The sequence below is a fragment of the Dermacentor variabilis genome, chromosome 8 (assembly GCF_050947875.1).
Source record: "Dermacentor variabilis isolate Ectoservices chromosome 8, ASM5094787v1, whole genome shotgun sequence".
Classification (NCBI taxonomy): Eukaryota; Metazoa; Arthropoda; class Arachnida; order Ixodida; family Ixodidae; genus Dermacentor; species Dermacentor variabilis.
The window spans coordinates 56,792,046-56,864,134 of record NC_134575.1 but is presented as its reverse complement, the minus strand read 5'-3'; positions in this window follow the sequence as shown (position 1 = coordinate 56,864,134).

Sequence of the window (72,089 nt, the reverse complement as noted above, 5' to 3'; positions counted from 1 at the left end):
TTGATATGACGCTTGTCGTGAACACGCCGAAATAAACGCACAGAGCTCCTTGGGCCTTGGGCCTGAAGCACGGGCTTCAGGAAAAGATGTATTTCAGAATAGATGCTGCCTATTAAAGTAGTAAATTTGCTTCGGCCCATAATCTTCCACGTAGAACAGCGTTCTCACTGCCAAAATGAACCGTGCAATGCGGTGAACAATTTACCACCGGTAGCGGCGTTTCTTATCTTCAGAATGTCCATGTAGGAACATATCTGAAACAAGAATATTTTTTTCGTTATATGGCTACATGCACTGTGTCGTTCATTCCTCGTTTCACTTTGGCACTGCGGTAGGGCAGAATTTCTTGAAAGAAAAACAGCTATGTTTACGGCATTGTAATATTACGCTTCGAACGAGTTTTTATTGGACAATATTGTAGGAGGTATTGTTATTTCGCCAGGATGCACGGATTAATTTTTTACACGTGCCGTCTTTCTGGGGTAATGTAAGCAGGTTAACCAAAATGCGAATGCAAGGGACGACACAGGTCTGATTGAATCGGCGACGGATATTGAACTTCCCATAGATAGCCCGCAAAACTTGTCAGCAGTTTATTAATTGGGCCTCATTCCCTGTCTCAGCAGCCATTCAAGTTTCTTACCCTTTCGTTTATCGTTTACTGTTGCTTTCAGGACGGCAAAAGTGTCTGCTTCGGGGATTATCTGGAAGCCATGTTATCAAAGAAACTGAGTGCTATAAGGCCGTCCAAACGTTTTGTCCTAATGACATATACGACATGACGGAAAGAGACGGTCCTTACCAGCAATACGATCGTGACGAAGACAGGCGTAACAACCAAGCGCAGCAAGGTGAATAAACACCTTGGCACTAAATCCAACAGAGTGTTGAAAATATAGTAACCTTGTCAATATACCGGCAGTCATCCTATAGCATGATCACAATACTACTCTCTCTGCTACAGATATGATCCGCTTCCTCCTGGCATCACGTAGCTTATGCTATTTCAACCTACAGATTGGAAAAAAAATGCTGAAGGCCTAGGACTCTGCCTAATGGTCGACGGAATTCGCTGTGAAGACAAGCCTAGTAAAAAGCCCTGAATGTTTGACAGCGATAGAAAAGCGGGAAAGAACTGAAGGTTACACCTATTAACATTAGTGAATTGGTTATTCTTCAGAAAAAAAGCATGTTATCAAAATATTTATCAATAAACAACCGTAATCATACTCGGCACGTTTGTAAGTGTCCACAATGGTAGCGTCGAGTGTCCAGGATGGTAGAGTTGTAATAAAGTTAGGCTACGTATACTTCGCTAACTGCTTGCATCCTCGACAAGAAATACTTCTTCCTTAATGAAAGAATGATATGGTTACGAGTTGTGTATTGCAAAGGTCTTCCCAATGCCTTCCGAAGCTTGCATTCCATGTTAAAAGTGTTCATGTAATACTTCCACGGAAGGTGTGAAAAGTCCGAACCTATCTACCACCGAACAAGCTGAGGGACCCTTCCTGCAACCTGGCGCCACAGCGCATCGCCAGCGCTAAAGTAGAAAAAGATATGCCGTCGCGCACTGGAACCACAAATATGTACACATGAGTTATTGCACCTAACCTGATTGTAACATACGTAAGTTTGGTCTATTGTCGCGAGAACTTAACCATATTTATTACTGAAATAATATTGCGCAACAAGTAATGGATTACCAACTTGCCCGGAATACTGCTCTCATTAACCATATTCAAGTAACGCGCCCATCGCCCTTCGTATTGAACACTGTGCGCGCCATACAGTAGTGTAGTTGAGTGACAACACGCAGTGATCTGCGTGGCACGAGTAGCCGTTTGGGCCCAGCTCGTAGGTGCCACGAGCACGAGGCATCACGCGAAATAGAAGAGAAATAGAAGACAGAAATGGCAAGGAGGTTAATGAGACGCACGTCCGGCTTGCTATCCTGCACTGGGGGAAGGGGGTATGGGGGAGGTGAAAGAGAGAGACGCGAAAAGAAAATAGAAGACAGTCGGGGGCTAGCTTGGAACGCGACTAACCTGCGCTTTCACGACAGTGGTAAATTTGAATTTTAGGGCAGGTTCGCCATTAATAAACATCGTTATTTTATTAAACTGTGTTCTTCAACGTCGCTGGATTTATGGTGGAGGTGCGGTCTATGAGTCGAAGCTCCAGGAACGCATGTCAGCGAGCCCCGACAACCCGTGAATCGATTCTGTGGAGCTGACACCTGTACACCAGTGGGTCAGCCACCGTCTTTTGAGTTGACTCGCCTAAATTCGGTGCTCTCCTCTTAACGCCAAGGGAAACGCAGAGAACGGACGCCCACACTATGACTAGCCAGGTAACACCGGCCCAACTGGTCATAAGCCAACTTGGCAAGCCGCCAACATTCCACGGCGACTCGTTCGGAGATGTCGAAAACTGGTTAGAACTATTCGAGCGGGTGGCGAGCTTTAATGAATTGGACGAGAGACAGAAGTGCCGCCACGTATATTTCGCTTGGGAGGACTTCACAAAAACGTGGTAGGAAAGCCATGAATGGTCTTTGTCTTCTTGGCAAGAATTTCGACAACTGCTAGCAAATACGCCAGCACAGATAGTAATGAAAAAGCGAAAGTTGCACTTCAAGAAAGCAACCAACTCACAATCGAGAACACTTGGATGTAGATCGAGGAACTAAACATCAGTGAATATAAGAAGCTCGGCCATCTCTTGTGCAGAGCAAAGCAAGAACTCTTCGCAGTTCTCATCCGCCACCCACCGCGCATGGTCGCTGAGTTCAGATCCGAAGCAATGGCCATCGAAAAGACGCCGGAACAGCACGGGAATACAACCATGAGGCAAGCTGCGCAGCTGCCCATGTCTTCACTGGAGACGTGGCGAACGGCATTGAAGCCCTGCGGGAGCTCAGCCGGTCAGTGATCAGGGAAGAACTCAGCAAGTTGCAGATACCTCAGACTCCTACTGTAATATCTATCAACAACGTTGTCCGGGGCGAACTGTAGCCCGTAATACGGGATCCTGACCGTGAGCCACAGCCGATAGCGGCGCATCCCAACGTACGCCGAAGTGCTAAGGCAACACGCGGTAGTAGTGCAGCAGTTGAGGCGACCGTTCCCTACCCGCCGACAGCGGATGAATGGCTGCCTATCCACCCCCGGCATGCTGTACCTCGTTTTGTAGAGCAAAGTGTTTGAAAAGTGACGACTGGCATGACCACTGGCGTAGGCCTCTGTATTTTCACAAAGGAGAAGTAGGAGAAGTGTGTCATCTGTATAGTTACCGCCGGTATCTGTCAATCTGGAATAAGGGGTTTTCCCGTAAGTGCACCATGCCACCGGAACGGCGAACGGCCAGCAGAGATGGAAGAGTGCTTGTCCACGCGTCAACGCTCCATTATTCCTCGCCAACATCAACCAAGGTCACCATGGCCCATGCGCTACTGATTGCTCAGCCCGCACGCGTCTCCAAGATCGCCTGGGCATCGTTCACCTAGCCCAAACCAGGAAAACTAAAGCAAGCGAACTGTGAAGGTGGAACCGCTGATAACGCTAATTATTCGTTAGTAAGCTATAAAAAGCTCATCCTTACTCTAAAGCATATGCGCAATTCTTCCCAGAATATCTCGACCAGTTCTTTCGCACGTGCATTTTCCTTCCCCACCACCTACCAACAAACTCCGACTAATTAGTACGTCACGTTCGCCACAACACATACCCCAAACGGGATCCCTCTATCACGTGTTCATACAACGGCCACTTCAGCAGGCAGTCATTTTTTGCTTCTGCACAGGCCTGTAAATGCTTTACCCGTATTAATGGTGCAATGACCAACCCTTCCAGCTTCAAGTCCGCCGTCGAGGAAATTGTGTCTAGAAGCAAGAACCCATAGGAACCATTCTACTACTCTACTAACTTCCTGCTATATTATTCAGTGTGACAGTACTGGCCGCTTATGTCGTCTATTATGGGGTGATTACTAAATTTAAACATACAAAAAGTGGAAAATAAGCGAATGTATACATGATATACCAACTATCTTATTATGAAGGACGCCATAGTGTGGTACATTGCAACTATATTGAGCAGTTGGGTTTCTTCTAACCGGCACTCAGTGCACGGTACATGGGTACTCGTACATTCCACGCTCATTGGAATGTGGCCACCGCGCCCTCGACCTTCCCCGCGCAACAAAATAGTCACTAAGCCACAATGGCGTGTAAATATGAACATAAATGTTATGCTTGTAGTGTTTCTCCTCGCGTCATGTTCACCCCATGATAACAAGGGCGTGTAGCACAGTCTCTATATAAAGTTGGCTTATGTAGGAAGTAGGCAAATCACTCACTTGGTAATCGTGTAAATATAATAATATAATCGTGTAAAAAGGCGTACTTTCTGTGATGGATCGAAGTAATTTAAAATTATTGATACGTGTACCTCTTTATTCTTTTTCCGAAGATTGCATTTCACCCACTTATAATCTAAAGTTATCGTTGTGTGCAAGACACACCTGCATAATCTAGACCTTACTCGAATTTTATTGTTGACTATCTGTCGTGTATGTTCTTGCCAGAGCTTGCGCAATCAGACCCTTTTCGCGATAGGAACTCTGTAGAACTTACTTGGAAATGCGCGTGGGCATCAATACTCATGCTACAACGTTCGACAAGTCACGCATTGAAGTCGATGCGCTGACCCGCAAATAGGATTTTCGACGATTGCCGAGTGTGCTTGCCGCTATCCTTATGTTTTATTGGTGCTTGATTTTTTATTGGCAAAATTCACGCAATAAAAAGTTACTTTCCTGAATCACGGTTTTTTTCTGTTTTCTTCACCGTCATTGCAAAATGACATCTGGTGGATTTGCTAGGCGCTCATGTACTGGACGACCTCGCAAAACCTCCATCCAAGCCCGAACAGCGAAGACAACACCAGTATGCTAACCTCAGGCTGCAAGGATTGCTACCGAGAAAACCATCGAAATCAAAGCCAAGTCAACGACATTGGGAGCCACAGTGTCCCAACAGAGCTGCAAAAGGCCAGGAAGCCACCGACAATTCCGCGCATTATGCTGAAAGACTCGGAAAACTGGCTGGAAACATACAAAAGGGTCGCTATATTGAAAAGTCGGAACACCAGCGACAAGCTGCGCCATATGCAGTTCACCTTGGAAGACGCAGTCACGCAGCAACTGTGCCAGCACATGCACCAGCTGTGAGTAAATAAATAGGCTGAAGACAACGTAGTCTAAAAATTGTGCCCTTTGGTATCTGCGACTTCGCTTCTTTCACATCGGCGTATCCATATAAACGCAGCTGGATGATAAAGCTGATACCTACTGCATTGGAGTTGTATAGCTACTATATACGTGCTACTATATAGCTACTATATACGTGCTTGAAACGCAGAGCTGGCCCGTCTGCAGGCGAAGAAGCTTCGGAAGTGTTTCATCACTGAAGAGGACCTCTGTATTGCGAGAGGTTTCAGCAAGGTGTCCTTTCGACGACGATTTGAAGTGGATGATTGCGATAGAGAACCTGAAACGAACGAACTGATCTTTTCGCAGTAAGTCCAGCTTTGTTTGACTGGAGGCGCAGCAGAGCACTGCGCTCGACCGAGCGAGTGATCGCTGAGCTAAAACTCTTCGTGGGGCGTTCCAGTGCTATCTCCACTCGGCCGCTGGTTCCAATAGCCCGTAAACCTGCTCAGCTATGACTCTCTACGGTCCATGTGCGAGACGCTGGGGCGGTCAGCGTGTTTTCAGAGCAGGCCGACCACTAGGTGGAATCCTCTCCCCAGTGGAGTGAGATGTCGTCCACGTCATCTTAAAACACAGCACCTGTTTGAGCGTGTTATAAAGTGTCGGAAGTGCTTCCCCACTGAAGATGTCTTTTTCTTGCGAGAGGTCTCAATAAAGAGGCTGTTTGGCGACGTATTAATTACATCGCCACGATCTTGAATCCGAAGCGAGCGTATTGTTCTTTTCACAGTAACTCCAACCTTGTTCGGCAGGTGGCGCAGCGAAATGCACCGTTTGGCCCGAGTGAGGCATTGCTGAGCTGTAACGCTCTAATAAAAGCGAACGCGGGTGCAGTGGCAGATGAAAGGCCATATCGAAGAGACGAGCAGGAAATCACAGGAGGAGGGTACAGCGGAGGAGCATAGCGGAGATTGTCTGCGCATGCACTTAGTGGTCGGCGGCGTTGGCGTCCGTAGCAGCGTGGGCGATCTCATCTGCGTTTCCAAGGAGGGGACATGGTGCCTGGAGGTGGAGAGGACGTCGGCAGCGTCCGCTGCTGTGGTCAATCCGTAGTAACGGCTTTTTTGACAGGCATTACTGCTTATGCAAGGGCTGATGGTGAGTCGATAAGAGTAAGGCTCGATGTTAGGTTCGCTTGCATGTTGTCGCCGCTGAGACAGGTGGCGCAACTTCCTTGCAACGAAAGACCGCCCTCCTCGTTGGTTGAACGAAAGCGGGAGAAAAAAAATCGTAGTGCCCCGCAAGACGGGCTCTGTGGTGACCACGGCTACAATAAGCGGAGGTGTGTCTGCGGTGGCTGCTGTGAACCGAATTCATGCGCTCTGCCTCTCACGATTGCGCGATCACCGGTGCGTCACACTTCGCTCTACTTGAAACGTGCCACTCGAGACAGAAGCTCCGCGCCAGCTAATATTTTGTTAAACGAGTACACGCATAGAGTTGCACCTCAATTTGGTATTAGGAAGAATGCTCGTGGGGGGCTTTTTTTAAGCTCTGGAGGTAGGAGCTGATCATAGTAGACTCAGCTGGCAGTCAGCGATGATGTGACCACTAAGAAATTACCATCGTTATTGCAGAGGGGTCCCTCCAGATTGGCGGGACCTTTAAAGATATTCTATGTTTCGTAAGTCTCTTGCGGATGATCATAGAAAACAAGAATCTCTTAAAAGGAAAGCATTCGTTATTAATTTTTAGGAACTTGTTCAGCAACTTGTCAGAACGTGCAATAATACCCGTCTCGGTTTGAACATGGTTTAAGTCGGCAGCGATGAAGTCACCTGGGAAGCTAAATATCTCTATTTCACTCACCCTTCGGAAGGTACTCCATTATCGTGTTTTTTGCACGTTTAGAGCATTGAACAGATTAACGAATAGTAAATGATCACTGATTGCAAAACCAATAGCAGTAGAACGTAATTGATTGACCATGATATTGGTTATGAGAATATGTAAGACTGTAACTGTTCCCTCCGTGTTTATTGTGTGCTTATTCTATAGTGTTAATAGCCGAATAGATGTTTATTATTGTTTTTTTTCGAGAACCGCAGTAGCTGTTACATAAGTTGTTAAAATTATCTCTGTTGACATTATTTCACCAGTTATATATAGGCAGTGGTGCCAAACAGAGTAGCCTATTTTACTCCTTTAGTAATTCTTACCTGCGAGTCCTGAACACATCATTCTATTCAGCACGCGTCACAAATGCTTTACTTTGCAGACAGCTGCAGCTGCTCAAGGAGCCTACCGAAGGATACAATGCTTGCAGTGTTTCTTGTATCAAAGAAAACATATTCTTTTGGTGAGCAACACGGGCAAAAAGAGTGACGTAATTTCTTTTACTATAGCCCATGAATAGCACTGATTACATAAACGTTGAAGAACACCAACGGCGTATTGTAAAACCCGCTTGGTGTCATGAGCTTCAAATCAGTGGAGTAATGACTGAATTACGAAGTTAAATTAGCCGTACCAGGGTATTCACCAAAGAATCGACATGACACAGACTAGGCAGCCAACAAAGCAACATTAACTGAAATTTCTAACTTATAAAAGCAATTAACTTTAACAGTAGATGTAGGTAGCTAACCCGAGAGCTGCAGCTCAAAAGTTTAAAATATGTGTTGTAAAGTCAAAATGCGGTATTCTAGTACAAAAAAATTGATGATGTCTTCCACTCTGTAAAGGAGGATAACTAGCGAAGCTGTGGTGTGTTTTACCTCAATCGACGCATCTATATATATATTGTTATCATTATCACTAATAATATATAATATCGTAGGACACGGAGAATAAAGATGTCTATTGACTGTGAAGTGATCTGTTCTTATTTTTTTATGCAGTACTGAGGTGTCGCGTACCGCCGCATGGCAGCCTGGAATTCCTCATTATATACAACCTAATTTTGAACTACCTAACTATAGAACGCAGATGAAATTTGGCAGAACGCTAGTGTCCTCCTATTGGCTAATTTTCATATCAATTGTTTTGGAATAGTTTTGATAAAACGAGAACTGCAACCATTTCCTCTAACCATATTCCCTCCGTCGACGGCAATGTATCGACAGCACACGGGAATTCTGTAACATTGACAACTTCATTGTGAACTAATTATGGCAAGTAAGTTAAACTGGGCGTAATTATAGAGCCCTCGTAGCTGGGCATTTCGGTGCAGCTTTTCCCAAGATACACTGATAAGATTGAGAGCTACAGAGCATTCGTGAAAAACTAGATAAATCATTTTTTTTTCGTCTCAACGCGACGCCTACACACACGGACATCGACCACAGCCGGAGGGTAGCTAAGCGCAGCTTTGCTGTAAAAGGCATTAACATTTGCAGGGCCAATTCTTCCATGCATCTGACCAAATGTCACGTTTTGCGCAGCTGTTCTTATCGAAGACGCCAATGTGTGTTTTCAAACGAGCTAATGCAAATGATTTGGTTCCGTTTACCTCCACTTTCTTACCACTCAGCCTGATGCGCATAGATGTTCCTCGGAGTCGACGTAGTCAGCTATCAAGGAAATGCATTCAAGTCATTATAACGCCCAAAACATTCAATCACTACTTTCCCTTGCGGGAAAGTTGTCAGTGATTCATTTTTCTTTTTGAATAGAATGTCAATCTCATTAGGGGAAAGAAGGCCATATCCCCAATTCTGTGCCGATCTGCTTAATATTTCTTCGAGGCCTATCAAAAGATGGACAGATGTGACGATAGCTGGCCTCTCTGAGCAAAGCTTGCAAAATCATTGTTGAGAATGTGACGCTGCTGTCCCAGCTTTCTTTGGCAGTCATGCACGATCCTAATAACAGAATACGCCATGATTAAAAGTACAAGACGGTGATGATATTCTGGAAAAAAAAGCGACGGCATTTCAGCACTTACGCACACGACGTCCCTAATCAAGACCTTAATAAGCGCTATAACAGATGTCGTCTTAAGCGTGCGAGGTACGGCTATAGGATACACGGATTACAGAAGAAACAATCCTCTGTTCCCACCGCCACCCCCCCCAAAAAAGAAGAAGCTCTATGTGTGATGACATTTATGCACCACTACTATGCACCACTGCTCGAATTATTTGCACTAATGCATAGCTTGGATCAAAGATCATAGAGGCTGGAATGATAAATGTGGTGAATAGGACAGACTAATAAATTTAAAGCAGTACCAATATGCTCAAGAAGTTTTTCAACTAGCTTAACAAAGTCCGCAATTTCCACGCACTCTGGGATTGAACAAGGAGGAAGAGGAATAAACTTTTGTTGTAGAACCAGCACTTTATGATGGCCGGGCCTAAGCCTCCCACGAAGGGACGTCGAGGGCTTGCCTCGCCGCCGCCTCGCGGGCGTGCTGGGTCGCCCAGGTTTGGTCGTCGTGGGAGGAGCTCCGCAGAGCCTCATGCAACCTCGACGAGTCGTGGTGTTATTCTGTGTGTACTGTGCTGGGCACTCCCATAGCATATGCGGAAGCGTAGCCGGGTAAATTCCACAGCACAGGCAGTTGGGGGTTGTGTAGACGTCTGGAAATTTATGGTGGAGGCGGGCGGGTGAAGGGTACGTGTTTGTTTGTAGTAGACGCGGGGCGGTAGGGTGCGCCCGGCTGAACTTTGGGGGAGGCGGAGGGAAGGTTCGGCGACTGAGGTAAAAGGCCCCAACGAGATCGTTATAAGTTGTCACATTGTCCCTGGCGTCCAACTCATCTCCAGTGACTCCGGCGCGGTTGACTAGGCCTCGCGCAGTGGAGTGAGTGACCTCGTTGAGATTGGGGAGGTGCAGGTGGACAGGGCCCGCATGGGCCGGGGTTCATGTTAGGGAGATTACGCTGTCTTTAGAGTGTGGTGCCTGGCAGAGGATGCGAAGAGCTTGGGGAGAAATACGGCCTTTGCTGAACTTAGTGAAGGCTGAGCGAGAGTCACACACTATGGTGTGACAGGTGGGATGTGAAGTAGCCAGGGCGATGGCCATTTCTTCAGCCGCCTCGGCAGTGTGGGTAGTGACGCTGCAGGCGTGTTGTAGGACGGCATCGCGTGCTGCGACGGCCATAAATCGTGTGCCATGGGAGTATTGGGCTGCATCAACAAATGTGACGCCAGGTACGTGGGCAAGGGCTTTGATGATAGCTCCTGCCCGAGCTTGGCGCCGGGCCCTGTTATATTCAGGGTGCATGTTTCTAGGGATAGGGTCTATGTAGATCCAGCTACGGATGTCGGTCGGGATTGGTTGTTTGGGGCCCTGTTGCTGATAGTAGGTGATGCCAAGCGTGGACAGAATAAAGCGTCCCGATTCAGTAAGGGTGAGCCGTTCAAGCTGAGAGCGTTGTTGGGCTTCAATGAGTTCGGAAAGGTTGTTGTGAACTCCCAGTTGGTTGAAGAGTTCAGTGCTGGTGCAGTGCAGGAGACCAAGTGCTTGCTTTTAGACCCCTCGTATGAGGGTGTCGAGCTGGTTTTGCTCAGCCCGGTACCAGTTGAGGTACGCAGCAACTTAGGTATTGTGGCATATGACAAAGGATTGGACGAGTCGGAGTAGGCTTTCTTCTTTGAGTCCCCCTCTTCGGTTAGATATACGTTTAAGAAGTCGTAGGGTGTTTTGCGATTGGGCACAGATCTTGTTGAGAGCCAAGGCGTTGGAGCCGTTGGTAGAGATGGTGGGACTGAGAACCCGGATACTAGGGACGTGTGGGATAGGACTGCCATCTTGAAGGCGTAGGGTGATGGCGTCACAGGGTCGGTGATCAGATTGGTGTTTGGGAGGGTGACCCCGCTGAATGGGCTTGTATAGCAGAAGCTACGATTTAGCCGCCGAACAGCGCAGTCCGGTCCCTTGGAGATAGGCTTTAACCATGTCAATCGCCGTTTGGAGGGCTGATTCCACTTGACCATCCCTGCCTCGGTACGACCAGATGGTGATGTCGTAGGCGTAGATGGTATGGTTGATATTGTCGACTTGTTGCAGTTGCTTGGCAAGGCCAATCATGACTAAGTTAAAGAGCATGGGAGACATAACTGAACCTTGCGGGGTGCCTTTGCTGCCAAGGGGAAGCTGGTCTGATCGTAAATTCCCGGCCGAGAGTTTAGCCGTGCGATTGGAGAGAAATTCACGAATGTAATTGTAGGCTCGCTCTCCAAGGTGGAGGTTGGAGACCTGGTCAAGCATAGCTGCATGGGAAATGCTATCAAAGGCTTGAGTGAGGTCGAGTCCGAGGATGGCTTTCATGTTACGGGAACGATCGTTTAGCACTTGATGTTTGAGCTGCAACATAGCGTCTTGAGTAGAAAGGTGAGGGCGAAATCCAACGATGGTGTGGGGATAGAGAGAGTTGTCCTCGAAGTGACTGTTGACGCGTGCTAAGAAGGCGTGTTCCATCACCCTTCCTACGCATGAAGTGAGGGAGATGGGCCTTAAGTTATTGAGGCTAGATGGTTTGCCAGGCTTTGGGATTAAAATAACTTTGGCAGTCTTCCAGGCAGCTGGAAGGGCACCACTGCGCCAGCAATCGTTGTAGTCAATCAGAGGGGACACGGACTCGTCATCGAGATTGCGAAGGCTTTCGTTAGTGACCCCGTCTGGCCCTGGAGCAGAACAACCGTTAAGCTTGCGAAGAGCAGCATGCATTTCAGAAGAATCAAATGATTTCGCAGGTAGCTAGCTTGCTATCCAGCAGGTCCTATACTAAAGTTAACTTTGTATGGTTGTGGACACCGGTCCGCAAACGTGGTGTGTGTTGGAAGTTCTTTGCTCGCTACCCACGATACCACTGGGCAAGCGCTGCGTCACCTGGCTTTTTTTCATATTTCGCCGGCTTCCTTTGCAACCGGCAAAAAAGCACTACGTGAGACTTATTGTATGGGAAAGAACTCGATCGGAGGTTTTTGAAGGCGCTCTAGAAATCATGCAGTTGACATATGCTGTTGTATATATATTTCATATAATAAAGGCATAGGTACAACATAAGTGCCTTTTCTAGGGTCGTGTCATCACTGGTCTCTATTATTTTCTGCTGATAGCCGCTGATGAGGAGCCGTGTTTGTGACAACGTCAATCAGCCATAAGGCCAAAGATCCTATGAGGTCATTTGGCGGTATTTTAAGGGTAGAGCCATAACAACAAGACCATAATGCCTTAGAGGTGAAAACAGGTTTCTTTAGACTAAAGATGTTAACTTACGACCTCTTTCCTGTTTGCTGCTTTAACATTGACTGCACTTGTTGTGGGATGTCTGTGTTGACCACTCCTAAATTATTGTCGCTTGGAAGTTTTTAGAAGTACACGATATGGAAAAGAGGGCCAACTCACGGCAGTAACGAGAGCATGCTGCGCAAGCCGGGGTGGCAGGTTCATTTCTAATGTAACCTAGCACGGCTCAGGAAATTTAACTATTGTAATGTCAATTTTGTATTTTTGTTAATTTTCACCAATACTACTTCCAAACGTTAGTTCGCGTTCAAATGCGACCTTCAAAACAAAGGAACGGTGTGCAAAATAAATTTAGGTAACAACTGATGTTAGTCCATCACGCTATCCCTAAAAAAGGAAGTTAAAATTTTTATCATTTATCATACAAGAAAAAAATTAGTTTGCAATAATAATTTACGCCTGGTTTTCAATAGAGCCGACATTAAAATCCTGATAGGAATGACATTCTATATGAACTTGTCCCTGCGGTCTCCAAAACGGAAAAGCGATTACCTTTATTTCTTGCAGGGCACTTCTTACGAAAGTTGCTCTAAGCCTGAAAAACATTTCCTGCATGTTGAACCGAAAAAAAATGTGACAATGACTTCGAAACATGAGTTACAGGCAATCTTTTTCGTTACCGAGCGGACATTGTGAAAAACGCCTAGATCTTAGTTTTACTATCACCAGCTACGAATTCTATAACGCAACTGCTTCATATGGTGCTGAAAGCAATGCCCTTGCGCTCCTTAGCAGCGTTATGTTTACTAAATACGTCGGAATTGCTCTCAGTGCGCCTTATGGTCGGTATGAAAAAGATGCCTTATACAGCCTTTCATTCTTGTTAGCAGATAAATCTCCACTACAGAAGCAGCTTCTCCTTCTATGGTCTATTAAAAAGGGAAAAGAAAAGGTGTTTCATACTAAAGCATGAAATAGTCCGTCACAGTCACTGGACAAAGCACCGCGGGAAGTTTAGTTTTATTTTGCAGTAAGTATACCGTATTTGCACGTAAATAATGCGACCATAGATAAGACACGAGGGGGAACTATTGGACTATCAGAAAAAGAAAAACATAAGACGATCATAACGCAAATTTATGCCGCAGAGAAACAGCAAACGACGTTTTAATGCCGATGTCCGCCGGGCTTCATTCCTTGTTACTGCGAACTGCCGTTGCAAAATGAAAGTGAACGAACGAGAGTTGACGTCTTTTCACTGTCAGTGAGCGCAATGTCATTGTCTGTGATACACAGCAAGCTTGTCGGGCCAACGTCATTCAGAAGTGCCCACTATCTAATAGAACACTGCCCAGCGTTTCACAGATTGCGTGGTTGCGAACCACACTTCCTCGAAGAGCGTTCGCTTAGCGCACCTGCACAAGAGCGCCAATCATTATGCTCAAGGTTGCGAATAATACACGGTAGCCATATTGATGCGCCACTAACATCGTTCTAAATCATAACACGTTGCAAAAGCAAAAGTACCAAATATTAGCTCACCACCCTTACCCGAAACCAAGCAGCCGCGGGCTCTAAAAGTACAGTGAGCTAGCTAACATGAAGGTAAAAAAAAAACGTTATATTCGTGACATGAAACACAATCTAACATCAGGCGTGTTGCGACTACAGGCAGTTGTAAAATAACCTCTCATTATAATCGCGGTAGCCCGGTATGCATTACGCCAATAAATAAGACAATTACGAGGAATTCAACAGTCCGGCGGTAAAGCTTGGCAGAAAAGCACGAGGCTGACTACTCTTTATTTCGATCAAAGCTACTATTCGCGCAAAACATTCTCGATTGCCATTGAAGTGCGGCATTATGGCAAACTTTGCAACACGCATGGCGCAAGCTGAAAGCGGAAATCACCACAAATTAACACGTAGCCGCTTATGAATAAGGGTGAACCATGAGTAATGTTCTTTCCTATATATCCCAATCATCTAAAGATGGCTGGTGAGGGGTCTCAATATATGCGCGATGCATATGGAAATGCTGGTCCTTGGGGGTCAGACGTCGGTGCATTTTCTCGCGCAAACTCGGCACAGTCGCGCCCTGCACTCATGCACAGGCCGTGCTTTTCGCCACCACAATCTGTAGAAGTGAGCATGGCTATGCACACTAGTCTTGATAATTTGAGGGAAATTTAGGTGTTGCAATGTGCAACGTCGTCACATTCCGACGGAAAAACGACAACAAAAATGTCCGAGAATAGCCTGCAAAACATCACGGTCTTCTTCAGCTTTCGCAAGAAAGAATCGTATTACCCGCAGGGAAGTGAGGAGGCGCTGAGTAGCTCTACGCCCTCACCCACGCTCGATGCAGATCGCGTGATATATTGTGGTTCCCCCATCTGGATGATTATATGCGTAATTGTCATTTCCCGTGCGAGCGCTCCGGGGGTTGTTAAGCTTACGATTTGCGTTTTTCATGCCTACGCGGCTCACTCGCACTTGTACAAGAGGGATACATCGCCCGCAGTCTTGTCCTCGCGCTTGCATAAAGAAATGTCACGCGCATATTCTGTGACGCGGTACTTGAAACGTCATCCAAGCATCATTTCCACGCGCGTCGTGCTTAAACCCAATGTTTAGCGCGAGGATCAGCATGGAATTTTTCAGAGGGTTCGACTAAAGACGGGAAGAACAGCAACAATAATATGCATAACGGTCTCGAGGGGAGGGTTAGCAAGAGTCCTTTCAAGGCTGCATCACCTTAGTCTGTCGGAAGAGGCGAGGCCACAGCTTCCCAGGCCAACCTTCACCACAACGTGCATTGGTGCCCATTCTTTTTTTGCCTCGGGAAATTGGCATCACGTATCGCATACGATGTAGTCTTAATGTTCAGGACACACAGTGTGCATTGAAAATACTTTATGCGAGAAACAATGATTACGTCTTTAGTGTTCTAGTTTTAGTGTGAACGCACTAATAGCATGACGTCACGGGCACCGCACGTGACCTTATGGAAATCTACCGCGCTCGCAATAAAACTCGAACGCGTGCCGCATCGCTAAGCCACTCCTCGCCTTGTACACAACGGCGTCCGCGTGCGTATATTTGAAATGAATATAGAACGCATATCAAGATCGTCATCGGAACTGTATAAAGAGATTCCTGACACCAAGCACAGCCAGCAGGAACGAGCTCAACAGCAGCGGCAGCTAGATTCAACCAATGAAGAAGATGTGCTTTCGCATGAAACTCCGTTGTTGGCGCAGACAAACCGTCTGCCATTTTTTAAAGACCGTTCCCTTTTGTTACCTCATCGTTCAGGTTTTATTTATTTGTATGCTTATCAAAGCGAAGGTTGGATTGGCTTACAAGTTTCTGTGGTTATGATGTGGCCACGCCTAAACCCATTTACTCCCAGAGCAGAGCAGCTGCGGGAGAGGGCGATTTGAGGAGTTGACCCCTGCGCCGGCGGCGGAGCGTGAGTTATTGCTAAAGTTTCAGGACTCATGGGCGCGCGCTCACGCCATGCGCTGAACCATTTTTAACCGTTTTGTTGCACGCGTAGAGGAAAAGGGCAGGAGAGGTTTTCACGCGCGATGCGCCGACTTCGTTCTCACTCAGTTCAGTAGGAAGGTGGATGAGACGGGCATAGGTGTTGCTTTGCCTCGAGGATCCGGGCAGCGTTCGACGAGCGGCGCCGAGAACTCTCCTCTGAAATGGCTCGCCGTCGGCGCGCCCTTCCAGCGGTTAGAGCCACGCGAGCCCAGACAATCAGACAAGGATAAGGAACATCCCAAGCGTAAGGAGCGGGAAACCGAAAGAATCCGACACCATTACCTGTGGGTTACATAACCATCACAAAGGTCAGGTGCACGCAGGACAAGCTACGCTTATCCCATCTTTCGGTAGGCGAAGGGTTTGAAATTTTTTTGCATTATCCTCAGAGATACAAGAGAACCATTACAGATGGGACAATTTCAGAAGTGTGAAAAAAGGGGAATATATACATAGATAAATGGTATATGTATAGGATCCCACATGGTAAGACTAAAATTCACCGTTGCGAATTATAGGGAAATGCAAAATTGAAGCACACTCAAACAAAAACAAGCAACGACAGCATGGAACAACACGATTTAAAGCTAATAGCATACTTATGAAGTATATCCGTGTAAGTTGAGGTTACAGCAAATTTGGGGTGATTAAAACACTCTCGACAAGTCTTTGGTAAAAGAAGTTGTAGATTCGCCCGCAATTACAATTATTTACAGTGATACCAGAATGGAAGGCAGCTATACGAAGTAAGGATAGTAGCTTTATCACGGTATCAACTCGTGAACGCGAATGAGCCGCCTCAGCATCGAGCCAAGTGGCGTTTCTACTGGCTCGCGTTTAAACGCGAACTCAGCGGCTAGAGCACAGCGCACACCAATGTATGAGCCCCCGCCGCACCTAGACTCATTGCAGATCGCTTTCATGATATAGCCCGCGAGGCCACGGCTGCTCGCGCTATACGCAGCAGCCGACGAAGTAGAACACCTCCCTCGCCTCTGCCGGTGTTTTGCGCGTGACGGAAGACGGCGCGCTTACCCTGACTTTCCTCCTTTGCGCTGGCGAGATCGATCCGCCGCAGTCGGCTTACGCGCGCACGCTTTCTCTCGTACATACAGAATACAGCGCGGGGCAACGATACTAACTTATTTCTTGGAGTTTATACGGCATAGCACGCCGATGCTGTCTACAGAAATGCGCCTGGAGTGTCCACATAATTGATATTGCAATAAAATTATTGGCTGTATAATGCGGCTTGTGGCGGCGTTAGGGCAAGGAATCCACCAAGCCCATAGGCTGCTACGTCAGGTTGTAGAAAATAAAGGAAAGAGGGTTGATTAGCTTGGTTGCGCGGCTACAGTAACGTAAGCCCAACCCAATCAGGAGCAAGGTAAACGTCCGAGTTATTAGGATTCCCTGTCCCCACAGCTCGAAAAGTCTCCGCTTTTATACCTTCCTCTTTCCTGGTTGACTGAACTACGGAATCCATATAGGACAAGCAACAAACCACAATCGTCGACTCCGTTGCAATGCAACACCCATGCTCGCTACACTCTGCCGTAACTGCGCCTCCGAAGCCCGATGGTATGTATATGCGGCAGGATAGCAACCGGCGCATGCAGGGTCGCTGTCATTTTTTGGTACAATTGCATGGAGTCCCCATTTCATTCTTAGCTTAAGGTGCAAGGTAACGGTAGGGCTGTGGCCTTTCTTGTGGCGCGCCAAGAGTCGTTCTTTGGATAGGTGATGATTGATATGCGGTGGTTTTCCCGATGGCAAACGTCTAGTTAACTGCGAATTCCAGATGGCCCTCATTGTTCGGTAGCATTAGATGGTATCCCCTTTGTCCTTAGCGCAGGATGCTAGCTAATGGTGGGGTTGTGGCCTTTCTTTTTTAATGGGGGGGGGGGGGCGTCAGGGGTCGATGCCCACGCTACGTTAACCTCTCGATAGGTGATGATGGCTGGCTGGTGGTTCGCCTCGTGGCAAACGTCTATATAACTGGGAGTCCGAGGTCGCCATCGCAATTTGGTAGCATTTGTATTGGGCCCCCTTTCATCCTTAGCTCACGCTGCTAGGTAATGGTGGGGTTATGGGCTTTTTTTGGCAGCCGCCAAGAGTGAGTCTCCACGCTGCGTTGACTTCAGGATTGGAGCTGATGGATGGGCGGATGTTTAACTTGTGGCAAATCTCCAATGAACACCTTTGCGGTGTTGAGACGTAATGTATGTAACTGTAGTGTGTGGAGGACTGTCGACTGGGCAGCGATAGTCCACTAGAAAAGCATACAAGTTTACGGTGGTATGGAGTGTCCATATAGCATCCTATTGTAGAAGTGCACTTTATGGGAATGATACAAACGTGGGATTTTTCTGGCGTTGGCTGGAGCTTTAATGTATAGCGTGCTTTCGTTGCAGTGGCGCTCCTAGCTGGGCGATAATTGATGACGATAAAGCGGACTGACTCGTTTTGTAAACTTTGTTAAGCATTGGTTAGAGATACTTGAACAGAGTGTCAGAAAAAGTCTGAAACGGTATCTTAAACCATGTTTGCTTTGTTTTTGGTGAACGAATCGGTTAACGTTTGCTCGTTCACCAGATACATGCTCAGGATGGTGCTTTGTTTTGTTTTCTTGTCTGGCGCAGGCTGCTCTTTATTGGGCAGCTGCTGCTGCAGCGGTATGGCCAAAAAGTTTATATGGGATTGCTTCTTTGGTTCTTTCAGCGTTGTTGGAATTTTTATAATGCTATTCACTCTGCGTTCCGCTGTGATTTTCTGCCGCAGTTCAGTGCCATCTAGCTTGCGGTCGCTGTGGCGACCGGAGGTTATCGTAGGCAGTTGCTCGCTCATTTCTGCTTCTGTGATGGCGGATATCTCTACGCGCGTCACGGAGATTTATTGCTGCGTTTGTGTGCGTATTTGCGTGATCGTCTTAGGCTTTGGCGGAATTTATCGGGAAGAGTGCGCATGTATCTTATTTGCATTGACATAAAGGGAAGGTTATTCGTCTTGAACAATCGTTAAATAATTACCAGCGTATTGGCATACATTTTCATTTACCATTAATTTACATAAAGAGACATACTGGTAGCTTGATTGCTAATCTGTGGCCATAATTTTCCGATTAAAATTTTCAGGAAATGTCAGTCAAAGAACTTCCTGACGTCTTTCGTGGCCCTGCCGTCATACGCGTTTATAGAGAAATCAAATGTTCCGGATTACAATTTCTGTAAGAACAAGTCGGAATAGAATCACTTCAGCTTAGATAACATATCTCGGGTATCATCCATGAGAATAAATCGCCAAAAAGAAGGGAATATTTGTTAGAATGTATATGTAGTTTCATTGAGCTAATTTGTTGCTTTTATGTGAAGCGAACATAATTGGAAATTGCGACTAGAAATGATGAAGATTATAGCCGCTACAACATTATGAAATGTTATTATTCAAGCAAAATTGAAACAGCGCACGCATCTTCTCAATATTTTTTAACATACACATTTTGCGAAATACATCAAAACACCAAACCCAGCAAAGTAAGCTCAATATACGAGTGTCTACTGAGGCAGCCGGTAGTATTAACTTATTCATAGTCAAATAAGGCTTAATCATGTGTGCGTAAATAGACGTCACTAGGTTAAAGGCAAGGGAGGCGACACTACGTTACCATAGAATAGTTACCAGATTAGCAGCCTACGTCAACTGCCTAACTTTATAGGTAGCTATTTTATGGAAAGCGTTTAAAATGATATTTCAGTTTTTTTTTTCAAATTCACACTGTGCGTGGCAAGGGTAGGCTGGGAGGGATGTGCCATATCTGCAAGCGAACGGCAAGAAGTTAAACAGGCCAGGAGGATGCGCCGCGTAACCTATTTTCGCTGAGTTCTGTGATACAAAATTTGTAATAAACAAAGTAAATGCGTCAGAATTGCGAAGAGCCATTTCCGGGGGATATATATATTGAGTTGGAGTTATTACATCACTGCGAGGCGTCGTAATAATTTGTTTCATCACTACGATTACGGAGGCTGGGAGAAAAAGCTGGAAAGCAAATTTATTAGCTCTGCCCTCCAAGAAAATACTGTATGGCAATCGCAGAGCATATTTAAACGCCCATAATCAACGTATAAGGTGGCATGTACAGCAAAACAGGTAAAAAAACAATAGAAAAAACAACAGCATTATCGTCATCAATGCAACCCTATTTCATTGCAACACAACATTAGAAAGAACGCACTGAAACAACTTATATTATTGCAAGGAGCACATGATTGGAGACTAAATTCATGATTGAAGACTAAACCAACAATTAGAAATTTGAAAAGAATGCATGCAATACCTTTCTGGATGGTTCTTCCGGAGTGATGTATTCGCGGTAACATAAGTTCAGTGTGTCAGGAAGCTTTTGTCTTAGGAATAACGTCCCCTAGTAGTTTTCTATAATTGTACTTTCCAAGCTTCTTCCTTGACGAAAGAAATATTTCTGCATCCTCCTATCCAAGCAGGCTCATTGAGCGAGAATGTGTACATTGTTTTTTATTTATATTTTGTATGCAACGGTAAGGCGATTGCAGTATGGATAAGGTATTTGTAAAAAATAATGCGTACGAACAAGAGGGGCTGGAGAATTATCGAAACCTACAGGTCTATATTTGTCTTAGCATTTTCTTCTCAAGGGAGTGTAGCTTTCGTAGGTTTGTAAGAGCAGTAATTCGCCATACAAGATGACAGTAAGTTATATGGGAATGCAAAAGCAAGGCATAAAGAAGAAGTTTAACCTTCGTGGGGAGAGTGCGTTTGTTAAGGTTAGGTATTCCTCCGATGCTGGATAACTTTTACGCACTTTTGGGCGACCGGCTTTAGTAATTCGGGCTTGAGGAAGTTGCTCATGTTCCGCTTTCTCAACGTTTGTGGCGCCCTAACATCAGTTTTTTGCTCCCACAGTAAAAATGAACGTCTTTTTATATTTTTCCCAGTAGTAAAACCACTAGACATCGCTAGTTTGTACGGCCGCCCGTAAAAAGTCTAAAAATATAAAAGACATGCACTCAACATTTTTAGGAATACTCTACCAATATGCAGAGTAACGGTGATTATGTAAATAAGTAAAGCTACCGTTATGTACATATGTCCCTACTAACTATATATTTCAAAATTTTTCACGGAACAGTGTACGCAAATATTATGCAGCTACCCACTATTTCGAGGACCAACTGAATCCTTTCTCTCCACTATTCAGCGACATATCACAAGCTTGTTTCCACGAGTCCGGTTCCGAAGCTCTTTAGCGAGCGCCTAACAAAACTTTGCGATATGGTAAACGCGGTTCAAATCATGTATCATGTACTTAAATTATTTGCGACGTGGTAATAATGCATCTCTTCCGCAAATACCGCTAAATCGCCACTAAAACCTTATAGGTACACTTTAACATGTACTGTGGGTCTTCACGCGCAGTACCACGTAAAAGGACACCATTAAAGCTGGAGTCCAAAAAAACCAACCTTGCCTCTTATTTGTGCGTCGCAAAACCTACTCTGCGAAAGAACAAAAAGAAAAGAGTGAAGGCTGAGGGTGCGCTGCCACCGGCGTGCCCATTTACCTGGACAGTGGTCACGCACTGCTGTGCACGTGATAAACGCGCATGCGCGTCTCGTGGTTGTGCAGCGGAGCGGTTCGCGTGGGGCACAAATTAAATTACAGCGTCTATTAAGATCTCTCTGAAGAGGTGAAAGACTAAAGCCAACTCTCCCTCCTCTTATCATTCACCTATTTTCTATCTCTTCTTCTTTTATTCATTACTGCTAACTACTAAGAATTTTCAATCATTTGTAATCGCTTGTGGTCATTACAAGGTGTCGCTAGACATGTTGGTCGTATCATAGTCATTAGTTATGATTAAAAGTCATTTCAGTCATTATTAGTCATTACTGGTCATTACTAAGCATTTTTAGTCAATTTTAATGAATTGCAGCCATTACATGTCCTTAGATATATTGGCCATTTCGTATTCATTACTAGTCATCACAACTAATTGCAGTCATTATAAGTCATTACTGCACATCGCTAAGTAATATTGGTCATTTGTAAACAGTTGTCATTAAAAGCCCCCCGTAGACATGCTGGTCATATCCTAGTCATTAGTAATGATTACAAGTTATTTCTGTCATTATTACTCATTACTGCTAACTAGTAAGTATTTTCAGTCATTTGTAATCGTAGTGATTGCAAGCCGTCGTGAGACATATTGGTCATTTAGGAGTCATTAGTAGTCATTATTAGTCATTACTAGTCGTCATTATTCTCTACGCATCTCTATTATAACATTCTCGTTCAGTAACTGTGATTATCAATCATTTTTTCATTATGTAATCTGGATTTAATCTGTCTTCATATGGCGTGACGACACTTCGCCGAACACCCCGGCGGTCAGGTCTGCTGACCCAAAGATCGCCATGACACTAGAAATAAATAGACATTAGAAATAAATGACGCTTTGGCCAGAGTGCAGACGCGGTGACACCGTGTTGCGGTGATTCTCGGCGGGGGCGCCCGATTCCGAAGTTGTCAACTAAGGTTGTCCTCATGGCCGTGAGCAATCCCCATCTAATAAATGAGCAGGTCAGTGTCATTATCAGTAACTTCAGTTCATTTTGCTGCTATTCAGTGTGGGACTGTTCATGCAATGCGCATGCAACCCGCCTTTTTATGTCCCTCTTGCAGTGTGCGCCGCCCTGAAGTGTTTCATGAAGCTTCGTTTTTCAAAATTCTTCCAGCTCTGTACAGACACTAGGCGAATTGCTTCTGGCCGTGAGCATGCGACTGAACGGTGGCTGGGCGCTAGTACTGCATTACAGAATAGCAAATGACAAGGTTCCAGCTCGCGCTGTGACCCCGACGTCGTGCCATGTACTATATGGTCCATTGTTTGTAGTTGCAGTGCGTGTGCCCTATGGTGCTTTGTTTCTAGTTGTTGCAGCGGCTATAGGACAAAACACTGGCGCATACTAAGTATGTCTTACGAAAAGCAGGTGGCAGTTTTGAAGTTTCACAGCACCCATTGATTGACACTTAAGTCTTTTTGAGCAACACCTGTGTCCATATGCTAAGAGCACGTGTCAAACGCACAGTAGAAGCACGGCGGCCGCGCTTGTTCCTCCCCTGATGTCCCGTGTGCATATGCCCACATGTGGCCATCCACTGGCTTTTCGGTTTTGAAGGTTTCTTGGTACGCTTAGCGCCTCGTGCGGGTGGCCTGTGACGTACTTCTCGCAGGGTATCGTACACTTTCCTTACAGGAAGAGCCACCATAAAGCCTGCTTGCTAAATTTGTGCGTTTCATTCGGAAATGCTCATTCGCTATGCGTATCATTTCGGCGACACGAGCAAATGTTGCAGAATTATTGCTTGCATCCATGTTTCTTGCTTTAGCGAGTTCTTCAAGTACTCTTTTGCTTTGTCGGATGTGCTCGGAAAGCACCAAAGCGACGCACAGGCACGCAGGCCTAGTCCAGGACAGCGGACTAACTTTGTGCCGTTTGTGTGCCATGTGCAAGCTGCTTTGCTAGTTTTTCATGGCACAAGTATGCTAATGCAGCATACTTGTGTTCTTAAAGAGAACAGCATTCTGGGCAAGTTGGTAGTCCATTACTCAAATGATATTGCGCAACAAAAAACGGCATGGACGTACAAAATCGGCACGGTATAAAATCGATTTAGTGCTACAATAAACTTAGTTGAAAGTTTGCGCTTGGCGTGTCGTCTTCTCTTACGTCCATGTCGTTTTTTTGTTGCGCAGTATCATTTGAGTAATTTTTGTTGTAGAGTCCAAGTTTCACTTTTAGAGTTCGCAAAGATTCAATATGGTTGAAGCCCTTCTTCCCAGTTCATTTGTTGAGGAAACATGCCTTGAAAGTGTAACGCACTCTTCCGGACCTATTCCGAACTCTTGACGATGCACGTGAAGCTTCCGTTCCTCTGGCACATGAATGTCAACCGGACAGTCACGCAGATGCGGTTCATGACAATAGTGACATGAGAGGGCCTGCAGGTCCAGTCATAGATTCAGCACATCAGGAATTGAAAGAACTAGCTGAACGTGCTATTGCCACTTTTTATCACAATCGCAAGCACTGTGCAGGTTATAGCTTTGGAGATGCAGGTTATTCATAAGAAAAATATAAAATAACTGCTAGACTGCAAAAAACACTGGAGTGCAATATGGACAGAACTGATGCACTACAAGTGGCTGCTGATACTGATAGTGTTGACCTAGTTATCACCTTAAATTCACGGCTGTTCAGCAGTGATTACAAACGAAAGCTTAATTTAAGGCTAACTTGGCTTACATTTCACCTAGAAGAGTAGCCATTGGTCGTAACCGCTCCCGGAGAGCAAGGAACGTTAAGGATGTGCCAATTTTAGAGACACAGAAAGAACTTTTGCACAGCTCTAGAAGCGCCGAGTACTTGCAGGACCTACAACACCGATTCGTTCAGCGTCAACTTGCAGATATGAAAGATAGGTTAGTTTGCAAGAAGAGTAAGCTAGGTGCAAACAAGATGCATGTCCATCTTTTTGCTATAACAATATGCTTTTGAAGTTGTTAATCCCCTGGGCGTTGTTAGAAACAAACACAAAAATGTAGGTGTCAAGCACACGCTTGCAAACACCATGAAACACAAAGAATGCAGTGCAAACCACATTCAGCTAGCAGTATTAGGTCTGAGTCTTACCTGAAATACATTGGTCTCGATAAAGTATTTGAGCCATCGATTAGTGACATATTAGTACTTGAGACAAACGGAATTTCATTTCATGGCGTCCAGGGTAAGGGCACAGTTTTGGCGGCATTTGGCGATAACCTTGGGTCCCAATGAATAGGTGGGTTCACTGAAATCTTCAGCACGTGAAGCTAGTTTCGCCTTGTCGATGCTGTTTGCGAGCCATTTTCGCCTTCACATTTCCTTCGCTGACAAAGTCTGCTCAGCCCTTGAATTTATCTAAAGTTAAGCTTCAATTTAGTTCATTCACACGGCGATTAGATTTCCGAACTTTGGAAAGAGTGGGGCAATGCTGCCCATTGTATCAATATAGCAGGGAAAGTAAATATAACTGAACTTTCGTGCACTTTGTTTCAAATCGTTGACATGCTTGGAATTTAGCTTTAAAGTCTTCAAATATGGCTGTGGCCGTGTGCAGATTGGGTAACAGTACATGCACCACTTTCACTTTTGCCACTTGTTCATGTACACATTTGCATATTTCATTTACGTAAAAAAGAAACAGCTGTGGTTGCTGCATCTAATTGTTGCTCCACTTCTACTCGTAGTAACTCACGTTCTGTACTTGTATTACCATTTCGACTAGAGCGTCCACCTCCACTGTTCATCGGCACGCAATATTGCTGCTGTGCAGTAACTTCAAATAACCCTTCCTTATCTCAAGCTATGGTGTACAACTTGGGTATGCTAGCCAGGAACAGCCTGTTCAGAGCTTAGGTCGTGCTCACAAAGAATGTGCGAAAGGAGCCATTGTTCAGAATTGACATTTTAACAGGAAACGTTGAAGTTACTTCCTTTATTGAGCATTATACAGGTTGTTTCCTAATGCAACCCTAGTGCAAGGTGTACATATCTTTCCTGTGCAGTCTTCTATGGACTGATTATTTCTTTTATTTATTCTTTTACATAAGTAGCCGGCTGTATTAAATCTTCGTCTGTCTGCGGTTGTTAAGAGGTGGCGCAGGAGCAGCGTGCCGTCGTCAGTTCACCAATGACTTCATCCTAAGTTGTACCGTGAGCCCGTTGGCCGCTAACACAGTTAGAAAACAACGCGGTGCATGAGCGAAGGTGTGCCTGCGCCGACTGCTTTGAAACGCGTGCCCGTATCAATGCAACGTGCCACACGACGCATTGTCCGCGCCAGCCACGCTACTCACGGCGTTCTCTCGACAATGTGCCATATAACCGGTGCGATTGCTTCGCCTGCCACTGCTTCTTAAACGTGCTGCCGGAGCAGAAGCTCAGCGACACCGATGCCGACACACAGGTTTCCGCGGCCAAAACCGTTACGAAGTGCCGCGTACGAGGGGATCCAGCCGTTCGCGCCGACAAAGCAGAAAGTCATCGCCGTCGTCGAGTGGACCGAGAAGTGGGCGGCGCATTTCGGAGTATTAAAATCGTCGGTGAACTTTGTTTTGCCCGAAAAAGATTGTCTGCATGTTGTTACATACGTTGTTCTCGCTATTTTTTTCCCGCTCTAACAGGCAGAAATAAAAAAAATTAAACGAAGACAGAAGTGAACAAAATGTTCTTGGTTTTTTCCAGCACATCAGCGTGGCACACTCGGATGTCTCGGGGAGCACATTCTTTTTTATTATACGTTGTCATCTTTAGTTTCTCTTTAGCTTTAGTTTCTGTTTAGCTTAGTTGTGAAAATACGCTACATGAGCAAAGAAGCACAATTGCGACCAAGGTCTGTATGGACACCATGCAAAGCATTGCAGCGACAATCCTGTTGAAAAGGCAGCACAGGAATAGAGTTGAATAAATACCTCTCTTATGGTATAAGATTTCACAGGCATCTTTTTTTATCCTAAAAAATTGCCTCCTCGTTAGCGGATATCTACTAAACTAAAAAAAAACAAGAAAATATCTTAAAAGAAACACTAAAGTTTCTACTATATTTCACTTTGCTAATTGCAAAGCTTAGACGGCATGAAGGCATTCATATTTAGAAAACACATCACTAAAAAAAATGACCATGCTAGCTGAATAGCGCTGAAGTCGAACTTTTGAATCGCACGTTAGATGGCTCGGTGTGGCTCACTTCTCACGCATGAACGCGTTTCAACACATGAAAACTCAGCCTGCATATACCCACGCCATGGAGCCCGCAAAACGAAGCGGCAGGTTCATGTTGCTGTCCTAGCATAATTGACCGCACAAGTTTCTTCCTTTCGCAGGTTACTAAGTCCAAAGACGACTGAGGCTTGGTCTCCCTGTTTTTCAAAAAAAATTATTATTGCTTGCATTGGTGCACATGGGTTGCTGAGCACGAGGTCGCGGTAAATTATCCCGGCCACGGCGGCCGCATTTCGATGGGGGCCAAATGCAAAAACACCCACGAACTTAGATTTATGTGCATGTTAAAGAACCCCAGGTGGTCAAAATTTCCGGAGTCCTCCACTACGGCGTGCCTCATAATCAGAAAGTAGTTTTGGCACGTAAAACCCTATATTTGTTTTTTATTTGGTGCAAATGGCTGTTTACATTCTTACCTGTCGAGAAATTCTCATCTTTACCATGCAGTGAGGAGAATGGATTTTCTGTGCTTTTTAGGTGTGACCACACCTTGACATGTAAACAGAGCCCACTGGCGTAATTTAGCGCCACCACACTCTTTCAACAGGAGTATCAGCAAGTGCTGGTCATTTTGAATCAATAATCACTGAGAATGATCACTGGAAATAAGAATTTTGTCGTCTTCCCTCTCTTATGCATTTTACTAAATCATCTGCTGAATTAAAAGCATATTGCAAGTAACTAGTTTTGCGTCGCAAAATTGTATGAAATGAACATGAAAGGGGCATTTATTATTGTAATTTTAACTACTGCTTGTAGAGCCTATTTTACAAAAAGCAAAATAAAACTGACATGACTGCATTCATTTTACTGGGATACGTATATTTTACGGTGCATCGCTGTAGAAAGGCCGAATATTTTCACTGTGCAGGGCCTGTAGATTTAACAGGAATATTACGTCATCATCAGCACAGGCTGCTAAAAGAAACGCGCGGTGTACTTCTTACATAAAAATGAAATATGACGGACAAATTCTTGTTAAAGTAACTGTCATTTTCTTACAGTGTACAACCACATTGGCGCAGCCTCGTATGTCGCATCCCCATTAGTCAACCTCATGAATGGTTAGAACACAGTCATAGGTGTTCAAGCGCATTCCTAGGCCCTGTTATTGCGGTCACTGATTCACGAATCACGCGAAACCGCCTTTTTTGTCTTTCATACTAACACCCGCACCATCTGAGACCGAAGGCCTTCACTCGGGCCAGCTGGTGTGCGGAAGGAACACTAGACATCCTGAATGCGACGTACATCTCGCCGAGTGTTGCCTTTTATGTATATAATTATGTTTATTTCTGTATTGTGTAAGGCTACAACGTAACTGTTCTATGCTTGGCCCCACAAAAAAAATATCTTGTGTACGTACGTCATGTAATCGACCTCATTAAATGCTACGCTAGTTTTCTAGCATTTGCCTATAAGGCGCCTCTCGCACGGAACTGTTTTATGACGAGCTCCACATGGAGTTTATTTCAACTGCGCACGCCATGGAAATAGCCTTACAAAAACAACACGCTAGTTTTCAAGCATGCACGCAAGACGGCGGCATTTTGCAATTCTCTGAGATTTGTGGACTGACTGTCTGCGGTAACGCCGCAGTTTCACCGCATGGAATCTTCTCCTCGTCCTATTATCCTACAAAGCCCAGTTGCCTCGGGAATGTAAGTAAAACACACAGCAGCTCGCTGCCTATTCCTTCGCTTGCAATGGCGCCAAATAGCAGTGCTTCTTTGTTGAGCGCCGCAGAAAGGCCGTGACGTCGACCAGGGAGTGACATAAAATTGACCGCATTGGACCGGCGAGACGCACGTCATCCAGAAGCAGAACACGTACACCCGTACCAGAGGGGCACTCCTAACTGTGCCTGTCGCATTTCTCGATGAGGTGAGCGCGTCGCAGGGTTACCGCCTGCCTAAGACACTTCTGAGCCGGAGCAACAAGCTCTTCTTTTCGGCTGAGCGGCTCGGCAACCCGAAACCGCGGGCCATGCGAAGCTGTAAGAAAGCAGCAGACCCACAAATAGTGTGCCGTTCGAAGCACTGGACAGCGAAATCGTGAAGCTATGTACTGACAACCCTTCCGTCTCCGATTGTACGGTAGGCAAACGCCTGCAATTTCTGTTTGATTTGCACAGTGCTCTAACCATACAAAGCAGAGTCGCCGGGGAATGTTTGCCGGTCGCGTATTGTTCGGCAACTTTCCATTGTGTGGCAATAATCGCGTATCACTCACCCGTAGTTGGTTGCTTCTGATGTCTAGTTAAAATGGCTTCAAATACCATCTGCGGTCTCTCGATTGTATCTCCTAACGACCAACACAGCTGTAGTTACTTCTGTGAATACACGTTCCACTTTTGTGTTAGTACTTATTCCTAGAAAATTGGCGAAGGAAAAAAAGAATGGTCGTTGCTAGTGCACATGTTAAAAACGTGTTCGCCGTCATGGCGTTTTTCTGTTTGTAAGTACGATTATGCAGATAACGAGATAGTTTCGATGGGCATGTGTACTCCTGGAGTGAATGCAGTCCATATTTTAGGAACGTGAACAGTTGACCGACCGAAAGCTTGACTGGCGTAGTCAAAATAGCGATGAACACCGTCGAAAGTATGGTTGCGGCCTCCCCAACACGAATTAACGGGGCAAGGAAAAACCTTCAAAGTGTGAACTCGTCGGTCACGAACGTAAGCGCTGGAATTCTTCGTCACCGAACTGGGCGGATGCCAGTTTTCGTAGTATTCGCGCAGTTTTGAATAATTCGACGTGACTCAATCTGTCACTGTGCACATCGACCCTTTGGCGTGCTCAACTTCCAATGAAGGCTCGCCAAGGTAAGCCAACTGCCTGATCTCCCGTGGTGAAATTTTTCATTCGTCAAGAGCCTAGAGTATAGATGATTGCCGTATGGTCGGTGAACAGGATGAAGTGCCATCCTGTCAGAAAATAGCAGAAGTGCTCAGGGAGAGGTAAAAAGATGGCGAGTTAGAACAAGCGCCATCTTGTCTACGTCCTTTCTGTGTCCACCTCTTATGAGCGCTTCAATATAATTTGAGGTATGAACGAAGAAGTAAGATAGAATATGCTCTTAACAAAAAAAACCCTGCAGGGCGTCTCGGAGCCGATGAGTCCAAGCAATAAGTACCCGAGGGATTTCGAGGCGTCATCACTAAACTGCTAAAGATGTGCTCCTAACTCTACCCGCAACGACCACCGCAAGGCTTGCAGAGCTTCCGTACTTCAGGTGCGTTAGGACTATCGCTTTGCCGTGAAGAGCCTTAACGGCCACAAAACCCTATGCTGTCGCATCGGTGAAAGCTCGAGTTGATACCACATATTTTGGGCAGGTATGCGAGCCGTTCAAGGCTTTTGGGACAGGTAGGGGTAAAAGTCTGTAGATATTTGCTAAGCCAAGCAAACTTTATAATTGTGGTAAGAAGTAAGGAAAACGATAATTTTCAATGGCTTTCATATGTACAAGCAACGTTTGTTGCCGTAACTCTTCATATTGTGGTCTAGAATCTCCAGAGACACAATGCCGAACTGGTACTTGTCCTTTTTGATTACAAGGTAATTCTTTTCATTTCAGTTGAAGAGCAGCCAAATGTGGTAAAGATGAGCTTCATGTGAGGAGTTGGCAACCAGGATGTAGTTGATATTAGCGAACGCGAATGGCAGCCCACGATTTACGTCAGGAAGCCATTGAAATGCCTGCGCAGCATTCGTTATGCCAGCCATAGTTAGGAAAAAAATAATAAAATACTCAAACAGGACTGAAAAAGCACTTTTTGGAATAACTTTTTCAGTCAAGGAAAGATCTGGTCAATGAAATCTATTTTATTGATAGTGTTCATTCTCCAAAAACAGGATTCAACGAAGCGTTGATTTTTATAAACAATAATTAAGGAGCTAAAATATTTTCAGTTAATTAAGAACTGAATCAATGAATGAATATGTGGTGAATGAATGAATGTGGGGTGTTTATTGACGCAAGGGGCAGGTATGGCCAAAGAGCACCATGCCAGTGGCAATGAGTTCACATTGTTGTTATGAGTTCTATGAAGTTGATATGACGTGGCTGTGAAGGGGCCGTAGAATAGTCGCTATAAAGTGCGTAATATCTATGCCTAACAAGATTATGGCGATGACAAATGACGTGTACTATGAGCATCAGGATGCATTGCGAAATAATGATACCATGTACAACGTATGTCACATGCTAAAATTCGCTAGAGCACAACTGCATTTTTACAGGACTTGACCCACAAAGGCCTACACGCATGTGCTATATAAAACAATTATCACAGTGGCACCCTCTGGAAATAGAATGCGCTACTAATTTAATGGACTTGTAACATGTAGGACAACATCATCCAAGAAAGCGAGGAAGGTTTTTGGCAAACAGCTGTTCTTCACCAAGAAACATAGCCGGGTGAAGAGGAACACTTTGCGGTATGCAAAACGAAAATGTTTCTTTCTATCAGCTTCGGCCTCCCTACACTTCAGGAGGACGTGAAGGACGGTCCGCCTCCCACTACATACACCACAGGCTGGAGGTTCATTTCCAGTAGGTTGAACTTTATGAGTGTCAAATGTGTGTCTTATTCTGAGACGATATATTAGCACATTTGTTGGCTGTGATTATGTTACGGAGGGCCAAAAACCAAAGTGTGACTTCACCATGCGCAGCTAATCATTTGTTTTTGCGTACTACATGCGTTGCCAGTGGTTTAGAAGTTTCTTTTATAAGAAAGGCTTGAGATCTGTGACAGCGACAGCAGCGGTAGGATTAACAGCATGCAATTCAATTGACGTTGCCATCTCGTCTGCCAGAACGTTACCTTCGATGCCCCTACGGCCAGGCACCCAGCATATTAGGATATGCTGATTAGATTCATAAGCTTTACACAGGTAGGAATAGAGTTCAGTAAGTCCTGGATTTTCGTGCTTACAGAATGACATAAAGGCGTTCACGACGCTTAGGGAGTCTGCATATATAACTGCTTTTAGGAGTTTTGATTTCCTGACATGCTTTACAGCCGACTATAGTGCGTACGCCTCGGAGGTAAAGATAATTGTTTCCACATGCAGTACATCGCATTCCGAGAAGGTATGATCGCCAGCAGCATAGGACATCCCGGCCTGTGACTTGGAAGCGTCTCTGTAGAAGATTCTGCAAGAGTGTTTGTACTTAAGTTCTAGGAAATACATGCAGATTTCGACCTTTGGAGCGTACTTTGTAACTTCTAGAAAAGATATGTCACATTCTATGACCTGCCACTACCAAGGCAGTAACAGCTTGGTTGGATGCATTAAGCAAAGCTCGAGCAGTGGGACATTCATTCCATCACCAAACTTCCTCACACCGAGCGAGAAAGGTTGTCTTACATATGGAACGATTGTGGGAAAGTGTCGCACACGTCATATCGCTAATGGTGTGAAAACAAGGACGTTGATGACTAGAGTGTACTCTGAGAAAATATGTGAGGCTCATGTATGTTCTCTGCAAGTGGAGTGAGCACTAATTTGATCCTGCGTACAAGCTTTCAATCGGGCTTGTCCTGGAAGTGCCAGTATCTAAGCGGATACCTAGATAGTGTACAGGATCTAGCATTTTTAGCGCGATCGTGGCGGAATAATTATTTAAGACAGTACCATAATCCAATCGTGACCAAATTAGGCTTTTGTAAAGATTCATTAAACACTTCCTGTCACTACCCAATGTAGTGTAGGACTGAAGTTCGAGTAAGTTCCATGTTTTTGTACACATTTCTTTAGGATATTTGATGTCTGTAATGAAAGTGAGCCTGGAGTCAATTATAATACCTCAAAATTTATGCTCTCTGTTGACAGGTGTTTGTTTTCCACAGAGTTCTACATAAGGATCGGGAACGAGGCCTCTCTTTCTTGTAAAAAGAACATAAGAACTTTTGTGAGGGTTGATTTTAAGTGCATGACCGGGGCTGTTGGAGAAGTATGGGAGAGGCCTGTGCCCTGCAGTGGGCGTAACCAGGCTGATGATGATGATGATGATGATGATGATGTCTGCCCACTTGGACACCTTATTCAAGCCATGCCGTAGCTGTCTCTCACACAAAGCATTGTTAAGCATTTAAAACCTATTTGTATGTCATCCATGTAGACGAAAGAAAAATGACCGGCGGTAATGAAGCACGAAGTGTGGTCATCTTAACGATAAAGTGTGTGCAGCTGAGCACGCCTCCCTGGGATCCCAAGTTTCCTGTAATAGTGGACGTGAGGGTACATTGCCGATTTTTACCTGGAAGGTACGATTGGACAAATAGCTTTCCACTAAGGTTAGCATATTGCCACTTATGCCCATTTCGGACTAGTCTCTCCATATTCCGTAGCGCCATGTTGTGTCGTACGCCTTCTTCATATCGAGGAATATGAATTAGAAAAACTGTTTGTGTACAAATGAGTCAGCGAAATTTCCTTGAATACGTACAATATGATCGGTTGTGGACCGTTCTTCTCTGAAGCCATACTGAGAGGGATCAAGCATTCTGCTCAGTTCGATGAAATAAACGAGTCGCCCATTAATAATTATTTGAAATACCTTACAAAGGGAACATGTGAGAACTATCGGGCGGTAACTTGTCGCAGAGGAAGGGTCTTCGGCCTGTTTCTAAACAGGGACCTCAATGGCTTCTTTTAATGCGGTTGGAAGGTATCTGACAGCCCAAATAGCGTTGATAAGTGCGAGTACTGTGAATTATGCGTCAGTGTACATGTTTTTGATCATTTCATACATGACTCTCTCAGATCCCGGTGCAGAGCTATTGCATGCAATCAAGGCAGCTCTCAACCAGGCAATACTAAAAGGACAGTTATACGGTTCATTCGGGTGGCATTTACATAATAATGACTTACATGTTACTATTTTTTTATATTTGAGAAAGGATTGCGAATAATGCGTTCAGCTTGACACGCTCTTAATGTGCTCCCCAAGTGAGTTTGCCTGGTCTTGCAAAGTATCGTCCTGTATGTTTACCACAGGGAGTGAATATGTTTGTCGCCCTCTTACCTTATTAACACTGTTCTAGTCTTTGGCCTCATATCTATATGAGTTGATACTCGATAAAAATTTAGCCCACTCTCTTTTCTGGCCTGGGGCGCGTTCTCCTGCATAAAGACTTTACCTTCTTAATATAATAAGATTATTTGGAGTAGGGGAAGCGTGGAGCAACCCCCGCGCGTTTTCTTGTTTCCTACGAGCGTTGCTCCATTCGTCGTTCCACCACGGGGCATGCCTTTTGCATGTCACGCCACTTACTTCAGATGTGCATTTTGAAGCGGCATCTATTATGCACGTTGTAAAATACACTAAAGCAGCCTCATAATCTCAACGAAGACATGTCAGCCTATGAGATACTAGTAAGAGTTCGGAATTTCTCCCAATCAGCTGTATCAGCCTTCCACCGTGGATCCTGTGGCTGATATTCTCTTTTTTTGATGTTGTAAGCAGTATGTGGAATTGTTCACTCCCGTACAAATTTTTGGTAAATTCTCATTCAACTTCAGGTAATATAGACGCGGAAACTATGCTAAGATTCATTGAAGAAAAGGTTCTGTTTGCGAGGCAGTAATATGTGGGTTCCTTCTTATTCAGCAGACATGCACCAAAGAGAAAAAAATGTTCAACAAGATTACATCGCGCATCTATGCGAGAGTAACTCCACCGGCTGCGGTGTGCATTGAAATCGCAAAGAACAACATTAGGTCCTGGCAGTTCAACTTTTCGCTTCCTCACATAAAGACTCAAATTTATTTTCGTTTAATCGGTAATCTGGAGGTACGTAAAGGGAGGAAATAGGGATGAGAAAACAAATCGAACCAGCACTTCTTCAAGGGGTTTTGTAGCTGTAAGCGTTGACATGCTATGCTTTCATGAATTATTATGGCTACATCGGCTGATGATGTGAGAGCATCATTGCGATCTTTACGAAACGTAACATAACGTCGGGGAAACCTTGTACGTTTCGATTTCAAGTGAGTTTCCTGTGCACACAGCAGTTTTCGATTGTGTTCATGGATAAGTTCTTGCACATCATCGAGGTTTCTAAGAAAGCCTCTGACGTTCCATTGTATAGAAAAGTAAATTATGGGGTTTCACGTGCCGAAACCACTTTCTGATTATGAGGCACACCGTAGTGAGGGACTCCGGAAATTTTGACCACCTGGTGTTCTTTAACATACACCGAAATCTAAGTACACGGGTGTTTTCGCATTTCTCCCATCGAAATGCGGCCGCTGGGGCTGGGATTCGAGCCCGCGACCTTGTGCTCAGCAGCCCAACACCATAGCCACTGAGCCACCAAGGCGGGTGTTCCATTGTACAATTAATGTATCCATACTGAAGGTAAATTGGTGCTGTGTGTACAAAAACGGAAGTGGTGCCTTAGCTTAAAGAGCTCTTTTGCGGGTCTGTAACGCGGGGTTTGTCCTTTCCGGAGTGGTAGAGGGAGCCTCGCCGCTCGTTATGGGCTTCGAGTGCCATCATTATAGGTGAAGCGTCCATTGCCTCTTGTGAGGCACTCGGCACGCGCTCTTCTGAACGAGAAGTTCAGCGACAGAGTCTCGCATTGGAGGACGGGACCTTGAGCCCACAAGTGCGCAGGTCGATGGGACTGGCTTTGGGTCTGACCTGCGCCGGATGTTGCCTGTTCCAGCAGGGGGCGGGGAGGGAGAGACAGCCCTGCCTGCGCGCACCTTGGGGGCTGCTGGCGGTTTTGCGGGATCACTGCGCTTACCGCAGGTTGCTGCCGAGAACTTTTTTGGTGCCGGCCACCCTAGGGTAGGTTGGCCTGTTGGCTGGTTTGGTGGAGAAGGCTTAACTACATCTGCCCCGGCGGCAGGGGGCACAAGTGATAGCTCGCTGCTCGCGGACTTTACACTTGTCAGTGGCCGATGCGATGCTGTCCCCCGAAGCGCCGCATTAGCATAAGGTGTGCTGTGGAATTTCTTAAAAGAAATATTTCCTTTGAATTTTAGGGTGAATATTTATTTTTATTTCTTCAAGTTCGGACACGAACGTGAGTAGGCTGGGTGGGCACCACTGCAGCTCGTACAGGGAGGTGTCCCCACTAAACTTGTCGGAGGGTTTGCCCTGGACTCCGTATTTTGTGCAGGCTATTGATCACGACAGCTCTGCTAGCCATGGTCGAATCTTTTGCATCGGCAGCACCACCTAGCAGCATTTCGGATATATGGTCGGACAGTTAACCTAATGTATCGTGCTTCAATGGTTTCCGGCAGAACGCTTGATGCAAATGTTAAGATAAGATGTTTAGTGGGGATTTCTTTGTTGTCCTGTCTAATGATGATACATTTTATATTGGTGACATTTTGGCTTTTCCATCCTTCCAGGAGTTAAGCTCCAAACAATTACAGGAGGTCTGCTTCTGATGTGGCTCCATGTGAGCTATTCATTGTCCGGTGTTGTGTGACAGATGTTGGTATGATACCAAGCGCGACAAGACTGGCGAGCTTCTCGTACTGATATTTCCGAGGGATCTCAAGAAGAAGTCCTACGTTAGACAATTTCATCACTTTATAACCGGAACTTCAGTCTACAGTCAAAGATTTTGCAACTATGAATGAAGAAATGAATCTGGCTTCTTTTTCAGAGTTGTCACTGTGTGCAACATGGAATTTCGGATGGGTCTCTTTTGGTCGGTAGTAACACGCGTTCAGTTAATCGGTGATCATCACCGTCTTTTGAAGGTGATGAACAGGTACGCGGGGAAATGCTGGTGTTCCCACAGTAGTACAATTTCCTTTCGGCAGCAGGGGCAGCCACCCGCCACGGAGCCCAACTATGGGACGCTGCAGCGTGTAACGCGTTGGGTTGCAGGCGCCAACCGTACATTGCCAATATAACATAATATCTTATACCCAAGGAAGGACACATACACAAGGTTAACTCAAGCCGCCTAGGAAAGTAGGAAGTAAGAAAAGATAAGAGAAGATAGGACATTAAAAGAAAGAAGACAGCAAAGAAAACAATTGAAGAGGGAGACAGAAAAAGGCGACGGCCAATTTAACCCAGGTGGGTAAGTCTGGAGGTGCCTTCTACAAAAGTCAGGGGCCAAGGAGGTATGTTACCTCAGCCTGGCGGCCTTAACGCTCCGAACATCCGCCATCTGATCAACCCCAAGGATCCCCCTTTCCGCGGACATGGCTAAGCCGCGCACGGCTACAGGCGGAAGGGTCCAGTCCACATGTGCTCGGCTACGTGGTGTCGCAACACACCAAACGCCTGCCCACGCAGATACCCCGGCGGGGTGATGCGCCCATGATATCTCGTCGCTTCTTCGTGGTTTACATTTGATTCCGCAAAGTCATGCAGTTGGCATATGCTGTCGGATATATCTTTCATACAATAAAGTCATAAGTAAATCATTACTGCCTTTTCTAGGGAAGTGTCGTCACTGATCTCAATTATTTCCTGCTGATAGCCGCAAATGAGGAGCCTTCTTTCCCATAAGGTCATAAGATCGCATAAGGTCATTTGACGGTATTGAGAAAAACAGTCTTAATAACCAACGCCTGATGCTTTAGAAGTGAAAGCACGTTTCTTTAGACTGAAAATGTTAACTCATGACCTCTTGCCTGTTCACTGCTTTAACATTGATTGCACTTCTTGTGAGATGTACGCTATTGATCGCTCTGAAAACAATGTGATTTGGAAGTCTTCAGAAGTACACGACATTGGAAAGAGGGTCAACACACCGCAGCTATGAGGGCATAGTTTGCAAGCCTTGGTGGCAGCATCACTTCTAAAAGCGATGTAAGAGGGCTGAAGAAATTTTAGTAGTTTTGACATGAGAATGACTCTACAGAAGCTGCTTCTTCTATTGTCAGTTAAAAAAGCAATGTGAAAGGTCGTTTCATACTAAAGTGTGAAATAATCCGTCACAATCACTGGCCAGAACATCGCGGGAAGTTCCGTTTTCTTGTTCGGCGTGTATACCGTATTTGCACGTATATAACGCGAACACATGTACAACTCGATGGGAAACTTTTGGACGACCGGAAAAAAATATGACGATTTTAACGCAAATTTATGCAGCAGAGAAACAGGGAACGACGTTTAAATGGCGATGTCCGCAGGGCTTCATTTCTCGGTACTGTGAACTTCCACTCCAAATTGAAGTGAACGAACGAGAGTTGACACCTTTGTCACTGTCGGCGAGCACGGCGTCGTCCTCCGTGGCACACACGTAGGAGACACATGGAAGATACAAAAGAAGGTTGTTAGAGCAATAACGACTGTTGCAATATGACCCATTCCGAACCACTGTTCTGGGAATCGAAAGCATCGCCACTGCCTGAATTTTACTAACATATTGTTACGGGATGTTAGGAGTATATAAAGACTGTATTTACAATATATATACAGAGTGAGTCAGCGTAGACGATATAGCTGACAACCAACAACACGCAGAAGCCAGCCTCTCGCGATCCTCTTTCTCATTTGTCTTATTTGATCCTTCCGTAACAGGACTCCCGGGTGGTAAAGCGCCGTCTAGGCGCATGGTAAGCGAAGAATGGTGAGCAGAGTATGGTTTTAGCCGCGAAACGTGCACGACGTCAACAGGCGTCGGACCTGAGGATGCATCAAACTGTAGCGGTGCAAACTGGTAATTTACGGCGTTAACTTTACGTAGGACTTCATAATGCCCTGTGTAGCGAGTGAGAAGCTTCTGGCAGAGGCCAACCCGAGGAGATGGTGACCAAAGGAGCATCCAAGCCCCTGGTGCGAACTTAACATCGTGATGGCCCCGGTCATAACGCTATTTTTGTATATGCTGCGAGGCTAATAAACGAGCTCGGGTGACTTAACGTGACATGTGAGCCTGGTCAATGACTTGGCGAGCGTACTCAGGTCCAGCATGTGGCACAGGAGGGAGGATGGTGTCAAACGGCAATGTGCAATGTGGGGTGGCGACCATACAGAAGATATAATGGTGAATATCCTGCAATTTCATGGCGGGACGAGTTATACGCGAACGTCACGTAGGCCAGCGTGGCTTCCCAGTCACGGTGATCGTTGCAGGCGTACATCGACAGCATCTCTGTGATTGTTCGAAAGAGACGTTCCGTAAGAGTGTTAATTTGTGGGTGGTAGGCAGTGGACAGCTTGTGCTCAGTGGCACAAAGTGGAGTAGGTCGTCAACAACTCGAGACAAGAACGAGCAACCGCGGTCTGTAAGTAACTGTCGAGGCGCACCATGGTGGAGAATAGCGTCATGAAGGAGAAAAGCGGCGACGTCGGTTGCGCAACTAGTCGGCAACGCATTTGTTATCGCGTAGAGTGTCGCGTAATCAGCAGCGATGGCGATCTACTTATTCCTTCTAGTCGTCGTCGGAAAAGGGTCAAGCAGGTCAAGGCCTACGCCAGAGAACCGTTCAGATGGAACGGCAATAGGATGGAGTCGTCCGACAGGTCCCAGGGGAGGTTTCTTCCGGCGCTGAAACAATTCGCAAGTTGCGACATAATGACGCACGGAGTGGTAGAGACCCGGCCAGAAGAACCGGCGTCGTACACGGTCATATGTACGCAAAACTCCAAGGTGTCCCACCGTCGCTGCATCGTGAAATTGTTCGAGAGCGATGGATCGCAGATGACGAGGAAGGACAAGCCTCCGGGCCATCCTGGGTCATATTCCGGAGGAAGTGGATGCCGTCATGCAGCACGATAATGCGCCATGCTCCGTCAGTGCTGCCACATTGAACTCCGGAGATGATGGACTGTAAGGATTCATAGCATTGTTGCTCAGCGCGCATGTCGGTCATGTCTGTAAAAGCCATCACGCAGGTCACCATATTATGCGTAGCAGGATCAGTGGCATCCACGGGGTGACAAAAGAGGCAGTCAGCGTCCTTGTGGAGGCGTCCAGTCTTGTAACTGAACATAAATGAAAATTGCTGGAGCCGCAAAGCCCAGCGACCAAGCCGTCCGGTTGGGTACCGGAGAGAAGGCAGCCACCAGAGTGCGTGGTGGTCTGTAACGACCGAAAACGTGTGGCCGTACAAAATCGCCGGAACTTGGCGACAGCCCAAACTAAAGCCAATCACTTGGAGTAATTTCTCTCGGCAGATGACAACAGGCGGTTGGCGTAAGCTATCACACATGACATGACATGACAAGAACTTTATTTGAGTCCTGAGGGACTGAGACCTCGGGGAGCCAAAACCGAAGGCTCCCGAAGATCAAGTTGGTGACTCCACCCACGATGGTACCGGAAGATCAAGCCCCACCGCAATGTTGCGGGCCCTCTGGACAGCCTGGAGTTGAACGTGGAGATTGCTGCCTATGAGAGATTCCTGCCATTGTTCTTTCGTGATAGGCGTTAAGGGCTGGGCACGAGTCATGACTACATTTGGGGCACCACTGTGAATGTTCAGGATCTATCTTGTTAAGGGACCGAGGAGTTGGATATGAACGGGTTTGCAGGAGTCTTAATGTGGTAACCTGAGGTTTGTTCAATTTGGGGTGAGGGGGTGGAAATGTCGTCCTGCCTAGTCAATGATGGTAAACAATTTTTTGGAATGTACATAATGGATCTTTGTGGATGTTGACCTCGTTACAAGCCTGGCTGCACACGACAGTGCTGTGCGTGAAATCGCGCGCTCTCCGGTGGGCCTGCTCGTCAGGATTACATCCAAGCGGATTAATTGAATTATCTAGATGGGCTGGGAACCACGAGGTTTGGTATTCTCCTTCGGTACTCCCCCTAGTCCTTTGAAGTGCTTTGATCACAATGCTGTACGCCTGTTCAGATATGAGGGCGGACGAGGAGGATCTAGGCGCTGTGCGCGAGTCCGAGAAGACGATAGCGGGAACTTTTGAGCTGTGAAAAGCCAGAGGGATCGCCGTTTCCTCCGCCACATGGGCCAACTTAGTATAAACAGAGGCTGCATTGACCAGGTTGCCCCCGGCGTTTACCACCGACTTATCCCCACTGTCACATCTGGCAGCATTGACAAAGAGGGCATCTAGTTTCTGCTGATTGATCTTTTTAAGGATGGACTTGGCACTCGCGAATCTTCTACCCTGGTTTTGCACTTGGTGGATGTTTCGCGGGACGGGGACAACCATGATGCGAGCTCTAGTTTTCCGGGTCAGGCTAACTTTGGCCGCCGATTCATCTCTAGGTGGGATTCCTGCTTCTTCTAAAATCTTAATCCCTGGCTTAGTGGATGAAAGACTGATTATCTGAGCCGCTGTGTGAGCTTCTATTAGCTCATCGATGGTGTTGCGGAGTGCTAGCCCCAGCAGCTTCTCAGTGCTTGTGGACTGCGGAAGGCCGAGCACGCGCTTGAGGCCGGTTCTGATTAGGGAGTCGAGCTTGGCCTTTTCCGCTTCACCCCAATTAAGGTACAGCGCGATGTATATGACATCACTCAGGAAGAATGCCTCATAAGCTCTGAGCAAATTATCATCTTTAAGTCCGCCTTTTCGATTTGAGACGTGGGCGTCCAGTCTTAGGACATTACTAGCCGCTCCAGTGAGTCTGTTGAGGACCGTCTAGTTACAGCCCTTGGCATCAATGAGGAGACTTAGTATCTTGACCGAGTCTTTCCTCGGTATGGGATGCCCATTTTTAGCTCGAATTTCTATCAGCAGAGTTTCCAGAGGCGCAAGATTTCTGACCCCCTGTCTGAACTGGCGGTATAACAGTAGCTCTGATTTAGCCGGGGAAAGTTCAAGGCCCGTGTTTGAAAGAAAATCTTCGGTAGCCTCCAACGCGCTTTGTAACGAGTCTTCGAGCATGGCTAGCGATCCGCCCGGTGCCCAGATCGTAATATCGTCCGCATAAATGGCGTGACCCACGTTCGGGATTGCAGCGAGGCGAGTGGAGAGTTTTTGCATGGCTATATTAAATAAGATCTGCTGTAATCATGAAACTGCTGGCCCAGGTTGAGAGACGAAATCTCTGTCAGGATGTGTTGATGCGCGAACCTGTCGAAGGCCTTGGAGAGGTCCAGTGCGAGGTTCCGTCTCACGTCGCGAGTAGGGTTATCAAAGATTGCTTTCTTAAGCAAAACCATAGCGTCCTGTGTGGACAATGCCTCTCTAAAGCCGATTAGGTTGTGTTTAAAGAGCTCCTCGTTTTCAATATATTGAGTGATCCTGTTATGTATCGCATGCTCCGCAACCTTGACGATGCATGATGTAAGAGAAATAGGCCGCAGAATATTTATATGTGGAGGTTTTCCTGGTTTAGGTATGAGTACCACTTTTGCGGTACGCCAGTCTATCGGGACTTGTCCACTTTTCCATACCTCATTTATTTTGCTCGTGACTATCTGATTGCCCTATCGTCTGGGTTCCTGAGGAGTTTGTTCATGATTCTATTAGGTCCCGAGACTGATCTGCCATTTAGATTGAAGAGAACTTGTCTGATCTCTGACACGATGAAAGGTTCGCCAAGATCAGGTGCCGAGAATCCCATGTAGTTCACACGCTCTACCGGGCGATCCGCGTCTTTGGCGACGGGGAGATAAGTACGTGATAATTTGTTGGCTAATTCTCCGTCGGTGAGACCGATTGCGGTTTGCTTCTTAATGAGCCTATCCGTTGCAAAGCTAAGGGTGTCCGTAGACTGTTTATCGATGAGGAGACTTTTCAGTAAGCCCCATTTCTCAGCCCCACGTCTCATCCCATTGCTGCTGGGCGAGCTGGGACGAGTAGGTTTCAATCTCCTTGTTAAGAAGCGCAATTTTCGAACTGAGTCTACGATTAGACTTTTGGGTCTTCCACCTGGCTGAGAGGGCGTGTTTGGCGTCCAGAAGGTGAGCAAGTATCGAGTCCATTTTATGAACTTCAACATCCGTAATGATTTCTTTGGTTGCTCCTTTAACCGCCATGTTCAGATTATCTAGCAGATCTGAATGCGTTTCGTCTGGCGGGACTGCTTCTTTTCTGATTTTTAGAAAAAGGTCCCAGTCCACATACTCATATCTCGCGGGTGGTGTAGGTTTGACACGCAACATAATTTCAAGTATGTAATGGTCACTGCCTAGCCCCTCCTGGAGGTTGTCCCACTGCCCTCGATACCTCGGAGGAAGGTGAGATCGGGAGTCGTATCTCGACTGACCGAATTACCGGATCTAGTGGGGAGCCAGGGTCAGTGACGAGTATTAAGCCGACCTCTGCAGCCTTGAAGGCCAAGTTCATTCCTTCTGCACTTTTGTACCTGTACCCCCGTTCTGTATTCGGTGCGTTAAAGTCACCCGCAACAACGAGAGGCGCGCTTCTCGCCGCCCTAGACGTGGTGCCTAGTAATGTTTTAAAGTCTCTTTTCCTGTCCGATGTGCGCTGTACACGTTCAGAACGAAAATTTTAGAATTCATTGTTCTGTTGGGTACGAGTTCTATTAACTGGGCCTCGAGGCCTACTTTGTACGCGCTGACCTCGTGCTGAACGAGCGAGATGTTCTTTCTGATAAGGGTAGCGATACCTCTGCCCTTTTCTCTCCTGCATGCTACCGTGCGGTACCCCGAGAAGGAAATTTCAGCTGTACATAGCGTTTCCTGTAACAATATAACTTGCGGCTTGTCCTCAATAGACCTGATAAACTATCCCGATGGCGCCTTGCACCTCTGGAAACTTGCGCAGTTCCACTGCCAGATTTTCAGATTGTTGCTGTTTGTGTTCGCCATTTTGCCTACTGAGCGTGATGAATTAGCCCTTTAGCCCCACTTTCGGGATTCGGGTTTGCCTGATTCTGCACTGTAGACACCGTAAGCCTGCCTTTGGCTTGGACCTTGGGTCTCTCTAGTTGAGTTAATCTCGTCTCCATCCCGGAGAGCATTTCCATCATGCGTCCTAGGGTCTTTTCTATGGCAGCTAGCTTGCCTCTGCTGTTTATTTTGGCAGGAGGATCGGCGGTGGTAGCTATGGCTTCGCTCGGCCCAGCCATATCATCCTCCTCTTCTGTCTCGCTCACCGGTGCTGGGTTGGGAGCCTTACGTTTATATTTGCCAGCAAATGGGCCTAGATCTTTAATTTTATCCTCATCGTGGTTCGAGATTTGCCCTCTAATGCTATTTAAGGCTTCTTTAAGCTCTGCGGGTTCACGCCTGAGCTGTTGATGTTCCGCCTCAAGTGATTGGATTCGGGGATCATTCACTTGCTCTCATTGTGCCTCAGCACTTGCTCTTTTGGCCGTCGTAGTCTTCTTTCTCATCGACGGTGCTGTGCCGGAGCCCTTGACTTTGTCGGCCCACGTGGCCCGTTCCGAGACCGCGACCGGGATCTCGATCTCGATGCGCTGGATTTCCCGCCTTTCCCTGAGCCGGTTCGCCTTCTGGAGCGAGAGCGCCCCCTCGATTGTGAGCGGGCTTGCAGGGTAGAGCCACCATATGCTGCCACAGGTACCACCGAGCTCTGTGCGTAGGTGATACTGATGTTATCGCCGCTGGCCATCTGTGCTTTTCGCAACATTTGTCGTCGCCTTCGGCGCCTATGCCTAACGATATATGGAATCTGGTAGCGTTATTCGCATGTCCTATCCCCGGTAATATGGGGGCCGCCACTTGCTTCACATTTGGGTATGCATTGGTGTTCCTCCTCTTGTGACTCTGATGACTTGATTTTTCCACAGCCGTGGCACATCTTCTCTTCGCTACTGGGGCACACGTCGGCTCGGTGACGTACGCGGCCACACGCATAGCATACATCCACCTGCCGTTTGTACAGAAAGCATGGAACGAGGGCGGCTCGAAACATGACCGTGTTGGGCACTCGCATGCCGTCGATCGGTATAACAACTATTTGAGTGTTCCTAATTCTTCTGACGTCCAATGCAGTAGGGTTTCTTGGGTTCAGAATCATCCTCCTAGGGGCTCCTTCGTCAAATGAAGGGTTGATGTTTCTTATTACACCTTTGCACGTGTCATCAGGGGTATAAATGTAGGCTGACACCTCAAAGGCGCCGAGCTTAGTATGTATCTTGCTGATTCTAGCATACGCCCTCGCGTTTTGATCCTGAGGGGTATAGATAACCAAAATGTTCTGCATCTTGTTTGGGCACACGGTGTCCTCGGCAGTCTGCTGTTCCGTCAAGGCCGCCGCGATGGCCAGGGCATGGGCGAGAAGTATGATATCCGTTTCGGAAACGCCGAGGCCTCCTTTGGGGTGCACGGTGATCTTGATTTGGTCCTTGGGTAAATTCGGTAGCCTCGAGGCTGCCGTTACCTGCGTCATGAACTTTCGGCCGGCGAGTTGGCCGTGCGGCTGCCAGCCGGCATATACTTGGTGACACGTTGCCCGCCATATGACGGCGTACTCGTTGGTTGTTTTCGTTTGCTGCCGAGGGCGGTCGCCCATCCCGTTTCATCGAGCTCCTCCGGGGCGATTTCCATCCCGTCGACGACTATGGTCCCGGGCATAGTTTCTGTTGGTCAGTAGTTTGCTTGGAACGCCGGTCGTCCGCGGCCGCAGGGGGGTTAGGCCTCCACCTTCTCGCGCTGCCGCTTCCTAAGTAGGCGTACCCCGTTACGCTCGGCCCTCTCGCGACGTGGTCTAATATTCAAGGTGTCACAAAATGGTGAAACGTCGACCCACCGATAAGAGTCCACTATCACACACTCGGCAAAATTCTGTTGTTGAACGAGGACAGCACCGATGCCATAGCCGCTAGCGTCAGTGTGGACTTCAGTTGGTGCAGATGGATCGAAGTGGGCAAGTATGGGAGGGGTGGTCAGAAACCCGATGAGGGCGGCGAACGCATGAGCCTGATCCGGGCCCCATGAGAATGGCGCGTTCTTCTTTAGAACATCTTTCATAGGCCGAGCAACGTCGGCGAAGTTATTGACGAAACGGGGAAAGTAAGAACACAGGCCGACGAAGCATGGCACGTCAGAAGCAGAACGTGGCACAGGGAAACTGCGCACAGGGCGAACTTTTTGAGGGTCTGGTTGAACAGCGGATGCGTTAACCAGGTGTCCCAACACTGTAATCTGACGGCGCCCGAATGGACACTTCGCGGAGTTCAGTTGGAGTCCGGCTTTTCGGAAGACCGCAAGAATGGCAGCGAGTCGGATAATGTGGCTGCGGAACGCGGGAGAAAAAACAATAACGTTGTCAAGGTAACAAAGACAGTGGGTCCATATGTAGCCTCGCAGAAGAGAGTCCATCATACGTTCAAAGTCCGCAGGAGCATTGCATAGGCCAAAGGGCATGAATTTAAACTGATATAAGCCATGCGAAGTGATGAAGGCCGTCTTCTCGCGGTCCGATTCATCAAGTTAAATCTGCCAGTAGCCGGATGGAAGACCGATGGACCAGAAGTATTTAGCTGCGGGCAAGCAGTCCAAGGCGTCATCGATGCGTGGTAGTGGACAGAACTATTTTCGCGCGATATTGTTTAATTGGCGATAGTCGTCGCAGAAACGCCAGGTACCCTCTTTCTTTTTCACAAGGACGATACGCGAAGCGCGAGGGCTGGCTGATGGCTCGATGACCCCTTTGCGGAGCATTTTGTCCACTACTCATTAGATGACTCGACGATCAGCATGCGATGCACGATAGGGACGCCGACGAATAGGATTCCTGCCTCCAGTGTTTATACGGTGGTGAACCACAGATGTTTGGCCTAAAGACCTGTCGCCGAAGTCAAAGATGTCACTCTACCATTCAAGCAGGAGACGTATGCCCGTGGCCTACGCCAAGGTAAGGTGAGGTGCAATCATTTTCGCCAGGTCATTCGTTAAGGAACCAGAGCTGGGAGCTGCAATTGGCACCAAGAAGCCACTCTCGGCACTCAGACTCAATGTCAAAGTCGGAACCACTTGAAGCGCTGGCCAACAACATGCCGGCCGGGATCGCTTGAGGGCACCGGATGAAATTCAGAAGCGGTAGAACGACGTCGTTATTTGTAACCATGACCAGCGTATGCGGAACAGGAACGTCCTGGTTCAAAAGCACGTAGACGATGGTTCGAAGCAGATATTCACCGTCACGAACCTGTGGCTGAGTGGTCAAAGTGACGAAAGTAACGGCCTCAGGTACCAGACGCACATTGTGAAGCGAGCATGACTGCGTTCGGGTGGTGCTTTGAGCATCGGCGGGTTGAGGCAGTTAGTTCTAACTGAAGAACGCCGGTCACGCAATCGATGAGAGCAGAATTAGTGGATAAAAAGTACAATCCAAAGATAACGTCATGAGGGCAATACTCGATCACAGAAAGCAGAAAAGAAGCGGGGCTGCCGGCTATACTTAAACACGCAATACACATTCCAAGAACAACCCGCACGCCGCTGTCGGCCACACGAAGCACTCGAGCAGCTTCTGGGGTGACGACCTTCTTTGAACGTCGACATAAGCTAGCACTCATCCCAGAAACGTGGTCTACAGTGTCGACGACGAGTGCTTGGACAGGTACGCCATCTATTTTAACGTCAATTACACTTCTCATTGTGGGCACAGACACAGGATTTGCTGCAGTAGTAGGCAATGCAGCACTTCATCTGAGGGCTGCATTTCTTAGTTATCCGAAAAGTTGCGGCGAAAAGCCACAGGAGACGAAAGGCGACGTGGCTGCTGTGAACGGGAAATGGGCGACGTGTTTGCGGTGAGAGCGACTGGAGTCCGCGTGGCGATGGTGATCGACTGTGCCACGCGTTCCTAGTAGATTTGTCGGCGCTGTTGGACTCGGCAGTGGGCGCAACATTGCGGGCATTTCAATTGAAACAGTTCAGGGTGGTCGGCGTGCGAGCTGTTGAGGGCCAGGAGTTGCGACACTGTCGGGCGACATGACCAATGCGGCGACAGTTGAAACATACTGGCTGGTCGTCCGCAGTTCTCGACTCAGTCGGGTTGCCATAACGCGGACAGAAGCTTCGGGGTGGAGCGAAAATAGTAGAAGAGCGTTCGTTAGTTCTGGAATTGGCGACAGCACAGACAGAATGTTATCCAATGGTTTGAAGTTCCTGGCGAACGACGGCTTGTACGAGGGAAACCGGAAAACTGATAGTATCAGGGCTACACGAAGAGAAAGCTGCGGGAGCCATCGCATCCAGTTCACATCGAAAGATTCGCACCACGTCCTCTGATGTCGACGCATGCTGCTGTGCGGGTTGATCTTCACAGGCTGACGTTGCGGCAGTGTTGGGAAGTCTTTCGAATGGTTGCAAGACGCGTCGGGTTTCTGCCTGCTCGAATTGCCGGCACTCTTTAATGATGACATCAACTGTAGAACAGCTTTTGCAAAGGAGCAGATTAAAGGCGTCGTCAGCAATGCCCTTCAGCACGTGCCGACCTTTTCAGCTTCTGTCATGTCGCTATCGGCGTTACGACAAAGTGGCAACACGTCCTTGATGAACGAGACATAGCACTCCGCGGGGGATTGGACATGGGAGGCCAGTTCCTGCTTTGCGGCAATTTTACGGCCGGCTGGTTTGCCAAACAACTCTGTCAACTTCTCTTTGCATTTGTCACCGCTGGTGAGCTCCCTTTCGCGGTTTTTGTACCACACCTTTGCCGTGCCTCGTAGGTAGAACAGCAGGTTGGCTAGCATAAGCATAGCGTCCCATCTGTTGAATCCATTCACGCGTTCATACATAGCCACCCACTCTTCAACGTTGGTGCCATCGGTCCCGCAGAAAGTTCCAGGATTCTTGGGTTGCACAACCACAACCGAAGGTGACAGCAATGTAGGTGGCGATGGTGACGTTGGAAGTTGCAACGGCGTTGATCCTGCGTGTTCACCGTCATTCCTGGTGCAGATGGTGATGCAACGTCCACTGCGGAGCTCTGTTTCCAGCCGTGGTACCCCGTACCTCCTACCAATATGTTACGGAGATGTTAGGAGTATATAAAAACGGTATTTACAATATATATACAGGATGAGTCAGCGTAGACTAGATGGCTGACCACAAACAACACACAGCCGCCAGCATCTCACGATCCTCTCCTATATAATAAACAAGAATGAAGGGGATTAACCGAGGGGCCCGATTTTTTTATTAGTCATATCGTTAGAAGCTGTCACGCATAGGTTAATGCCTGGTACGCTTGCTTGAGCAGGCAGAAGGAACACATGAACGCAAGGTGCAGCACACACAACATTTATTCAATATGGACTTTTAAGAACACGAAAACACGGTAACATTCCACTTATTGCACACGGCATGCGTCCTCCCTTACTAAGCTTTCCGCTCGCACCACCGCGTTTACAAACGTCTGTGCGGCGATCTTCTATATGCTATAGGAGGGGCGCTTACAGCATCGGATCTGTCCGGGGAGGGTACCTGCGTGCCCCGGTCTGTAGTGCGTAGTTGTAATATCCGGTTGTCTTCAGTCGTTGCTGGCGTCCGGCGTCACCGATGCCCCAGCCGACGTGACGAAGGCACAGTCGCTGAGGAGCTGTCGCGCTCCGACTGAGCGGGGCTCGTGCCAGCTTGCGCTCCCGGTGCGCGCCGGCCCAGCTTAGTTGCCTGGACGGGACGGTGACTGGCTGCAGCCAGCCTCTGCGCGTCTCCCTTCAGCGGCGTAAACGCTGACGTGTCCTGACAGCTAGGTCCGGGCCAGTGGTAGTTCCGGGGACGTCGGTCATCTGCTCGCCGAGACTGGTACTCGGGTGGGACGTCGATGCATCGCCTAGAAACTGGGGCAGGACCCAGATAGGCGATCTCCGGCCGTCTTCTCCTGGAGCGCTGCGCCCCGGCCACCACGTCCTTCTCTGCGCGCGCCTCTTTTCCAAGATGGCGGCTCCACGCGCTCGCTTCGCTCCTTCTTCCTCGTCTTCTTTCTTTCTTTATGCTTGTCACTCCTGACAGAAGCCAACTAACACTGACACTCAAGGCAACGTAGGATAAATTACTTGTGCCTAATAAATAAAATAAAGAAACGATAAGTTAACGTAAATGAAATAGGATGTAAAAACAACTTGTCGAAGGTAGGGACCAAATCCACAACCTTCGCATTTCGCGTGCGATGCTCTACCGATTGAGCTATCGCGGCGCCGTTTCCCCATCCACTTTCTTTGGTGTTTATATTTCCTAGTAGAACCCTGGAAGTGTTAGCCAGTGTGACCACTCATAGACCTTGGCGACGGACGTGGAACGTCCTTTCTGCGGTCCCCACCTGCGGCAAGTTGTTTTTCTCGTGCTCGTGCATCAGTGTTTGTTGGCTTCTTGTGATATGACCTTTTATTTATAGGTATCTTCCCACTCTTGTTTTGTGGAATTAAGGTAGCTATGGAATCTGTGTAGATATCTTCCAAGATATTTATGTAAGCGACCTGTACCCCTTGATTAGGTTATGTCTCTGTGACTGCTGGTATCTGTACTTACGCAAATGCTTTTTCGTAATCTATAAAAGCAACATAGGAAGGCTGAGTGAACCCTGCGGATTTCTCTATTTCCTGATTGATGACCAGGATCTGATCCATTGTAGAACATCCTTTCCTGAAACCTGCCTGTTGCCATGGCTCACTAAACTCCACTGTTGCCCTTATTCTAGGAAAACATCTTGGTGAATATTTTATGTAATACTAGAAGTCAGCTACTTGGCCTTATATTTTTCAGTATTTAACGTGTCCCTTTTGGTGGATTAGTATCAAATTTGCATTCTTCAAGTTTTAAATCCACCAGATTTAAATCATTAAGCCTCTTGGATCTTTGAATAACTCAGCTGTTATTCCATGGTCTCCTGCCACTTTTCTCCATTTCATGTCTTGCAAGGCCCTTCTGACCTCATCGCTAGCTATACAAGGATTATCTGCGACCTCTTCATTACTGTTTCGAATGGAGCCGTCGTGACTCCGATGTGTACTGTACTGGTCAGTATAGAATGATTCCGCTGCTTTTACTATACCTTCGAAGTTGCTGACGATATTTTCCTGCTTATCTTTCGGTGCATACATCTTGGTTTGCTTAATCCCAAGGTTTCTTCTCCATGATTTCAGGCTTGCTCTATTTCTTACGGCTTCCTGAGTCTTTCTCACATTATAATTTCGAATATCATTTATTTTAGACTTGAAAATCAATTTTAACAGTTCCGCGAATTCTATCCTTTCTCTTGCGTTGTACACTTTCATTCTTTTTTCATTTCTTTATTAGGTCCTTTGTTACTTGGGAGAGCTTGCCTACAGGGTGTCTTGGTGCCTTGCCTCCTACTTCAATTACTGCCCCTGAAGCTAGCCTAGTTAAGGTTTCATTCGTTACCTTCATGTCAACTTTATCTCTCTGTTATAAGCTACTAATTCGTTTGCAAGCACTGCCTTAATTTGTTTCTTCTACACTTACTGCATCTGGGCTGTCCTGTTTCTTTCTTGACCAATTTTACTCGTTCTCTCTTCAAATTGAGGAGAATCCTAGTCATCACTAACCTATGATCACTGCACTTTACCCTACCAAATAATTCTACATCTTGCACTATGCTGGGATCATCCGAAACTGTGGGATCACTTTCATTTTTTCGTTTAACGATTAGCGCTTTTCCAGGTCCACTTTCTGTTGCTAGGCTTCCTTAAAAAGGTGCTCATTATACGCAGCACATTCCTTTTTGCAAATTGTACCAGCATTTCTCTTAACCGTTCCTAGAAACAATGCTGCAGTTGCAAATTTTTTGTTCACCAGCCTGGTTTTCCTCAGATGGACATTGAAGTTGACCCTTACTAATGCATACTGAGTTTGCACTGTTCTCATCACTAATTCAATATCTTTATAAAACTGTTCTACTTCAATATCATCCTGAGTGGACACTGGAGCGTAGGCTAGTACTACCTTAATTCGATACATATGAATAAGCTTGATTACGACTACAGCGACCTTATCAATAACTCTGTAGAATTCATCAATGTTGCCCGCTATGTTCTTATGGATTATGAATCCAACCCTGTATTGCTTCTTATCTGGGAGACCTCTATAACCGAGAACATGCCCGTTAGTCAGCACTTTATAAGCCTCTCCAGCTCTTCTATTCTCACTAAGGCCGATGATATCCAAAACAATGCCTAATTGTTCCTGAAAGAATCCTGCTAAGCTAGCCTCACTCGACAGTGTTCGGGTCTTAAAGGTGCACAGGGTCACTTTTCATTGGGGGCTGTCTGGACCCAGAGATTCTTAGCACCCTCTGCTGCGTTACAGACTGCCGCCTTTGTCACGTGCTCCGCAGCTGCAGGGGACTTAGGGTCATGGGCTGGTTGCAGAAATCATGAGGGAGGTAGTGGCCGAATACAGCTGCAGGGAGGCCAATTCCTGTTCTCGTGAGAGAGTGTTTTTTAAGCTTAGTGCGTCTTCCGAATTAGGTTGTACCTGAATTAGTATAGCCCCACTCACGCTCGGCATCTTTTGCCAGTGCCACGCGCCACTCCATGCCTAGAGATGTAGTGCAATCGAGGAACTGAAAGTCGAGCTCACCACCCTAAATAAAAATTTCGTACAAGGATTCGAACTTTCAACTATGGCCACCGACCATCCCTCGTAGCTCATTAAGATAATCCATTGGGCGGCGAGACTACCTTATCCCGGATCAGTCTAGCCCAGAGGGCCTTACATGCCTAAGAAATCCCTAGATTTTTCCGCTTTCTGCGGGATTGCCGAATATAGTGTCAATTCTCAGTTGCCCTAACATCGAATGGGCCTCTTAGCTTACTGAAAGCTCTTCAGACCTATACGCTGTGAAGTCAGGAAGGCTATGCCTAATTTAAGTTACAACAATGTCGTCTGCGATAAGTCAGACATGGTTTGTATATTCCGGTTGTTGAATAAATTAATTATTCTTTTTCCGACATGTGGGAATAAAGAAAGGAAGTTATGTATAAGAAGTTTAACTTTGATGGGGAGATTCGTTTGGTAGGGTAAGGTAATCTACGATACTGGATAACTTTTGTGTAATATGAATAACGTGGCCGTCAGAAGACCGTGCCTCAGGAAATTTACTCCAAGTATCTTAAATGATTATCCTGCGTATAATATTGAAACGTGATTATCAGTCAACCTGGTGCATCAAGACAGACAAGTTTTAGATTTCAGGATACGCGTAGAGTACAAATGTCAGATGCGAATGTGTACACGTAGGATAGAAATGTCAGACACGTAAAATTGTCCGAGTGGAGCGCAGATGTTTGAAGACGACCTTAAATTTTAACAAATGCAGTCAGGGAAGTAGTTATTAAAGCAGGAAGCAGAGGTCCTCTCTCGACAGCCTACGCTGGATCTGTACCTCCTTTTTTCTCTATTGCTTCGCGCTACCACCGTCAAGATAAATAAGCAACAGGCCCAAGAACTGCCTTTGTGAAGAAACAGAGTCACTGACGGACGCCGTTCGTTCCACCAGAAAGTTTGAAACTGTTCAACTTTCTCTTCTGTACAAAAGGATAATCAGCAGACTTAGGTAAGTGGTTTTTAGCTTTACCTGCACCTAATTTATAGTTATGTCAGGTGTGACACGGTGTCGCATGCCGTAGTGAAATCACAGGAAATGCTAGCCCGTAATGCGATCCGTCTAAGCTTGAACTTGAAATTATTTGTAAAGGCTAATAATTGCACATAAAAATTTAATTGACGAAATCTGTGTCGCTACCTAGTCGAAAAAAATCACCGACTATAAGGATACTTCAGAATGTAAAATTTGAGCGCACCTCTACGCGTTTTTTTATTTCGCGATAGATTGGATGATCCGGGCAATCAATCTACCTCATGTCGTACATGGCAAACGCAGCGAAGTTTGGCGCGACTACCTTTCTAATTGGGAGATCGCAAGAGAGAGCGCGAGGGTTATGCCTGGGCGTGATTTACAGCAGCCGCCGCACAGTGACATCCGCTCATACAGTGCTTTGTTCCCAAATGCGCTATAGGTGGACGCGCTCAGCGCATACCATCCTAGAACACACGACGGCACGCTACTCCGGCGGCATATCGTAGTGGTCGCCACCGCAGAACCCGCCTTGCACGGCACTGAGCTTTTCTACTCATGCTTTCGACATACTCACCTGTTCCGCTATCCGGCTCATGGCTCAACTGCACCTGCCACCCACAGTTTCTTCCTCTCTGTCAGTTTAATATGGCCGTTTTTAAGGGTCCCACTGCGTTCGCCGTTCGCTTTTTCATCTTTCGCTGTGCTTCTTTCGGTTACGCCGAGAGACGAGGCCGAACAGAAACACAGGAACAGGCGCTTACGAGCTGCGCTTTAAAGCGTTATGTTCCACCAAGGCAACCACTTTGTGTTAGGGTATTGTAACGATTCCGTAGCGAACAGGTTGGCTTGAGCAAGTGGTATCTCGCAGTGGATTGTGTCCACGGTGCCAATCAGGTAACTGACAAATCAACGGGGTTTACTAAACACCTCTATATGGCTGTATTAAAATCTGAAAATGCCTTTGGTGCACTAGAACACCCGCAGTCATGCAGACATCGCATAATCAAGGAGAATTGATACATACGTGAATATCTTGGAAAATATCTACAGACTCCACAGGTACCTTGATTCTCCACAAGAAAAGTAGAAAATTATCTATTAAGAAAAAGACCAGCCAAGAAGGCAAAATCTCTCAAATCTTATTCGCTACATGCTTGGACAAAAATATTCGAGCTATTTTACTGGATGGGCTTCGTAGTTTAGTACAACGGCTGATATAAACTTCGCTGAACATTGTCATGTTCAGCGTCAGTGGAGATGAAATGCAACAAATCATTGAAGATGTTAGCCAAGAAAAATAGTAAAGTTGAAGATTGTTACGCAGAAAAGACACGCCGTGTTTGACAGCCTGGCAAGGAAACAAGAATTCATGCTCGCCAGTCAGCCCCTAGGGTCTCTGCTGGCGTACGCGTATTTCGGTCAATTGTCACTTACTAGTAAGGGGCCGTTGTCTTGAGATGGAAGTTGACAGAAGAGTAAATTTAAGCTTCTGTGCATAGGCTAGGCATAAGGAAATCATGTCTGAGAGCCTACCGTTGTAGTTGAATATAATAGAATCGCGCATCCTACTGTTACAAGGTTCGAGCATCCAAAGATGCAATGAAAAGCTTTAGGCGCAACATTAAGTGACACGAAGTGGGTGGCGTCGATCGGACAGCAAACGGGGATATCTGATATTCCATTTGGCATTTGTAGAAAAGAATGGAGCTGAGAAATCCATGTAACTTCTAGGACAGATAACCGGGGTACTTTTCTAGTTACAGAAGGGGTGCCAGAGGAAGGAAAACGCAGTCGATGATGGCATAATATTATGTGGGGTGATGAAATTAGGAAATTTTCCAGTACAATTCCAAATCAGCTACCCAAGACAGGAGCAATATGAGATCGCATACTGAGGACTTCTTCCTGCAATAGATGTTAAAAAATGCTGACCATAAAGATTCCGACTATTAGAGAAATTTCAGAGCAATATATAAAAAATCTCTTCATTTCCTTGTGGATAACTACGTAAGCATGCTTGAATATACAAATAAAAGCATTGAGTGTCGATATTTTTTTCGCTAAATTGGCAGTGCCGCTCAGTTTTAATTAAATGTGCTTCAAAATGCAATACAGTGCAAGCTGGTGTTGTGCAATCTATGAACAGAAAGAACCATAGTAATCAAAGAGTGCATTTCGCTCTGCATTGAAATAACAGATCAAAATATAAATAAAAAGTACAATGGAGTATTTTGCAGTATGTCATCAGAAGCCAGCATACACTGACGACAAGGACAACATAGGGGAAATTACTTGTGCTTAATGAATGAACGAAAGAAACAATAAATTAATGGAAGTGAAAGTGGCAACATTGATGCCTGCAGGTAGCATGTGTGGGTTTGTTGACCGGTTGCCGTCACCCAAAAAGATCACGTTCTCGTGGCGCCTGCGGCAGAAAGGATGTTCTACGTCCGCCACCAAGGCCTGTGAGTGGTGGCGCTGGTGAACACCCCCAGGGTTCTACAAGGAAACATAAATACTCAAGAAAGCGGAAGGGTAGACGGCGCCGCGGTAGCCTAATTGATAGAGCAGCGCCCCCGATTTGCGAAGGTTGTGAGATCATTTCCCACCTGCAGCAAGTTCTTTTTTCATCCACTTTCACTTCTAATAATTTATCGTTTCTTTATTTGATTTATTAGGCACAAGTAATTTTCCGTATGTTGTCCTCGGTGTCAGTCTTCGTTGGCTTTTTATAATATGACTAATGAATATCGGGCCCCTCGGTTAACCCCCTTTCTTCTCGTGTATTTCACGGTAGCTTCATACCGACATGTATTAAAACCAGTAACGAGCTGTATTTGCATGAATAATAGTTAGCACTCTACTCTAGCGTTTAACTGACACATATGTAGCGTAGATCTTGCGTTTTCTTAATTCATATGAATAAATAGATTCAGCTTCGTTTTAGGTAGTTTCTGAGAGATCGCCTTTTCTCCTATACAAATATTTCGTTCATTACCATTGAATAGTCGCTTTTAAGGGAGTCGCTCCGATGTTATACTACCAGGACGAAATAATTGCATAATTTTACAAACACCCCACAGAATTATAAACTGAATTCATTTGCTATTGGTGCTGCTCAGGGTACTTTGGTGAAATAAAAGACAGCTAACATGGTACTGCTGCTGATGATCGTGATATTTACATCAGAAGTTTGGCAGATCAAGGCATGTAAGTAAGATGTTTTTCGACTGAATTCTTTCGGATATGTGCTTAAGTTATTTTTTTCTTCGACCAAACTGTTGTACTTATGCTCATATATTGGAAGGAATGATTAATTAAAATTAGTTGGACCCACTCACTAAAAAGAGCCATTTGTCTGTTGCAAAAAGAAAGCATTATATCCATTCAATGCACACCTTATAACTCATCGGCAAGGACGTTTTGTTTCGCGATAGAATTGTTCTAATTATGCGCACATAAATGGCAATGAATGCTTTACCGTAATTTATTATGCTACTGAATTACACTAAACTAAAGAACCAAAAATAGGATGCACGAATTCAGAGCCATTCCTTTACAGATTGGAATGGCACTGAATTTTTTTTATATTGCGAGTACTGGGAACATTCTCAATGATTTATCCATTTAACAGGCAACATGAGACGCTACATTTCTTTATAGTGATTGCTATAATCGAAAGTTGCGTTTCTACATTCGTGTGCGTGTCAAATATCAATATAAAAATAACTTCCGTTAAAGTGTTGCTGGAAGCCTTGATATTATTACATCTGCAAATCTCGATCACAGTTGACGAGATAAGCAGTGGAGGCCCAACTGCGGCATTTTGCTACTATTCAACTTGCCTGCTCCTGAATGCACCCACTGAATTGTCATTTGTACGAACAACCTAAAGGTGTCGTATTTTCGCGTTTTCACGGCAATGCAATGTTTTCCGTAGGCTTATGCTACAACGCACTCAACTACACAAATCGATTTGTGAACATTCAAATAATTTACTTTGTGAATTCATCATTGATTTATTCACAACATACCGTACACAGTGCGTGGGAAGGCAAGCCTGTTTGGACGCTGCTGGCTTTGTGTTTTCCTTCACTCTTGATCAGCAATTATTCATTCCACAGTAATAGCACGCTTGGTCAAATGGCTGCAGATTACAGCTGTACTGAATCAAAAGTTCCAAAAGAACAAATTTTTTGTTCCGAAACTGCTCGTAAAACACTGTAGTGGCTGCTCCTAAATTGTACCACAACGACATTTTTTTTGCTCCAAATGGTACTACAAATTCTAAACTGGAGGGACAATCCCCAGGTAAGTAAAATCACCTTGGATCTTCCGAGACCATTCCATATGTGCAATGTATGCCGTTTCTAGCCAGATCACTGAATGTACGCGACATTCCATTGGTCAGCTGATATCGCAAGGAGACATACCATCTGAATTCCAATGACATGGCTAAATTTTAGCCTTCTAGGCACTACATGAAATAGTCATGTTTGTGATAGTGCTTCTCCTTAATATATATTTTGTCTTGAACTGAAGTCTCAGAGATCAAATACGTTGCATATTATAGAGTATGCTTGTGTTCACTGTCACCATGCATCTTGCTTATTTGTTTATTCAATGTTCTTTGCCCTTAAAGATGAAGATTTTGTAAGCTTATGAAACACATTCTGTGTTGAAGAAACCTACGCTCTGTTCATATTTCGCGTCCTTTCCATTTAGACTAAGAGCATTTTCACTGTCACTATATTTTAGTCACGTTGTTGGAGGACTCCACTGTGTTTTTTTAGACTATATGTACCAACAAGTGAATTGCTTAACCTATGCAACACGTTGTGTATTCCGGTAAATACATGTTGAAAATGGTAAAATGCTTTGACTGGTACGCCGCCTTTCTTTCTTTGTTTCGCTATCACAGTGAAGATTCTGCTGTTTTCAACATGAAATGCTTTTGGTTCCGGCTGTCGGTGACCTTCAACTGAACTTGAGTCAAAATGCAGTGTCGTTATGCGGGCACTGAAGAAAAGAACCAAGCAAGAACATCCTGGCTCGTAGTGAGAACCAAAAGAAAGCATCCTGGTAGCCAGTCAAAAGTTCACAAAATGCGGTCTCTGTACTGCAACTCTTTGTACAGTGCCGCATTACATACGCTAATTGCTGCCCAAACAAGCTATAACAATTTTATAACAATAGCTATAACAATATAGCTATTTCTTCTTTGCCCTTGTTCATAATATCACTCAAGGTGTAACTTCTGGTGCACTGAAGTATTATTTGTCATTTCCAAAAGCGACGTTATAAACGGAGAAAAGGGCACCATAGAGTTGTCTGTCATACTTTGGTGCTGAGTCAGTTGCCTGTGCTCTTTTTAACGCCAGTGGTCCGTGAGTTCCACGGGACGGACTGTTCTCCGCCTCGACATATGGCGGCACGCTGTGTGACCAAGCCGGCAGCGTCCCGCGTGCCACGGACGCCTACCTAAGGCCGCAGCTTCGTCGCCGACCACTTCGGAGCAACATAAAGAACAAATAGCGACAGACGCTGTACGCGCTGCACTGTTGGTGGAAGAAGAATGGTTGGAGGCAGCGGACCCACAAGCAACAAAAGACGTTACATGGACATAATTGCTTCCCGTCACTGTTAAATTAGCAAATGCGCCCATATGGACTAGTTCACAGTATGGCGTGGTGCAGTGTGCTTGCGGCTAGTATCACCTGCAACCAATCTGTTTTGTGGTAGCCATTTCATGCTTACATCGACTCTAAATTACAGGAGGGCCTACCATTTTTTTCTCGTTTCTATTTAATATGCACAGTAAGGACTTGCGGATTGCTCCTTGCTAACAACTTATGCAAAACATTGGATCTTAATCTATGCTCCTGTTTGGAGGCCTAAAGAAAGTTGACACAGCGTGATAAAATGAATGACGTTATTTTGGTTCATTTGTTTCTCGTGATATACAAATTATGCTTTTTTGGATTTTCTCGATTATGTGTGTACGTTTTCAGAATGACCTGCTGTGTCATGTTTACTTCTTTTTTCTTGCTTTGTCCAATACACCAGTTTCTAACGTTCTTTGGTAAATAATTGTTTGTGCGCTGGCACACTTTATATATGTTGATAGAACTCCTCCATTTTTGGGATTAATTATAAGATCAAATGTGTATCAGAACATATATTTTTACTTCATTGGATTTTAGTATCCACAATGCAGTGAGGATTAAAAATCGTTTCATGGATATTAGTGCTGTTGAAATTGCCTCCTCATATGTATTCAAGAATGCAAGAACATAGAGCATTGCTGTTGCTTTCTATGTCCATTTTGCAGTAGCGCGAGACACCCAATCATTGTAATGTAAGTAATGATGGCAGTGTTTTAAGTTCCTCAATCTTAAATGTGTGCTAAAAATGTTTTTGTTTACTTAATGATTCATTTGTTAACGTAACCTTTTCTTTGACACTTGAAGTACCTCTGGAAACATGCCTAAAATAAATCAATATTTGAAGAATCTTTTAGCAATCAACGTTGGGTAGCGACAGGTAGCAATGAGTGCTTTGTTGCCTTTTTATTTTACGCTAGCTTTTTTCTGTTCTTTAGAATCAGTTACTCCCCCAAGGAGACCCCCTTCGACAGGCATCTATGTTATTGCGAACAAATAAATAATTAAATATGTCTTGGGAGCCTTCACAGAACCTTCGTGCAAACACGCCTAAATAATGGGGCCATAGCTCTTCATCGGCTACTTCTAGCATCCTAAAAACGCTGGCTGTCCATCACCTAGGTATCCGTCTGGCGACCGGTGCTTTCAGGACGAGCCCTAGAGAGAGTCTTCATGTAGAAGCTAATAAGTTGTCGCTCCACTTCAGAAGGCGTCCCTTCGTTTCATGTATTCCCTCTACGTAAACGCACACCAGGAAAATCGTCATATGTAACCTTCATTGACTTGACATCTGCAATAATGTTTCATAAAGTACCTGCAGCTAAAGGATGAATATTTCTTCGTGTAAACATTCTTTGAGATGAAGTGGGTGTTAAAATCCTTCAGCATAATTTAAGGCTACAGTAAAGCCAATCCCGCGTTGCATTATCCGCTCATAGAATACGATACTTTGTTCATAGTGGTGACAGAACACACTCGAGACCAACGTGTTCGAATACATTTGAAGAACTTCGTACGAAGTAGTCGTACACAGAATTTTACACTTGTGCTTCAATGTCACAAGCTAGCGTGCTTTGTGCAGCAATCACTCTATTCTTCTCAGAATCCGTTGTGCCGCACCCGCAAACATGTATATATATATATATATATATATATATATATATATATATATATATATATATATATATATATATATATATATGTTTGGGGGCAATGTATGGTTGTCAGCTGGGAGGAGTAAGGAAAATAATAAAGGAAGCCATAAAACAATGAACCCAAGGACACTACTGCGGGAAAAAGGGAAGGGAAAACGTAGGGCCTAATTTTTCTTAGTCATTGAATAAGAAGCCACAAAACATAGACACCAAAAGTAGCATAGGGGAAATTATCTACGCTTCATATTGCAAATAAATAGGTGATAATTAATTGAAATGAATCTGGAGCCGTTCTTCTCATTCATTGCATAGTGAGGGTCTTCACTCCGACAGCTTTGATTCCTTCAGGTATCATGTGTGGGTTTATCAACCTGTTGCCTTCGCTCTAGAAGTTCACACAGACGTTACGCCTGCGGCAGAAAGGACGCTCTAGACGCTGCGCTTAGGCCATGAGTGGTGGTGCTGGCTTCCACTGTCAGAGTAAGCGTTGTAGCCAGGAAGGAAGAGCTAGACGGTCAGACGAGGATTCACATACGCACACGTTTAATGGTGTGTCAGACGTGTTCTATCTGAAGAAGAAGAAGAGCACTCGCTGCAAGATTGCGAACCACGCGCAGTCGCAGGGCACTATGTCTCCCCGCTTCCACTACGTGGCAGTATTACACCTTCTCCCTCACATAGCAAACAAAGTTCGATGCAGCAGGCGGCTTCACGCACCTCCGACGTCTAGTATGCATGTTCTAGTATGCATGTGGGAAGTGTCTTGGCAACACGGACGGACATCTGCTACAAGGCCACTGATACAATCCATTTGTGCGCTCGTTTTAGCAGGGGAATACCGAGCTAGCTGTGTCCTCTTCCTGCGTACAGCACCAGTGCTGGTTTTAACCCCATAGGACCGAGGCTCATCGGCTGGGACATGTACTGTCGCTCTGCACTTGAGGTCTGTCAAACGCACGTCGTCTCCGTAGAATAGCTGCGGCAGGTCGCGCACTCCTTGATGTCTCTCAAAGTCTTTCCTTTGACGTTTCCGGTACTGCTTCTAGAACTTCCGAATGATCTCTTGATCCGGCAGTTGGGGTTTCAGCTTGGTGGAACTAAGAGGAAGCTTGGTTCTTAGCCGACGACCCAGCAGTAGTTCCGCAGGGCTATACAGATTCTTCAAAGGAGTCGACCTGTAAGATAGAAACGTAAAGTAAGGGTTTTTGTTCTTTGTCATGGAAGTCTTGATGGTTTTTACTGCAGCCTCTGTAAGGCATTGCTCTGAGGAAAGTGAGTGCTAAAGGTATTGTGCTTGAAGGCACAGTCCTTAGCGAAGAGTGAAAACTCAGTCAGCGGGAACTGCAGGCCGTTGTCGGAGACTTCTTCCTCAGGAATCCCGTGGAGTGCAAAAAATGGCTTGCAGTGTTGACTACAGCTGCGGACGTAAGCTTCCTGAGCCGAGCCAGTGCATGTTATCTTGAATAATAATTTGTAGGCATCAACAACCACTGGCTCTTATAGCAAAGCAAGTCCATTCCAGTGCGTTTCCTGGGTCTTTCTGCAAGTGCGGAACATTTAGGTGGCATTTTTTTCTTAAGTGTTGCTTCGACGCATTGCTGCGATTGCTTCACCAGGGACGGGAAATCAGCTCCTATAGTGGGCCACCAGACACAATCGCTGGCTCGAGCAAGTGTCCTTGTTATACCGAAGTGTCCTTCATGTAAGAGTCGTCAGACTTTGTTTTCGCAAGAGGCAGGGACGAAAACTCGAGCTGCGTAGAGGGGTAAATCGTTCTCCAGAGGGAGCTTGTGTCGTAGATGGCTTCTAGGTCCATACGCAAATCTCGCCTCAAGGGGCACACTTTTTTCTTGCTCCACCGGCGAAGTTGTGCACAAACAGCGGGTCTGTTTGTTGGGATGCCTTTAACCATTGAATGCAGTGCTCCTTTATGGGAAATAAGTTTTCAAAGATCATAGGAAAGCTTCCACGTTTTCTTCGAGCTCTGTGTCTTCTATTTGGAGAGGCGCTCTGCAAATAGTGCATGTTGCTTGAAGGTCGTTGCCTGGAACGTATAATCTCGTACTGGTATCGCATTAGTCTCATCTTTAGCTTCTATAATCTGGGTGTCAGGTTGTCAAATCTCTTCGAAGTGAAGAAGGAAAACAACAGCTTGTGGTCCGTCTCCAGCTTGAATAGCTTGCCGACAACATAATCGCCGAACTTGTCACATGCCCAAACTAAAGCAAGAGCCTCTTTCACCGTTTGAGCCTAACGCTTCTCGGTCTCCGAGAGTAATCGTCAAGCATAAGCGATGAGAGAAAACTTGCCATTCGTTTGCTTCTGGCGGATTGATGCACCAAGTTCTTGAGACGATGCATCTGCAATGACGATCGTTTCTCTTAATGGATCGTAAATTTCAAGAACAGGGTGAGACGAGAGCACCGACTTTCATCTCTTGAACGTCGGCTGTTGTGGAGAATCCCAAGCAAACTCTTGCTTCTTCGACAGCAAAAGATTAAGTGGTTACTGGACTTCGGAGCGATTGGGAACAGATCTGGTGAAGTATGTTGCCATTCCTAGAATTATCTGCAGCTCGGTCCTATTTCTTTGGCTCTCCATTTTCATAATGGGTGAAACGTTCTTTTTGCCTACTCTTATTCTGTCTTGGTCTAGCCCCTGTTAAAGAAACGTGAAGCGCTGGACATTAAACAAGCATTTGGATTCATTCAGTGTCACTCCAGCCTTGACGAGTAGCTGCAGCACATTTCTGAGTGTCTCATTGTGCACATGCTCATTCGAACGCCAGATAAGGATGTCGTGCATGTGGCAGACAACCCTACTGACGCCTTGCAAAGTGCATGACATCTGTTTCTGGAAGTGTTCAGGAGCAGACGCAACTCCAAATGGTTACTTGTTTAAATGCAAGGGTCCCAAATGTAAGATTAACTTGGCGAGCTTTTTATAATCCGCAAAAGGGGAAATTTGCCAAAATCCACCGTTAAGTCTGGTTTGGAGAACAGTTTAGCTCCATGAAGGAGTCTGAGCGTGCGCTCCATGGAAAGAATAGGATGCTATTCTCTCAGAACGTGGCGGTTCAGTTCTGTGAAGTCCACACAGATTCTCGTGTGTCCGGAGGGCCTTGGGACGACTATCATTGGTGCACACCACTCAGTCGGCTAGTCAACAGGTGATATGATGCCGACTTTCTGCATTCTTTGTAGTTCCAAGTTGGTTCTTTCGTATAAAAAATTGGAATGTGCCTCGGAGAGCTGAGCGCGATAGATTTCGTTCCAGCTTGCAGCTGCATTCGGTGTTCGCTTCCCGAGTCCATAAAATAACGCTGCAAATTCTTCATTCGGAATCACTTTAACAGCAATGGCGTTTACAAGTCTCAACATCCGAAGTTCTTTGATCGCTGTCTTGCCTAGCAACGGTGTGCGGACCTCATCTAAGACGTAGACATCATGAGTAATCAAAGGGTCACGTTAAATGAGCTCGAGTTGTACGACTCCTGCGGCTGGAAGAAGCTTTCCATCTGGACCATGTAGCTGGCGAGGAGGAGGTGAGAGATAAGGTCTGTCCTTGATTTTCTGGAATACTTGCCTTGGATTGACTGTTTTGTCGGCGCCAGTGTCAAATTTGAAATCTACTGGCTGACCTTGAACCAAGACTGATGCCTCCTACGTTCCAGCATCCAACCCCTTGATTACTCAGTGGAATGCTGCTTCTAAATGAACTTGTTGCGTTTCGACAAAATTGAGGCACCGCGACATGCATACGGAGGCATGATGACCATTTTTCAGGCAATTCCTGCAGACTTGCGAGCGTGCTGGGCACAGCATACGAGGGTGACGCTCTAGACCGCACCAACGCCATGGTTTCTCCGTGCTGTTTTTACCGGAAGATGAAGAGGGCTTGATTGCCCCACTTGAGCAGCTGCCGCTTTTGTTCTGTATTGAAGTACCCTATGTGGATTGGAGAACGGACGCAACTGTGTTCACACATGGCACTTCCAGGAGGAGCTCGACTTGTGGCTGACGGACACTCTCGATCTGGCGGACGGACTCAAGAGCCTTCTGAAGAGTGATGTCTGTGTCGAGCTGTAGCCTGGCGGATAGCTGCTGATCTTTTATGGCAACTACGAGGCGGTAGCGCACGAACTCTCCTCGAAGAGCGCTGAACTCGCAGTCTTTCGAAAGTGTGTGAAGAGCAGCAACGATATCTTCGGCCGACTCACCGTCTTGTTGCGCTCTGATGTTGAATCTGGCTCGTTCAAAGATGACGTTGCGTCAGGAGATCAAGTATTTGTCAAGCTGTTCCACGACTGCATCGAATTTCTTGTAGTTCTCTTCAGTGAGAGCAAAAGTGGCGTAGATTTACTGCGTTCGCTCGCCCATGTTGAAGAGTAGCGCGTCTACATGATGCTTGTCGGGTTAAACGCACAATCCTGAAGACGGTCATAAACGTTCAAACTTGTGTTTCCACTGTGGTCAATCCTTCGTTGACGAAAATTTGAAGGCGTCGGGCGTTTCAATTACGAATGACGCCATGGACTCGAACGTTAAGGGGTCGCGTTGGTTGAGTACCGAGATGTGCGCATAAGGAGCAGCTCACCGGAGTTTCGTTGCTGGCATCGTCCTTCGCACGGAGGACTAGGAGCCGATGTCCGCTGGTAGAACTTGTTCTTCTGACGCCATATTGTAGCCAGGAAGGAAGAGCGAAACCGCTAGATGAGGAGTCACATACACACACGCATATTGGTCTCTCAGACGTGTTTTATCTCAGCAAGAAGAAGAGCATGCGCTGCCAGATCGCTGACCACTCATGGTCGCGAGCAACTATGTCCACCCGATTTCACTAGATGGCAGCATATATAACAGTACCTTCAAGATAATTGACATAAAATACCCTAAAAGTACATGGAAAAAGTCGCCAAGGTATTTCAATTGGTAAGAGTATCACACGTGTAATACGAAGACGTGGGTTGGTATACCCCTTTAGGCCTGTTGTTTTATTCACTTTCTCTTTATTTGCAGCCTCATTATATCCATAACAGGACGAAGGCCTCGCCCTGTGACCTCCAATTACCTGCGTTCTGCGTCAACCAATTCCAACTAGCTCCAAAACATTTCTCAATTTCGTCGCACCACCTAGTCTTCTGCCGTCCTCTACTGCGCTTCCGTTCTCTTGATACCCATTCTCTTCCTCTAATGGGCCAACTGTTATCTAATCTGCGCATTACATAACCTGCCCAGCGCCATTTTTTCTCTTAATGTCTATTAGAATGTCGTCTATACCGTTTTGCTCTCTGATCAAAACCGATCTCTTTATGTCTCTTAAAGCTATGCCTAGCGTTATTCGTTCGATCGCTCTCTGAGTGGTCCTTAACTTGTTCGCAAGCCCCTTTGTTAGTCTCTGCGCCATTTGTCACCACCGGTAAAATGCACTGTTTGTAGTCGTTCCTTTTCAATAATAACGGTAAGCTCCCAGTCAAGAGCTCACGATGTCTGCCGTATGCGAGGCATCCCATTTTTATTCTTCAGTGAATTTTCTTCACATGGTCAGTGTTCCCCGTAATTAGCTGACCTAGGTCAACATACTCATTCACAGACTCTGGAGGCTGACATACGATCTTGAACTCTTCTTCCCTTGCCCGGGTATTTATCATTATCTTTGTCTTCTGTATATTAATCATCAGCCCCACTCCTACACTCTACCTGTTAAAGTCCTCAATCGTATGTGGTAACTCGTCCGCAATGTTGCTGAATAGAACAAAGTCATCGGCAAACCAAAGGTTGTTGAGGCATTTGGGGTCGATCCGTACTCCCAAACTTTCCCAATTTAATAGCTTAAATACTTCTTCCAAGCCCGCAGCGAATAGCATTGGAGAGATTGTGTCTCCTTGTCTGGCCCCTTTCTTTATAGCTATCTTCCTAATTTTCTTTTGTACAATTAAGGTAGCTCGGTAGATGTTTTCCAGGGTATTTGTGTAAGCGGTCTTTACTTCTTCATTACGCAATGCCTCTATGAGTGCTGGTATCTCTACTGAGTCAGTTGCTTCTTCCGTAATCTATGAAAGCCGTATAGAGAGGTTTTTTGTAATCTGCGGATTGCTCGATAACCTGAATAATCACATAGATGGGATGCATTGTAGTGTACTCTTTCCTGAAGCCAGCCTGTTCCCCTGGTTGACTAAAGTCCAATGTTTCCCTTACTTTATTGGAGAATATTTTGGTAAATATTTTATATTATACTGAGGGGGTAAAATAATCACCTTTTAAGTTTTCAGTTCTTTCACGTCACCGTTTTCGAGGATCTTGTATAATGTTTGCATTCTTCCAGTTTTCTGGGACACTTGCAGTCGATAGACACTTTGTATAGAGCGCCGACAGTTTTCCTAGCATTATGTCTCCTCCATCTTTAACTAAATCGAAGGTTATTCCAATCTCTCCTGCCGTCTTTCCCCGTTTCAGGCCTTGCAAGGCCCTTCTGACCTAATCTCTAGTTTCTGTGTGCTGTTTATTATTGTTTCGAATATAGTACTTCTGAGTCCTCTGGGTACTGTACAGGTGAGTATTGAATTCTTCCGCCGCTTTTATACACCTTCATGATTGCTGATGATGTGAACCTGCTTATCTTTCAGTGCATACATCTTGGTTTGTCCTATGCCAAGTTTCCGTTATACTGGTTTCAGGCTGCGTTCGTTTTTACGGCTTCTTCAATCTTTCTCACGTTATCAATTTTAATATCACTTATTTTCGCTTTGTTGATCAGTTTTCACAGTTCCGCGAATTCTATCTTATCTCTTGAGTTGTACACTTTCATTTTTGATCGTATCTTTAGTAGGTCCTTTGTTACGTGGGAGAGGTTGCCTACTTGTTGCCTTGGTGTCTTGCGTCCTACTTCAGTTCCTGCCTTGAAGCCATCCTCGGTTGTTATGGTTTCATTCATTACTGTAATCATCATCGTCTGTCTGTTCTAAGGTTCGATATTTGTTTGCGAGTACCAGCCTAAATGTGTCTGCTTTGACCCTCACTGCCTCTAACTTGACCTGATTTGTCTTGACCAATTTTACTGTTTCTCAGTTGAAGCTAAGGTGAATCCTAGCCCTCACTAACCTATGATCACTGCGCTTTACCCTACCTATCACTTCTACATCTTTCACAATGCTGGGATCGGCAGGAAGTATAAAACCACTTTTATTTCTTGTTTCGCCATGAGGGCTTTTCCGCGTACTCTTTCTGTTGTTATGTTTCCTGGAAAACGTGTTCATTATTCTTAGCTCATTCCTTTCTGCTCATTCTACCAGCATCTCTACTCTAGCGTTTCTAGAATCAACAGCGTAGTTGCCAATTGCCTGTTTACCCACCTGCATTTGCCCCACTTTTCCATTGAAGTCACCCATTACTACTGCAAACCGAGTTTGCGCATTTTTCATCGCTCATTCAACATCATAAAACTGATCTACTTCCTTATCGTCATGACTGGATGTTGGAGTGTGGGCTTGTACTACGCTTAATCTATACCTCTTGTTTCCTTGTTTCAAATATGAACTTCAGACAATTTATCCTATCCTGTTTTTGGCGCCATTGTTTTCTGGCTTCTTTTGATATGATCAATAAAATACGGGCGCCTCGATTTCCTTTTGTCTCATTCATAAGGAAAATAATAGTCCAAAACGTAGTTATACATACCACTCCCTAAGCCTCGCAAAAGTGTTATTGTCATTGCGTAAACACAGCAACTACATATCTCATTGCTTTCCTGCAAAAGAAACTCGGACTCCACTGGCAACGCTCATGGGACGCATAATGAATAGCATGATTTACGTAATTCAGCAACAGGTCTACGTCCTTGACGACGTAAACACGATAAACGGTTATCCTATTCAGTCGACTCAGCATACGATGCACGCATAGCACTTAATTTTTGTTTGCTGCCTCGCAATAAACTTTCAAATTGTGGTATAGATGCTGCGAGTTTCACTGTCCTCCACGGCATGCTGTAGTTTAGGGAAGCAGATGCTGATAAAGTAAACACATTACCATAGTATACCTGCAGCACATTTCTCTCTTCATCTGGTAATCTTGCTCACTGGAGACTTGCTTTTTGCCACCAAAGTAGTCACAGGTTTTTTTGAACGATGTTATGTTATATGCTACTAGTCCAAAAATATTGTAGTGTATCATTTTGCCTGAGCACTCCATACATAGAGCTTCTCTCGAGACGCTCGCCTTTCAGTACTCGCAAATTTGCGCCACAACATACTTTCATATATTACTTGATTCTTTTCGGATGTATCCTTTCTGTTAATTGTACACTTTATCAGGCATTGCCATAATATTATTAGTTATAGATTTTAGAGAATTTACACCAATTGTTTTAGACGACGTTACAGCTATGTTACACTTCCTCTCGTATTTCATAGCTCATTGGAAGCTCATCATCATTAGCCTGGCGCTCTTACGCCATGCTTGGCCCTTGCGCCACAAAACACCGATATCATCATTAAAAAATGTACAAAACTGGAACATACTGCTTGCTTATTACATAATTACAAAGTCGAGATGAAGTTATTGATTTCAAATAGAGACTGATGGAGCGCCACGCCGGCTAACTGATGATAAGGATGATAATGATAAACCTCTGTCATGGATCGCACCCACTAAGGGGGATAGGCCATGAATCGGGAGGCTCAATGCATCGTGAACTCAGTGACCTGCGACGCCACTGCAACCGCCTCACATTCGCTTGCTCGCCAGAAGCCGATATACAATGCAGGAACAATCAATGCCTGTCTCAGCACCGCTAGCAATAGAAGGTTATCTTGCAGGTTGAAGGACTCCTCTATCCAGTAAGAAACCATTCTAAGATACATGTCGATAGGTTCAAGAATATGTAGGCTGTAAATTTGATCACATGTCAGAACAATATTTATTTATTTATTTATTTATTTATTTATTTTTACGTACTCGAGCCTCAGCGAGGCTATTGCAGGAGTGGGATGAACAACAAACATGCAAACATTTATAAAAAAAGCCTGCGCGAATTGTTCAAGTGGTAGTGTACGGATATTGCCCGGTAATCCATTCCAGACTTCAATTGTTGATGGAAAAAAAACTGTGCTTAAAGGAATCAGTTTGGGCAAAAAACGTTGAGATATTTAGCTCACGGAGACTCCTCGTGCATGAGGGTTTCGAAAAAAGTCAAATAGTTATCTAGAGAGGGGAGGCGAGGAGAATTGATTAACGTGTGAAGAAATTTTTGGCGTTCAAGTTTGCAACGCTATGCATGTAGAGTAAGACTAAGCAGGGACAGAGAGTTAGACGGTAAAAATTCCTTGTCGTATCTCCTACCAACAAAACTCATGGCCTTTTTTACACTGATTCTAGTTTTTTGACAGCACAGTGTTTGTATGGATGCCCCCTTAGATAATATATACATGTTCCAACTGCTTCTAATGAGTCGATGTCAGTCAATTAGGGCGTCCGCTGTCGCCTGAAAGATGGTTTTTTCGTTTGATTAAATGTTTTAATAATGATGCTGTCCAATTAGCAGGTAATATTTATTTGCCACTAGGCAAACTACGTGCATTGACGAGGTATTTATTTTCGGAGAGAAATACCTACAACCTACATGCGTACAGTAAATTAGATTCCTAATTCTAGAAATAATTAGAACTCGTTTACGAATAAAAAAGTATAGGCTCTAATTAGACGTGGAGGATGCACCTCGGAAAGTAATGTCGCAGTCGTCTTTTAAGAAAAGGTAGTCGCTTCCGAGATAATTGCCTAATATTCCCAATAAGTTATTTTCCCTGGTTGTCACAGATTATGAGCTTTAGGAATATATATTTACGAAAGAAGTTTGTAATGCTGGAAATCAATCATATGTTCGTATATATGTAATAAAACGAATAGAAGAAATCGGTAAAGTTGCTGTTTGTACATCAAGAAAACATGCTACACGGACACACTAAGGCGTACAGCTATGTGAGTTATTCCGAAGTTATTGTTATGTTAGATATCACATGGTGTTGGCTACCTTACATATGCTAATGCGATTGGTGCACACTTATGAATGTGTATTGTGATTTACGTGCAAAATTCATTGTCTTGACTATGCTTTTAGTATTCTTTCCCGAAAATGACCGGTGGCTATGAGAACCATGGCAAAATTTTTGAAATGAGTGCGCTACTTTCTCAGCTCTAAAATGAGGAACGCTGGCGCCGTAGAAAGAAGCCGCATAAAATTTTCTTCCCGTTATAATTATAATGACTTTTTTTAAGATAAGGTTGTCGAGCACAACATTTAAGCGTAATGACGTCAAACGACCGTATTCCTTGTTATTAAGAAATTTTTAAAGAGGCCACGCAAATAATTGTATATGTTCCTTATCGCCATATGATTGTAGTATTCTAGCGCCTGAAAATGACGTATTGTCCACAGATAATAGGACAGCTCCTTTATTTATACAATAGAAACATCTAAATAATATGGGCCAGGACATGGTAACGAGCCCATTTGATATCTTCACGCTGAATAATACGATAGCCCTAATTGCACCGGCCTTATTTTATGGGAGCATTCCTACTTGACTTTACCTCGCACTAATCTAAAGTTAAACACTTTTTAGCGGTGAAAAGGCACATCCTTTTCTTTGATGTCAAGCTTTTCAATATTACTCATTTAAATGTAGAGGATTGCTATGCAACCGTACAATTAAAATTGTTGATTTGTAATCAATATGTATGTAATTGTTGAAAGCTCGGCATAGTGGAGGCAAGGAATACGCGGCTTGACAGCTTCAAAAATGACAGTCGACTGGCTTTATCCAAAGTAAAATCAGATTTGGCGATTGGCAGTGGTAGTGCCCTTGTATGGCGAGCAAGGGACAAAAACGCCCACGACGAGGCATACTGCATTCACGAGAAGCTGGGACAGCGAAGTGACGAAAGGTTGCTCCGTAGTAGTCTCTCCGCGAAAAATATTTACAGCAAGAAGTCCATCACGCAGTTGCAACAGTTATATATACAACAACCTCGAAGCCATTAGTTCTGGGAAGAGTCAAGCCACCGACCACCACCTTATTTGCTCACAGATACGGAAAATATAGATTACCTGAAGAGAAAAACAGGCATTGTTTACACTCTGACATCACCATGCAGGAGCGTCCGCTTAGAACAGTGAAGGTACCACTCTAAGGAGGGAAACACATAGGCTCTCCATATGCAGAACTGGCTGCGGGTACTTCAATGGATGCTGATTTGGAATACGAGTGCTTGAAAGAGTCATCGCTAAGAATGGCTGCATTTAAAACCACTCAGTGAAAATGGTGTACTTCCAGGCATTGCTGCAAAAGAGGCAATAAAAGTCTGCTAAGAACTCTTGAGAACAACGAGTCTGCCGTTACTGCGGGGCTGTATGGCCGACATGGTGCCTTTATACGCACGAAAGCTGCGGACACTGTTTTGGCCACATGCGGAATGTGGCGTGAATGCTTGCAACATTTTGATGTCACGCAAGGCGATAAACAAAGCATCATGGACCGCAAAGAATGGGTCCAGGAT